General features: G+C 37.0%; 1 protein-coding gene across 6 annotated transcripts; it reads right to left on the bottom strand.

The window, feature by feature from the left end:
* Positions 1 to 21658: 21658 nt before the first annotated feature.
* On the bottom strand, positions 21659 to 57786 carry SLC39A12 (solute carrier family 39 member 12). 6 transcript variants are annotated; one of them, XM_042043756.1, is made up of 14 exons: positions 57671 to 57786; positions 56876 to 57052; positions 55407 to 55759; positions 50669 to 50950; positions 48034 to 48241; positions 45961 to 46163; positions 41389 to 41560; positions 37988 to 38160; positions 35603 to 35755; positions 34285 to 34395; positions 31964 to 32027; positions 28168 to 28326; positions 26590 to 26777; positions 21659 to 22159 (listed from the first exon to the last, which is right to left on the bottom strand). In XM_042043756.1, exons 3-14 carry the CDS (start codon positions 55674 to 55676, stop codon positions 22031 to 22033), a joined length of 2112 nt encoding a protein of 703 aa, XP_041899690.1. In that variant the 5' UTR covers positions 55677 to 55759; positions 56876 to 57052; positions 57671 to 57786; the 3' UTR covers positions 21659 to 22030. The 6 variants fall into 6 exon arrangements, with proteins under 6 accessions (XP_041899690.1, XP_041899691.1, XP_041899693.1 ...); XM_042043757.1 differs by having other exon boundaries at positions 34285 to 34392; positions 57671 to 57743; XM_042043759.1 differs by having other exon boundaries at positions 55641 to 55759; positions 57671 to 57743.
* Between the last annotated feature and the right edge of the window lie 14303 nt (positions 57787 to 72089).

The following is a 72089-nucleotide window of genomic DNA, read 5'->3' as shown; positions in this document are numbered from 1 at the left end:
CAACTCGGAGCAGGGCTGAAAAATTCCTTCCTGGCAGCACACCAACCCTTAAGGAAGCCTAGCTATAAACATCAAACTGCAAGGGCTTGGTTTTGAGAACATTACTGCAGAATAATGCTGATTTGATTTCAGAAAAGTAATTTTTGGTAAGTACTTTGAGTTTATGCAGCAAAAGCAGGCAAGGAAAGACAAGTCTTCAAGCTTTTGTTTGCTCCTCCTTTTTCTCACATATTGCTAAGCCTCTTTTACTCAACTTTCACCCAATCTTTACCAAAATTGAAGTTCTCATTTTGTAAGAAAATGATTTTCAATAAAGCACCCTTCAAGTTTTGTAAGAAAAATGATTCTGAGAAATAAAATATCAGCATTCGCATCAATACTGTGATGTAAATGCTATAATAACCACAGTCAATTAATTGCCATCAAAACCATCTTATCTATTTCCAGAGAAAATTTTTCAAGGGAAACCTTTGTGCCCCTAAAACATGAAATGGTGCATAAAGTTTCACCATCTTCTCTGACTCTGTGCTGCCCTGAATTTTATTGAGACAACTGTCCTTGAAGTGTCCTTCAAAAACCTAGAAACCAAGTTAGTACTGACATAATAATTTTCTATTGTAACATTGCAACGGTATCCCATATGACTTCTCTAGAAAAAAAATGCCAAAAGCCTAATAGCAGCATTTTGATCCCAGTCACGTGCAAAGAAGAAAACAGTGGCAAGTATCAATCAAATGTACTACACATTTTGAAACTAAATATATACTTTTATAGTGTTTTGAAATCATGTATTTTACAACACACTCTCAAATACTTCCTATGACATGTTTCTCAAATCTTTATGGTTTCCTTATATCATTAGATGCTAAGAAAACAAATTTCCCTTCAAATTTGCCCTGGTCTATTTTGTAGGAGAAATAGCTTGAAATAGGTTTGGTTTTTTTTTTAAGTTTTTCTTCATGATGGAATTACACTTATAAAAATAATAGGAAAAGAACAACCTCTAAAATTACATATCTACTAAAAGCAACAGCTAATGTATTGGTGTCCCAGCCTGTGCCACCCAGGACTTTAAAAATCAAACCACTCTGTACTATTCCAGTGGGCAGCACAGGAGCTGCTGGTCCTGGTGAAAGCCATGGTGAAATGCATCCATGTTCACTCTTGGGTTGGTTTCCTGAATGCGTATTTCCGAAAAAGGCAGCAAGGAACAAAAGTGATGAAGCATTGCTTTTTCGAGGAGGGCATTTCAGGCCATCAGTGATCCCACAAAGCATCCATAAAAAACCAAATCTTTAGTATTACTTAAAATAATCCCTTAATAGGAAATCTGATCAGAACTGCTTTTCCTTATGGCATTTGGGAAACTCTGTGGTCACTGAATACAGGTTAGAGACAGGCTGCATCAGCTCTGGTGTGCCATCAGAAGTCTGCCCAGGTGAATTCAATAGGCAGAGGCAGCTCCATGGCAACAAATACTAAAGAAACATCCTGTTAGCCAGAGACCTAATTCTTCAAAGATACATGGAGCATATTCTAGCACAACAGGAAGAAAAATAAATTTCAAAGAGTGATAATGAGCAAAGCCTTAAAAAATTTCCTCCTCAAGTGAAGAAGCAGATCATCATCTTTGGTAATTAGCCATAAAGGATTTTTCCTGAGAACAAAATATATTCCGGATGAGATTTTACAGCCTTTGTTTGGACAATATTCAAATAAATTTCATGCAGTTGTTTTGTTTCCTTTTATTTTTTTTTTCTGGTATAATCAGTGTGCATCTGTTTATTCACTCAAAGCTGAGGAAGTCCTGCAATTTTTCATGTCCACCTGAAGACAAAAGCATCAAAAAAGAGAACCATTCCTGTTCAGCTATTAGTTAAGCCCTAGTTTTCCAAGATTTGTGAATGAGCTGTATATCGGTGTACCAAAAGGAGTCCTGAAAATCATTCATGGATGTAGCTTCATTAGTTTCATAGAACCCTTCCTGAGTTGCAATGTGCTCTACACTAGTTTTTGACTGGATGCCAGAATCCCAAACATGATTTCTCATGTATTGGACCTATTTCAATGTGGCTTATAAACAATAACACTATTCTTACTTCATGCAAGTTTTTTTCTAGCACTTTATACAAACTAATTCAATATTTACTGTAGTAAATATTCTCACCTCTTCCAAATGCTCATCTACTGCTCAATACATAGCAAAACCCCCTGTTTTCATTTCTACAGGCTGATACAAAACATTTAGAATAGATCAAACACATTTAAAAAGACAACACTGTGTTAAAGTAAGTCTTTCAACAACAGAATAACATATAGGTGAATGGCCGCTTGTGTAAGTAGTATGGGCAATGTCACAAATATTACGTACCAGTGTGAGTCTCTGGGATCTGCAGTTTGGGTCACTGTGAGGTTGCTTCTTTGAGGTAAATCTCTGTTGCATGCTTTTACAAAAAAATAATACTGTTTTATTCAGTTTTGCTATATATGTCACCCAGCATAAAGGCAACAATGACAGTGAACATAGTGAGATAGAACAAAATTTTAGCTGTTTGTAGCCAAACTATTGTTCATGAATCAACTCCTGAACTCCTGCTGTTTCAAATCCAGTATACCAATTTAAAACAAGATTAATTCTTTGTTCTCACTCATACATTCAGTAATGGTTCTCTAAACAGTAGCCACTGCTGAAGCAGCAATGTCCTAAAGCAGCAAAGTGGCCAGCTGAGTGTGGTCACCCACTCAGCAATTCCAGCTTCATTTGCTGTGTATTTCCTTCTGGAAGAAGCCTCAGTTTTTCTGCAGTGTTTGTTCAGCCATTAGTGTAAACTAAAAGGGCTTTTACTAGGAACTTTTGCCTGAGTGTTTTTTTTCTTTTTGTTTTTTTCTTTTTTTTCCCTAAAAAAACAAGGTTAAAGTTGTAATAAGGGCTTTTACATGTCTTTTTATCACTTAGCAATGAAAACAGAATGCACACCAAAGTATCTACATGAAGATCATGTAGAAGAAAGAAACTTGTTATATTCTCCTTGCTCTGAGAGTTCATAAACAGATTAGGTGCTGCTCGTAAGTGCTCCTTCACGCTGCAGCTTAGATCACTACATAGCCGGGTGTCTGCTCTGCTTTTCCTGGATTGCACATATGCTGTTGTGCAACAAGTCTATAAACTCTTTTTAATTAGCATTCTTGTTGATGTTTGCCACTGCAAGGAAAGTTCATTTACCACCATCTACTATACTGTCTATATATAATCTCCATATGCATGGCTACATTCTATGTGTTTTAAGAAAATTCACCACTCTTCTGCATTTGCTACCATGCTTCCATTAGAAAGGCAAAAAAACAACTCTAAGAGAGGGGTCTTTCTTGCACAAATATGTGTTCCAGTACATTTAATGCTTTCATTATTCTGAATGTCTTATAGAATTAGTAATTTTCCCAAATGGCTTGCACTGTATAATTTAAATGCTATCTTTTTTTCTTTTGAACATTTTTAAATATAATGTTGATTAGAAATAATATTATAATTATCCAGTAAAATTATATAACCTGCAGAGCAGGAAAAAGAAGTACAGAACAGTTCAGTGTTTCCAAGGTGAGACTGTACTGGCTTTTTAACCAAAATAGGCACTGGATAAATTATTCTTTAAGAACAGGAATCAAATCTCAGGATATTTCAAACTTCTTGGAATATTCAACCATCTGACTAAAAATTAATATGTACTCTACCCCTCATTCCTTGTCCTATCAAAATGGGTGTTCAGAATAGGGACCATTCGTGATCATAGAATCATAGAATTACAGAACAGTTTGGGTTGGAAGGGCCATTTAAAGGTCATCTGGTCCACGCCCCTGCAATGAGCAGAGATATCCTCAACTGTATCAGATTGCTCAGAGCCCTGTCCAATCTGACTTTGTATGTTTTCAGGGATGACGCATCCTCTGCCTGGGATGGTTACAGGAACTACCTGACAGATATATACTGTGGATATAAGCATCCTTATAGGATTTTCTTAGAGGAAAAAAGTTACCTAGTCTTTGGTCCCAGGTGCAACGTTAAAGATATATACGAAGTTCATTGAGTTGAGTGCCTTTAAAATCACTTGGCACCCCAGGAAGATTTTTCAGGTTTGCTCTTTGCTACTGCTGAACCTCAATTCAGATCCCATTTTATGAGAATAATCCTATTTTTAGATCAGACCTTACATTTTAGAAGTAGCTAAAATTTCAGAGATACTATACAACATCTTTTAGAGAAAATCCAAACTTATCAAATCAAACAAACAAAATAAAGTCAATTTCAAACAGAAAAGCATGACGAAAAGTACTGAAAACACAAGTGGTAAAGCTGATCTGACATACCTTTTGGCTTCACCCAAAAGGCTTTTTTGGCTTTTGAGTAAAGCCAAAAGTAGATATCAGATTAAAAACCAAAATATCCTTAAAAACAGAAACAGAAACTCTTTCAGTGTAGTTGCTGTTTCCTCAGTTGGTCTATGCATACAACTTTTTTTTAATGATGAGCAAGATAAATATTAAAAAGGTAGACTGGTTGTAAATGTAACATACAAGTACAAAAACTAAAAGTGAAAAATGTTTTAAAAATAATTTCTTTAACAGAAAAAAAAATCTCTATAAAAATGTCCAGGAGGTAAAGTGCTGTATTGCAAGCCACCAGTGCAATGGAACATTCGGCATTCACTATCGCTTTCACATCCTCCTTATTAAACACACACTTCTGTAGGGAACACACTGAAGAATAAACTTCAGTATAATAATATGAAAATGTAGTTTGATTATCTTTTCAGAGCTCAGAGAGTTAGGAGTAGCATTGTATTACAGCATTCAAAGTTGATGGTCGGACTGGGAGCCGTTTGCCATGAGTGTATAACATCAGTTTGTTACAAAACCAAACATCCTCCCACTCCAAACCAAAATGAAGTCTTTCAAGGCTTAGTATCTTAAAATTGTTTGTTGCTACCACTCTTATCTCTCAGAAAAATGGAATTAAACTTCTTTGGAATAATTCAATGCAATTACTTTATATGTGGGCTTAGCATTTGTACAAAAAAGAAGGACTAGATTTGACTGGCCAATTTTATTGCCAAAAGTATATAGTAAATCCTACTTGTAACCCTTAGCACAGGTTCTGTCTGTGAGCCAAGGCCAAGTTTGGGGCAAGAAAAAGGAAAATACAGAAAGACGAAAGAAAGAGACAAAAGAAAAATGCTGGTAAAATAAAAATAATAAAAGCCTGAAAATTTTTAGAAGTGAAAGCACAGACAGAAAGGTATTTGATAAAAAAAAAATTCTTTCCTATAGAATATAAAATAATTCCCAAGCAGTTTTGATCTTTACTTAGCCATTCAGACTAGCAATAGAAAAATCACGTAGTTAACATAGAGAGGCCACGGACTCTACTATAAATTGTCCATTTCACTGCTATCAGAGCAGTACTATAAGGTCTCAGGTGTGAAGCCCTCAGGCTGTACAGTACAGAAGAAATATACCTGCTGCAGAAGTAAAATCAGCACCCTTCACAGTTTGTTAGGTGACAAAGACCACATGATCTTTGAATATTATCTTTGTCAGTAGGAAATTACAGTTCTCTGTGGGATCATAGATTAACAAGAACCTGCCTTGTCAAGAGGCATTTTTATAATCTCTATTTCAGCTTCCCTCGCACTGTAAAAATGCCCCAAGATGTTAATACTGTGAACAAATGCATCTGCAGATAGATAGCATCTTTGCATTTCTAGCATAAAACATATGTATTGATAAATATTTGTCAGTCAGTGACTTTGCTGAAAGCCAATCACTGCAGATTGGAAATCGAAATTATTTCATCACCTTCTCCCCTGCTTCAAAACTTTTTTGAAACCCTACTGCTGGTCCACAAAGATTTCTGAAGCCAAGGATAGATGAAAGCTTGGTGTGGAGCAACCATGGCTGTGTGACTCCACGGTTTAGCAAGGTGTGTGAAGCTGTGTCCCGGCGCATTCCTGGCAGTCAGAAGTCTGTACCGAGAATGGCTGAAGGTAGCTGGCACAGACAACAGGAGGAGAGTGTCGGGATGCAGTCAGGGCTGCACATTCCAGCTGAAAAAGCTGTAGTACTCAGGTGGCTGGCACTCACTGCGCTCTGTCCTGCTGGAAGCATGCTGCTTCTACACTGGCCAGCTCTCGTAAAACTGCCTTTGATTTATGGCTTCAGCCTGTGTGATCCTTGGCTATAGTGGGATATGTGCTGAAACTCAGAGGCCAGCTAAATGTAGGGCTCTCAGAGTCTCTAACCCTTCTGCTGTTCATTTTCCTTACTGTCTTAGAGGGAAGGTGATTTAACTGAAGATTTCTCCATGTGGATATGACTTCACACATGGAAGCTGTAAGGCCAAAATGCCCTAAGACAAACGCAGCAGAATGTCATGACTGGGAAGTGATGCTTGGCTGTTCTCTGATACTGTGAGTGAGTCCCACACACAACTTCTGTTAGCACTAATCCCCAGGCATTTGGAGCACAGACAGGTTAGACTCCTGTGCTGGCACTTCTCAGATTGCATCATAATCAAAAGAAACAAGCTTAAAAATGTGTGCGCCAAAATCAGTTCACACAAAGAGCCATATAACTGCAGCCTTTTAAGCCCTACAGGAAATAAAATACAGTGCCAGAAAGGCAACAAGCACATGTACCACAAAGCAAAGACATCAGGACTGGTTGCACTAATGATAAAGTTTCTTGAACATCTGGCTATTAGTCTTAGTTTGGAAGGACTGTAAAATGTTGGCTTATATAACCAATTCCCTTTCACTCTAGTAGGTATGTATATGCTGAGACCTTTGTTTCTATGGCTCCTCAGTTGCTTTTCATGAAGTTTAAGAGAAAAACCTATTTAGAGGTCTACATCACGCTTAGAAAAAAGTCAAAATGTCAAAAAGCTACATTGTGCTGAGATGTACCGCAGAAAAAGTTTTACTGTAAGCAGAGCAGAATCAAAAAGTAAGTTCATTGACAGAGATGAAGTATGATTCTGCATTTCAGAGTTTGGAATTTATCTGGTGACTGCTTATACATACCTACCAGGCTGGCATATCGAGTGCCAATCAGCCAAATATCTGTGGTGTTGAAATAGTGTCTGATTCAGTAGCTATTGAAGCCACCATATAGAAGGGAAATAATTGGTTGCCTAATAAATCTTATCACTTTCTTTAGGCTAAAAGTGCTAAATCTGCTCTCTGCTATCCTTCCCCTTTCATCAAAGCAACAGTTGCTCTATTGCTCATTGGTGTTCCATATTATTCCATGTAATTCCATTCCAAATACTTTGGTATTTATTCTGATTGTAATTTGAGTTATCAGTGCATTTCTACCTGATGATTTTATTAATAGAATTTTACAGCAACTCTTGTGTCCTGGTTATTTTAAGCACATATTGGTTGTAGCACTCGTTGAAGCTTCTCGGATTAACAATACTGATGTGAACACTCATCCAAGAGCACCAGTCTCATACACAAGAATGCTGCTGGTAAAAACACGACATATGATAACACTTCCAAAAATAGTGTTTCACCAGTGCTACTTCTGAGCAACAAAACTCTCCTGAGAGACTTGTAAACATCATACCTACATTTGCAATTTTGTCATGTACAATCACATCACACTGTACCAGGTCTAGGCAAAAACATTTTTTTAAAAGTCAGCATTTTATTTCTGCTTCATAAATATAAATCCAGTCCAGTAACAGATATCTTAGCAAGCAGGCTAGTATAAAAGTAATGATAATTTAAAAAAAATCCCTTTCTGTGACATCAGCTGTTCTAAAATGACTAAAGCTGAGTAACAGCCAATTGGGATAACTTCGTTGTTATTTTGATTGATAAACTCCTATAGGAGCGCTCTGAATTGAGGTAGAGACCAGGCAAGCTCTAATTATTTTAATAATAATTTAAAGCAATCTATTATTCTCAACAAAACTCTTCTTCTGTATTTCATAAAGATGAACTGTTTTGGAATTATTATCATAAATCTCTCAGAGAAAAGGAAAATATTAACAATATCAATATGCACTCTTATTTATAAACAGTCATCTCATTTACAGGCCTTAGGGAGTGTTTCAAGCTATTACAGAAGCATGCTTTAAATCATAATTGTCTCTAAAATGATGAATCATTTGAGTTCCAGCTAAGACAGCTCAGTCTGTAGAGCTGCTGGCTGGGTTGATGAGGTGGGATATGGACACAAGCCACCCCTTCCCCCTGAGATTTTATCAGGAATAGTTTTTAAGCACTCTTGTCACATTTCACGTTAGCATGGGCACAAGAAGAGTAGATCAAATTAGGTCAGGTTCTCTGAGCATTGCCAGATAAGTCACTCTAGAGAGGAGATCAGATTTTTCTAGTTTGATTGTTGCAGTGCTCTGGGCTTCTATCAAGTATTAAGGCTGCCATAAGATGAAGTTGGTTTATTGCAGTTCACTAAATTTGCTAAGACTATTGCTCTTCAGAGGATTTACAGCACTGATAGCTACTGCATAGCCCTTTTTGCATAGTAGCCTGAAAACCATGTTGGAATACTCTGTGTATATCTCTTCTCTATATGGATGCAATGATTTCGTACTGTAATACCAAAGAATCCAAATTTCAGTCCTAATCAACAAACCCAAGTTACACATTTATCTAATGCCCACCCTGATATGACTCCCCTGTAGTGCTGTAGCTGGTGGAAATTTGAAACCTGTGGAAGTGAAGTAGCAGTGCCCTGAGCTGGGCACTCCAGGGAAAGCCACTTCTCTCATCCTGAGACTGTCTTGCTCTACAGGCTGATGAAAAAAGAGGAGAATGCTGTAGCTACATTTACTGCCATCTTTTCCATTTCTCAGTAGTAACTTCACATGGATGCAACTTAGCTTACTTTAGTAACAAATAAATAAATAAATAAATGCAAGGCTCACTTCAAGATTTTGCATCACCCACTGTTTTAAATGCTTAAATTTTTAGCATGAGATCTATTCAGATGGCCATTATTATTTCCTTATAAACTATAATCACTGAAGAGACCAGAAATATCCTAAGCCTCTGAACCTCTACAAGGTCTTGGGAAGAAAACAAGTTCACAGGTTAGTAACCTTAGTAACCTGTTTTCCACAGCAGCTTCCAAATCTTATCTTCCATTATGTTAAAATTTGATCTTGCTGGGAATTCCCAAAGGCATTTAAAAGAGAGGAATGCTATAAAATGAGAAGAAATAAATATTACTTCAGCAGTTTTTGAAGGTTTAAAGCCTTTTTCTCATTAGGCACAGTGCAAAAAGCCACAACCAAATGTAAATATTTATTGCAAAGCCTGGTTTTGTATATCTGAAAATTTTAAGGATGACAGCCCAATGTCTCATCAATTCACCGTGAGAGCCCGAAAAGAAACAGCCCTTCTTTATTGTGATATTCAGTGCATAATAATGGAGTAAATTTTCCTACCAGAAAAATACCTATTAATTTTCATTTCCACTATCTTGGATCTGGCCCACACCATAAATAAGGGATTAGTATGAAGTATGCAGCATTCAAAAGAATGCATTTACTACCACTTTCATTATCTCTAGATTTTCTTCAGACTATAAATGTATTCTCAGGGCAAACATGCAATATACAGGTAGTGTCACCACTAAAACTGTTGGTATTTTCAAATGACTGATGATATGAACTGTTATTTTCCATGACTTTATGAGCAATATATATCTGACCCAGAAAAAATTACAACATTTAGAAAGTAGGTACTAGTTTCTCTAGAGCAGCCATATCATCGACTTCTGTTTTATTGTTTATAACTAAAAGATGTCAAGAAACAATATCTTAAAAATTCCAGTTTGCAAACTAATGAGCTTAAAATGGATTTTATTCTAAACCCACTAATTTGTGTCACGAGAAGGATAGGAATTACATTTCTGAAGGACATGCATTTTAAAGATTTCACATTAAACCTTTACATGGGATTAAATATTATTGAAACATAACATTTCTTGGGTGAATAGAAGTTGTTTACAATTCCATAGCTGTTTACAGCACAAAAGTTGGTCTTTCATTGTACCATTGTAAAGTGTCAGTCTTAAGGCAAATAAAAGCTTTCCCTGGAGGAACCAAATTTTGAAAATTTTGGAAAAAAGTCAATAGGAACAAATATTGCTGCAATAAGCCCACTGAATACCGTCCTCTCTATCTTGTAGCACCTTTGTGAAATGACAACTAGTTGTAATTGCCTGATACACCTTTGAGAAAGAGTGTGATCAAAGTAGAAAAAGTAAGTGGAACAGCACAGAAGTGTGTATTTGTGAACTTCCAAAGATTTAATTGTGTTTTTCTACAGAGGAAGTATTGCGCAAGTTTCTACATTTGCAACTATAAATACTGATAATTTTTTGACAGCAAGAAATAAGCAATTTAGAGTCAGAGTGAACTGCTTCCTACAGTGATTCTTTAAGGGGCTCTGAAAACTGTTTTAATTAAAGGGTCTGTGATTTATAAATTTTTTATTTATTTAAATGCACTGAGATCACCTTTGAAATATATTCAGTTTGTTATTGTAGTTCACTCACATTTACCTTTAATTTCTTCCTGTTTTCTCCTAAGGTAATCTCTGAAGTGTAAGGGGCAATTTCTTTAACTGAGGACACATTTACTCAGATAAAGAGACATCTTACAAACTTGGCATTTTAAAGCTTGTGTTCCAGACTCACTAACAACTTTGGAAAGACAAGAAGTGCTGTCCAAATAGAAAATTTTATCTGATGGGCACATTTTGGGATTAACAAAATCATGGAAAGTACAGTCAGATCCGTGCAGTGCAGGAAGCTGAAGGAGTTTTTTGATAGCATGTAAACTGTTAACTTATGAAAACAAAACATAATTCTTTTAATTTCCGATTTTCAAATAAGCTTATTAATGAGAGAATATTTGGGTACTTCACATATTGACATAGCTTTGGCAGAAATGAAGACAGTAGTAAGTAGAGTTTGCACTCTTTATTTTTCAAAAATGCTTACTTGTTTAAACTTTCAAACATATAAATCTGTAGCTCTAGTGGTTTTTGTACAGCATAAATTGTACTAATTTGCAGGGATGTGGAATGACTGGGAGTGTTAAAATAAAATAACTATGCAATATCTGTCTCATTCTCTTCCCATCTCTAGAGTTTGTAGCAGTAGTTTGACAGAGAATATTGTACACTCTTGGAACTCTATAAGGCTGGATTGAAAGGACAAAGTCAGGGTGTAGTTGCTATGTATGAATAATTTTTAAAGTTATATAAGCTTGTTAAATAATTCCATTTGATTGGTAAGCTCCCTAAATTCAGCTTTGGCTGTAACAGTCTGAGCAATACAATTTGGAATGTATGTCTCAAGGATTCCGGACCTAGAAATTAAGAATTTTCTAGGGCCCAGCCAAGACATGCTTCAAAATTGCCTAATGTGTGAACTATCCTCTGACAAAAAGTATGACCATTGCCTTTCCAGAGATGGTTGAGAGAAAAATACAGATCCCTATTCTTAGGCAAGATATCGAATGAGTGAAGAACATTGCTGGGGACATTGCCTTGTTGCTTTTATCAGGAGGAGCTTGAAATCCCTGTCTGCTACTCCCCAAAGGACTATGCTTACATCACACTTACTGGCAGCTCTGAGGAGTGACACTCCTCTGTTCTCATTAGAAATCCATAGGAATTAATTTAAGGTAGTAGGTTGGAGAAAAAGAAAAGAAGGAATGTAACCTGCAGGTGGTACAGAACTGGGGGTTGTGCTGCCATTGAGAGGGACCTGGATGGGCTGGAGAAATGGACAAACAGGAATCTCACCAAGTTCAAAAAGTCAAAATGCCAAGTCCTGTCCCTGGGGAGGAATAACACCATGCACCAGTACAGGCTGGGATCAAGCTGGAAATCAGCTTTGCAAAGGATGCTTTTGCCCTTTTGTGCTGTAAGGACATGTTGCTGGCTCATGTCCAGCTTGTCCCACAGCATTGCCAGAAGGCCGAGGGAGGTAAACCTTCCTCTCTACTCAGCCCTGATGAGACATATCTGGAGTGCTGGGCCCAGTGCTGAACTTCCCAGGAAAAGAAACACATGGAAATACAAGGCCAGCAAAGTTCTACAAAGATGCTTAAGGGCTTGTAGCATTTGCTGAATGAGGAGAAGCTGAGACGGCTGGGACTGTTCAGCCTCGGGAAGAGAAGGCTTGCAGGCATCATAGCCATGAGTATGGATACTTGAAGTCAAACTGTTGTTGTGCAGAAGATGGAGCCAGACTCTTCTCAGTGGTATTTAGTGATAGGATAGGAGGTGATGTGCACAAATTGAAACAGAGTGCCTGAGCCCTGGCACAGGTTGCCCAGAGAGGTTGTGCAATCTCCATCCTTGGAGATTCCCAACACTTAGCTGGACATGACCGTGGGAAACCTTCTCTAGCTGAGCCTGCTCTGAGCTAGTATGGTTGGACTACAGAATCTCTGGAGGTGTCTGCCCACCTCAGGTCTTCTTTGACTTACTCTTCAGCCTGGTAACCAAGTTTATCACTTGGGGATTCTAGTCTTTGCTCCAAGGAAGAGTAGGCCTTGGAGAAAATGCACAAGCAGTCTCTGAAAATGGGATTAACTAGTTTCGGATTAGTTTTTGAGTATTCTGATCTGCAACTTTGTTTCATACAATTTGGCAGAACAGCCTCCTTCAGCCACTCTCTAAAAGAGAGGAGTGATCAGATTCAGATCTTTGATAGAAAAGGCATGCACTCTCAGGAGAGGATTACATCCCATTCTCTGTATCCACACTGATTAAAGGATTATCCCTGCCATCTCAAAGGCCTCTCAACTGTAGAGAAAAAGGCGGGATTAATATATTTTACTACCTTTTGCATTAGCCATACCCAGAAACAGATGATTTCTGTGCAGATATTTGGGGTTTTTCACTGGCAATTCTTTTCTGTCCTACTGCCCTTGTGGTCCCTTATGAAGTCTTGTGCAAAAATAAGATCACAGAGCTAAGGAAGTTTCTTTTGCTGTATCTAACTACTGATAGACAAATTGACAAACTTACCAAGTCCTAGGGATTACTTGAAGCATCCAAGGATGCTGCTTAAAACTGGTTGGAAATCCTCATGTTTTGAGGTTTCTGTTGAACTCTAGTAGAAGTCTTTCAATTTTCTTGCCATTCTGCAGGACTCAGCTGATGAGATAACGTGAGAGACAAGACATGGAAAAGTCTCATTTGTGAAGGAACTCTCTTCTTCATTAAATTTTCCCTGAGAGAGCTTGACTGATTATTTTCTCATTTAAGTAGGTAATAGGGAATACTGCATAATTAGAGTGAAAATAGTAGATGTAGCCAACAGGCAGAGTTAAAGACAAGCAAACTAGTGCCAAAACTGTTACATTAGTATTGATGATTATTATCTGGCATCACAGACATATCAAACACTGCTTCTTCCCTGTCACTGCATGGGAAATTGTTTTGTCTTATTTGTCTTACCTTCATAGATCTAAAAACTGCAAGGACCCATTCACACTGTAAGGTGTAGGACCAAGTAATTTAGAAGTTTACTTTCAACTCTTTTTTCTTTTTTTTCCCTTGGAGCAGATTAATTATGATAGAAGTATTTGCAGCAGCCTATCTGTCACCAGAAAATAATAATACAAGGCAGCTAGAACTGTAGGGGTAGATTTACTGGAAGGGTATAACATGATCTGACTAAACTTAACAAATTGAATTTACTTTTATTTTGTTAAAAATCAGTTCCACAATGGATTAGCTAATGAAGTGTCCTTGTGGTGACGGAAAAATGTAAACCAGATATAGGGTTTTTGAGTTGTTCTCTAGTAGAGATGTTTATATCTCACATTTTAAATAGACATAGGGGATAAATGAACATGCAATGTGTTTTTCATCAAACATACTGCCTAGGAACTTTGAGTACTTGAGAAACAGTGCTGGTTGCCAGCTGTATTTCAGATGATCTCCTTATCATGTAGATCTCAGTAACAGAGGCACTGTGCAGACTTGGGAGTTTTGTTATAAAGAATCCAAAAGCCCATGTTGTCTTTTGTTTAAAATAGAATGAAGCAGAAGTTACTGCTTCTACCAAAATTTTGCCAGTGTAAAACGAACATGAGAATTCAGAAGTGGTTTATTCTTTACATGCTGCAAAGTCTCACTGATTTTAAGAGCATTAAAGAGCAAACTCTTGAGGCTGATATCTGATGCTATTTCGTAACCATGAATATAGTGAATGTAAATGTCTCTTCTGCCAAAACTCTGTGTGTCTTACCATGTGAACCACCAACTTCCCTGGGGAACAAGCTTGGCAATTCTTTGTAAAAGGTGGCTATTTCTGAAATAAGTAGGACAAAAATGCAGAAAGTGGTAAAGGGCCTTTTTACTATTCAAATAGCCATTTTGAACATACAAAAATGTAATTCTTGAGAAAGCCAGGGACCTGAAGCTTTGTTCTTACTGTCTGAGCTACCCTTTGTGTTGTGAATTCTGAAGGGAAAAGTATGGAATATTTCTTACTTGAAATCAATATGAGATACTCAAAAGCAACTCTTGTTATTGCTACAGTTTACATTCATACCAGAACTATAAACCACAAGAGTGTATTGGAAGTACATATCTACTTCTAGTCTTCAGCAATTTTCAGTTTATATTGCCTAAATCATATATTTGTCCTTTATTAGAAACTGTTTTTCTGTCTTCATCCATAATACCAGTAGGCTGTAGAAATGGAAGTGGTTAGCAATTGTTTTACTGAGAATTTGCAAAAGATTAGGCATGTGCCCAGGGTCAGTTACCATGTCTCAGCTGGGAAGCAATAGCTTTAAATAAAAGTGATTGGAGATGTGCAGAAGACCTGATCACTTGCAGTCTAATGTAAACTGGTGAGTACCAGTGTCAGTATTTGCACCTTGACATTTAAATACTTTGTTGGGGTTCTAATTGTTCCTTTTTTTCCTTTTAAAGCTTTCTAATAAAAAAATAAAACAAACAATTTAAAAAAACCCCAAGCAACAAATCAACCAAAAAAAAAAAGGTAGGAACCTCTTGCTCTATTTATGCTTCCTTAGAATTCAGATAATCCTTTCTGAAGTCTCTCTTGCCCATGATCCAACACACACTATAATAATGAAATATCTCTAAAAAATCAGGTTTTCTCTACCAAAACTGAAACTTAACACACAGCAGGAATTATATTGGTGGGAGAAATTAAGTGAGAGAAAGGGAAGGAAAGAAAAAATGCTAGAAAGGAATTTACAAATAGTCATGTGCTTTCTTAATCTACCGTAATAATGCCAGAAACATTAGATATTCAGCTACTCTGTTGTCTAGACAAATGGCATATTCTTGCTAATTGCAAGTACAAAATGCCAATTTGAAAACTCAGTTTTATGGTAGTAGGAAATGATAGAAAATGGCCTATGCTCTCATAAGCTTTTTTCCCTCTCATTACTTGAGATGGAATTGAAATCCTGTGCACAAAATTATACTGATTTAATCAACTATGAATATGTATTTTCCAAACTACATGGCTATGAACATACAGATCATATTTACAATGCCTGTCTCAAATTTAAGGGTTATTAAAAGTCATCTATTTTGTAATATGTGAACTATTTCCAATGTTAAAACTTGACTTCTTAGCCACAATATTTTCCAGCAACATTTGAGAGAATTCTGTGGGGTTTGTGTTTGCCAATGAGGAGGTACTGAAATGAGGAGGGAGTAATATTCTTTATGTATTTCTTGTTTGTTTTCCCATTTACACAGTCATCTACAAAAACTTTCTCCTGGACACTTCCTTGTTCTGGTTTTCCTGTTATGTATAAGTTTTGCCCTGTTGTCTCAAAGTGAAAAGGGAGATGCTTTGCATTTGTGCAGGATGAGGAATCAGTGTGCAATTTAGAGTGCCCTGCCCCTTGTGTTCAGTTTTTTACTATATTACAGGAAAGGCCTTATTGTCCATTGCATCTTTTTCCCTGAAACCTTGTGCAAAGTGCACAAAAAGTTATCATCAGTGAAGTTCTGGAGTGTAACAGAATGATTCTAACATTCATGGGACGTCTCATGTGGATAGAACCTGGGAAAAGGACTGCGTTCATGGCTACAGCTCAGTGTGGATGCTTTCTGAATGCTGCTGTGCTGTCCTGGGCATCCTAAACCATCAGATGTATATTGCCCATGTGCAACTTTCTAAACTTGCTGATAATTGTAGCTACCTGCTCCTGAGTCACTGTACCATGCATATAGCTGACATTAGGTGGTATACTTAAATTCAATACCCACCGCCTTCTGGATTGGGATGACAGTCAAAAAGTAGGTGTACTCTTGCTCCAGAGCTCATACTATGCCTTTGCACAGGAATACGTAGATGGCCTTTGAAGTCCTGAAACTAGGATACACTACCAGTTTTTTGTGATAAAATCACCCAAGGCCACCAAGACAACACCAGCGCATTTCAGTGTGGAATCAAAAGATAAATTACTTGTGCTTGTGCTCAGTACTCACAGCAGCATCTCTCCAAAAATGAGTTGCATTACTGGTACTGCTGTGTATATAATAATATCTCCTTCTGTGTGATTCTCAGTGAAATCTCCAACATTCTGTTTCCCTTTCTGAGGAAATAAACTGTTGCAACATAGAAACCTGTCCTTATCATCAGAAGAGGTAAACAGTTGCAACACAAAAAATCTGTCCAAAACCATCATTATGGGTGGTGGAAAATACCAGGTAACAGCCCGTATCATATGGATTATGGTATCTGCATAGCAGGGGGAAGGACAAACACTAGAAAGTCCTTCCCAGAAAAGCTAAAAAAGAGTTTTTCTGAGGTAGTATGATGGTGGATATACACCAGCAATACAGGGACACCTGGGATACTCTGAAACACTTGCCAGGCCTCAGCTATGGCTGCTACTCACCTACCACATACCCTGACAAGGATAGGCTGGGTAGCTACCCAACAGAGCAGTGCAGACATTGTCCTGCTGCCCTTCCTGCAGCATGAGAGTCCATGGAGAACAATTTGGTGGGATCTTAATTTAAGACTGGACTATGTCATAATAATTGACTAATCTATTTCCCTATGCTTATCTCTTATCACCTCTCTTGGATGGGTCAAATTAGGTCCTTCTGGCCCTTGGGAAAAGGAGGAGGGAGGGTTCCCCAGCCAGCTGCAGTGGAATAAAACGATGTCACATATAGACACATTACAGCACTGCGTTTGAGTTGTTCGGCGTTATCCTGGGCCGATATGCAAATGGTTGCTGGGCAGATTTAGGTTGCCAGGTAATCCTGTGCTTAATGATTTCTGGCAATGTCAGAGCAGACCCTGGCGAGGAGAGACCACCTCGTCGCGCTCTGTTTGGGCGCCCTGCAGCTGCAAAGCGGAGATGGACCTCCCTGGGTATCCCTGGGATCACCCTGACTGCTGGGCTCCTGCGGATTTTTGCCCTGCGGGAGCCCGCAGTCACGGGGCTATCGGCCAGACCGCTTTCACGACAGCTTTCACTTGCTAAGCCAAGGCAACATGAACCATCTGAGAACGTGCCCTGCAGTGAGCAGGGTGAAACAGAGACAGCTGTAAACCCTTGGATGCTCCCGCTGCAGGCGCTGAAGTGCCACCCTGCGGTGCCCCCTCGGGAGTCCCCGCCGGCTCTGGGCGCTGTCCCTTGCAGGGGAGCGGCACCAGCCCGGCACGGTCCCTGCACCCCTGCCCCGGGATGCTGCTCTGCGCTGCCGCCGATGGGAGCTTGGCAGAGACTTCAGTGCTTCCAGGCGTCTGTGCAGGGTCTCCCGTTGTGCTTGGTCCTGTTATCAGGGACATAAAAGGAAAGAGGCACCTCTTACATTTCTCTACGTGACCCAGAGCAACAGCTCCCTGTGTGGATTTTTTGTTCTTTTGGGGAGAAGGGAATGTAGGTGGGTCTAGTAAAATAAATTGCAGGACTTTTTGTTTTGATTAAAGCCATTGTGTAACTATTGCTTGTATTTTCTGTAGTCACATTCCTACAGCTACAGTCACAATAGAAGGCAGCTTATTTTTAAAATGAGAGGAAGGCTTGACAAAAGGTTACAGTAAAGAAAGAAAAAGCTAAGGACATTGATAAGGTATCAGCCCTAATCCATACATCAGACAGATATAAACCTGCTTAAAACTGTTACAATGATAATTTGCTTTCCCAAGTGCAATGGCAGGGTGATAGCAAAACAATCCAAGGGTAAATACCAAAAACTAACTATGTTTTCTGTATTTTTCTATGTCTATGTTTATATGTCTATGTTTATGTATTTTCCTGTCTCTGGAGAAATGCCACATTCATGTTTAAAGCATAAAATAAAGGAATAGATGGCAGTATTTAAAACATGCAGATGAGCTCCATAAACTTCTGAGGGCATTACTATAACTGCAAAGAAGGTACTATTTATCTTAGGAGTCACTGGATAATGTGTAACATATACAGAAAAGTGAGGTACAAGGTCAGCTCTCATGCTTAGGAGCGCTGGTAGTTTGGAATTGGAAGTATTCTTCATGAGGCACTCTGCCATCTGACTTCCAAGAAAAAAATACTGTAGCAAACAAATTCTCTCAACCTTTCGTTTTCTCTCTAATTTTCTGTGTAGGAAAGCAAGACCTTTTCATCTTAAGAGTGCCTGAAAATTAAGAATAGATGAAAGGGAGAAAGCTAAGCAGCTTCTTCCAGAAAAATTCCTTTATCTATAGATTCATGTATTTAAAGTTTAAAAGGAACATTATGATTATCCAGTTAGAGCTGCCTGACTGGCTGTAAAACCTCACCAAGTAATCTCTCCATCAAGCACATAACATCTGTTTGAGTAATTGCATACTGCTTACAGAGAAACCTAGTCCTGATTTAAGGGCTGCAAGTGATAAAGTTTGGCAGTCCTTACACAGATTTGATTCAATGAAAATTATTCAATTGGCATATTATGCTCTCTGTCTGTTAGGTTTGGAGCAACAGAAAGATGTACCTGGCTTTAAAAACAGGTCTGTTTCAAATCTCTATGATCAAACTCTACAGAATTTAAAACAAACTAAAAGAGTTCATAAGAATACTTGTGCAGAGTCTTCTCTTTTGTAGGGACACAAAAACATACTCTGTTATTTTTTTTGGAATTTTTAGAGAACATTGACTAAAATTAGGAATTCCACAGGTGAATATCTTTGGTGTAAAACTCATTTACTTTTCTGTTTCAGTGATCTACAGGAACAGTTTCCAGCCCTCTGTAAGGCTAGAAGTCTTGATTTACGTGTGGTAATACTCCACCTTCTTTTTAAAGACACTAATGTGAAGAGATTTACAGCAGAGGCACTAGTCTTAAGCAGTGAGATAAGTTCTCTCATAAGTGCCACAGGAATTCAAACTTTCATATGCTGATGAGATTTCAGGTGTTCTGATTTGACACCAGGGCAAAATGATCATAGAACTACTCACTTACTGACAAACACCACAAAAGCCTAAGAGCTCTGTGGCAGAAATAAAGGTTAACTGGCATTCTGATCAACATATCTGTGCCTGTGGTGGAAGCTGTATAAATACACTTGGTTGTAAAATGTGATCAAGGTGCCTGATAAACATATATAGCCAAAAGATGGCATTTTCTTAACAGATGTGGGTACAATATGTTCACAGATCATGTCAGGATAGGAACCTATGCTCATATGCCACTTTAAAGTACACACTGCCAGAAATTACTTGCCCTCTTTCAGACACATTAATAAATAGTAGACAAATATTTCAGAATACAATAACATTACCAAAACATGATCATATTGGTAACCTTGTTTTCCATGGTAGCAAACATCAGGCATACATAAGCATTCAAACTATGGTAACTCTTCTCTTTGAAATAATGAATGTTTCCAATATTCATTTGCACCATCTGCTCCAAGAATGGATTTTGCTTACGTCCAGTGATGCCCTGCTATTGCTTGAATTGACTGCCACAGCTGAAGATCATGAAGTGACTCAGTGCCAAAACAAAGAGATTAAATATCAAGGAAACCACTTTTTAAAAATATTACCTTAATAAAATCAAGCACAAGCTCCTGAAAAAAATGTGAACTTTGAAACAGAAGCATTAGGCATAGCTTCTCAATTCACCTTTCAAAGTTACATCAACAGAAAAAGCAATCGTAGTATTTGCACACCTAAATAAAAGAAGCTAGGATTTTACTTTGAGCCTTAAAAAGAGCTCAGTTCACTCCCCTGTCAGACGGAGACCTCCTGTGTTACCTTGGATAAATTGTTTGGCACAAGGTTTCTCAAGGTATGTAAATGTCTAGGTTTGTCTAGATTTGCATTGGAGTATTTGCTACAGATTCCCATAACTAACAGGGACTGAAAATGAATACATATCTAATTTAAAAATTATCTCTAAATATTTTGTTTTTTTCCTGAGAGTTAGTCTGTGATTGACTAAGGGTTCACAAGCCCATGTACCTGGGCTGTCATAAACAGTGAAATTCGGGGGTTTTTTCACTTTGTATTTTGATAAGTTAGTATGGTGCCCATGAAGCTTTTGAGAACTAACAGGTCTGACAGTCTGCTCCAGGAGAGTAGACTCTGTTCCCCTCTGTAATATGAGAATAATTGTACCTTCACTAGGAGCTATCAAAAAAACACAGGACACATTGTGAGACAGTCATGTTGTGTCATAATGTAGAGATATTTCAAGACTGAGTTAAGACAAATAAAAGAAAATTTTCAGTCGCTGCATAAAGAATATATGTCTGTTCTGTAACTTACTCTCTCTATTTCCACATCTCATCAGAGGAGAAATAAAGAACATAATTCAGTTCTCATACAAAAGTATAAATAAGGTGGTGGAGAAGTCCTTGCACCAGAAATTGAGAGCATGCAAATAGCTGAAATCACTCAGCTGAGTGTTGCTCAATACCTCCTGGAAGCTGCTCAGCACATGAGAATCAGGGCAGAATTTGTATATTTGTTTCAGACCTGGTTCTGCAATACTAAATTAAATGAATCATCTCAACTTACGCAGAATTACCTTGAAATCAAGAGGACTAATTACACAAAAATCACTCAGGATGGGAGGAGCTGCAGTGAGGCCACATTCACTCTAGACAATTGAAAAAGCTCTTTCCACAATGCACATCCCATATCTATGATTAAGCTAATTGCTGACAGGAAGGCAAGTGTTTATTGAATGTGATGTCTCAGAAGCAAGATTTGGCTCAAGAAATCCCTTCATTTGAGGAGCCTGGAAGGGATATCAGGGAAAAACAGTTCATAAGCAGTTTCTATAAGCAACCACCAGAGGTGAGATAATGCCAAAGTGGTTAGTCCAGTGCCTGACTGTCACAGAATCCATCACACATATGAGAAACTGCATTATAGTCGGGAAAGAGTATTCTCAAATTTCTATATCATAAACTTCAACATTTACACTTACCATTTTTTTCCTGCCACAGTGGACCAGCAAGATGTAACTGATGAGAATCTTTATGTTGTCAACATAGATAGTGCAGACTTTATGAGATTGCTTTATGCCATTTAGCAGTTTAGCTTGGCTATGCTTTTTAGATTTAAAGAAATACACTGATTCTTTGTACTAAAAGGCAAAAAAACCATTCCTTATTCAAATTATTCAACTATGGTTAGTCCACTTTAATTATTGCATATAAAATTGTTTTATTCTTTTCTTCAATCAGACTGGCAGAGATCACTTAGAGCATTCAACTAAAACAGTCTCAATAAAAACTAATTAAAAGCTCCTGTGAGTTTGAACATGGGATCTGGTAAACTCAGTAACAAATAAAACATAATTCTAAACATTCATGTTTACAAAAAAATAATTACAAAATCTGAACAATAAGTTAATAAAGTAAAATAGTTATCTACTGTTCAGATATAAAATCCCAGCAACTTAATTTACATATCACTATAGCAGACATGACAAAATTGTGAATAATGCTATCCACTGTCATAAGTGGTACTTCAAGATTTCCAACAGAAAACTTATATTTTAATTTTCTGTTCAAATACAGCCAAAAGTAAGAGGCAAAGCCAGCCTAATAGTAATCCAAGGTTCTGTAGGAGAAACATCAACCAGGGTCGCCGTGTCTGAATATGAGTCATTTCAGGAAGCTAAAAAAAGAATAAGACACAGAATGAGAGCCAGATACATTCATCTGTGGGAAAAAAAAGTTATGGGAAAACAAGGCAAACTTCATTAAAAAAAAAACCAAACAACTTTTAAAATGCTGAGCTTCTGACTATGGTTATTAATGTGTAGCATTTTCTGTACATTTTGACAAAAAGTGATCTTGACAGTGAAATATTTCAATTAATCAAATTCAACCCACTTTGGTTCTTTTACTAGCACTGACAAGAATTATAAACAAGATTCCGAAATTTTTTAACTTCTCAGTAGTTTGTAGTAATTTTATACAGATGTCTGCAAGGAAATACTTATTTAGTAAAATTAGTGATTTCCTTTTGTGGGAATAAACTAGTTGGAGTATTTTTGCTTCAGTACTATATATAGTGTCAATCATGCTTTTTCTGAAATAACTGGCAACACTCCTATTTACTTGGGCTTTAGTAAATGTACAAGTTGAACACAGGACTTTTAAAATGCTTGAAAAAAATCATGTTTAGTATTTTTCTCTGTCAGTTTTACATCAAGTAATGGAGCAACACTTGTTTATAATCGTAATAAAAGCTACTTGCACTGACCTTTCACTCTACACAGTGTATTTTATCAAAGGTTTAAACTAAATATGTGTCTAAACAGAGCTTGCAAAAATGATGCCTCAGGCTCAAATTCTCTTAATATTTTTGCTTTATGCAGGGGAAACACTGATGACTGCTAATACTGTCACATCAACTCTAGAAATAAATACAGAGCAATAATCTAGTGCTGACCTCTGGTTTTGGTGTGTTTTTTCTGTGCTTGAATAAAACTACTGAGTTCCTCTGCACTTTGGAGCCTCTTTGCAGTAGCTGTAACAGCAGCAGCCACTGGGAGACAGTGGAGTGGTGCTGACCAAGGAGGTTAACGGGAGTGTTTGCTACGCTTGTCCTTCCCTCTGTCAGACAGGGGTCTCTGGGGCTGCTTCTCCTGCATTCTTCTTCCTTTGGAAGTCGGCATAGGCCCAAACCAAAACTGTACTGAAAAATCTGCCTCCGCTGTAAAGTTTTGCCTGAAAATAACAGGGAAACCCAAATGCCCTGGATCTTCATTACAACCAGGCAGTGGTTTAAATTACGGTGCAGAAACTTACGTAGTTATACTTGATCAGTGTTTAAAGATAATCAGAAACTTTTCATCTAAAGCAAGTGTAAACACCTCAAAGTCCTGATGTAAATCAAAATCTGAACTGACAGTTTTAAGTGCTCAGAGCCCACAGGGGTTTTTGTGTATATAGGTAAAAACTATTAATTAAGAGCTACCCTGAATCCAGGGTTCCAGTCCAGATGTTTAGTCTTTCTTATTTATCCTTATAATCAGTCTATTTTGTCCTCTTCTCCAGTGCCTGAGTGAACAAGTTCTCCAAACGGGAAAATTTCCTCCTCTCGCTGCAAAATCCAGTATTTTCATTGCTGTCAGTGAGAATTTATTTATTGCTATCAGTGACAATTTAGGAGCTACACAGATGCACAGCAGGTTCCTAAGAGAATTTTCAAAAGGAATTCTTAGCAAGTAGTACCTTTTCCATGTCCAGTGCTGATGTCTGCTCCCTCTACCTAACCTATGTGCATGTTATCAATACAAACCATTTCTATAGCCATACCTAGTGTGACATCCCTGCTTATCTGCTAAAATAAAATGGTTGCTGTCACAATATCAGCTGTGGTTACCCAGCTCTCTCTGAACAACAAAGTGTGTGGTACAGCAGAGAGAATCTTGTTGTTTAAGAAGCATAGGCCTGCCTATTCAACTGGCAGATGCAAACCACTTCACAAGTTAAGGGAACATAGCACCACATCCAAGCTGTCAGAAGCTATCACGCTTGCTAATGCTTCAAGTCTGTCAGAGGCAAAAGAGGTACTGCTTTATTCCACTCCAGGTCATGTTATCATGAGCACACAAAAGATAAGAAGAAACAGGAAGCAGCATGCTGAAAGAAGGCATGAGAGGCTCTCAGGCTTGTACTGGCTAAAAAAGAGTTCTACCAAGCTGGGCACAGGTGGCATGGCTGCTACACTGCAACAGTCCAGTAAATCAGTTTAAAAACTACTCCCTTATCTTCAAAATGGGAAAAATTTTCAAAATTACATTTGAAAACATTTTCAAAAAAACATTTTCAAAGAGTAAACTTCAGTTTTGCACAATTTCTTGGTGAAAAATGATGAATGTAAGTGATTTTATCTTTTGTCCCTTATTCAGTTTCTGAAATTGTTAGTCTATACAGCTTGCTAATGGAGTTATGATGCCATTTGTAGAAACAAAAAACCTTTAGTTACCCACAGAAGTAGTTTTGTGGTACTTGGTCTTTGGTTGCAGTCTCACTGTGTTGTTCTGTCAACAAACCTCCACTCACACCCCTCAATGTTCCTCAATGCAGAAACCAGTGATGCTGTTCAGTTTTATTAAACTGCTGCTCTCACAAGCACATGAATATGTGAAATCCCATAAAACAAGTACTGAAAATTATAGTCAAGTTTTGTGTACTATTAAGTGTTTGTACACCACTGGCAGGAGCACTGATGATTGCTGTTTGTAGATGAGAGTGCAGCAGAGAATAGAACCTATTTCTGTGCAGTAAGTTGAAAAATACATAAAGAATGGCTCATTTTCTCTTGAGATGTACTATACTAACATGCAAAAATTTTCAGATCTATAGATGCCTGCAGTGCTACATAAATAATTTTTAAAATAAAATAATCCTTGTGATATTTGACACTGACAAACAGGTGAGCCTCCTGATGGCAGCTCTTTTGACAAAATGCAGAGAAAGGCTGATGAGAGTCCTATTAATAAAAGGGATTGAGAGAAATAAGTTCCTCCCCTCTCTCTCCCTTCTTTCTCCCCTTCACATCAAGAGGAAGATTATGATGACAAACTGAGAACAAGGGAAAATACGTCCCTGTCTCTGCCTGGAACTGTATTTTCTCTTGGGAGTTACAGCTGGCACATTGCTTTGAAGACTCAGGGTAAAACATGGTATTTTTCTAAGAGCTTGTGGATCCCTGATGGATGCCGATCCTACACTGAAGGAAAAATATGTGTACATCGTTCCTAGACCCATTAGTAAAACCATGCCTACACAGCTGGTAGGCAGCCTCACTTCCAAATGTCTCTGTCAGAACAAGCTGCAACTTGGTACACAGTGTTCTTGTCTGTTATTTACCACCTCAGTCAGGACTGTTGACACATCCACAATCCTTCAGCAGTTCCCGATTAAGCTCTTAGGTGCACTTTATGTTCATTTTACTTCACTTAAAATAGCAAAAATAGACAAAAATACTACCAAAGTCTAAGATCAGTTACTGCAGAGTAGAATTAAGTTGAATTTTAAATAGGTTATAATACTGGAATGGCATATCAGGTTTAAAGTATGATACCTGAACCTGGTATAGAGCATCTCAGGCACAAAGTGGTAATGAAGACAAGGGGTGGTAATGAACATAAGAGAGAGACAGACGGCCTTGGGAAAAAACAAAGTAATAATTTATGAAGAGACTTCTTTTTTCCTCCCTCTTGATCTACTCACTCAAAACATTCCATCTTTGTGGAGGAGCTTGCAAGAAACTTTACATCAACACATGATGTGTAAAGAGCCCTGTGACAAAGCTGGGCAGGCATTTATGTTCTGCATTCCTACAAGCGTAACACTTACCCATCTCTTCAATAAATTATGTGGCCTGAGGAATCTGCATGAGCTATGATTCCTCCACATTTTGCTCAGTCCTTAGACCTTCCTCCTACCTCCTATCTTCACACCCTATTTTTCTATAGAGAGATCATTGCTATTGAACTGGGAGTATGAAAAACACTAGGCAAATATAAAAAATTTGAGGTTATCTGAAGGCTTTTTAATTGCTTAAGAGCTCATTGAAACGTCCCTAGGACAGAAACGAAATGTATCTTACAAGTATCTTACATTTTAGTTCTGAAACAGCAAATTTGCATTGAAACAACAGGTGAAAAATATATGAAGAAAAAGGGCAGAAAAAGAAAAAAGTAACCAATTTTTTCAAGATCTTAAAAACCCCTGAAGGTTCAAATATATAATTTTCACTAATTAACTAAAAATACATTGTTTAAAAGTCTTTAAAGTATTTTTTTAAAAAGACTCTGAAAGTCCATTATGCCTTTCTCTTATCTTAGTCCCTTAATGGCCTTTATTTCCCCTTTTCATTATAATGACACCTAGCATGAGAGTGACACAAAACAAAACCAGATTACTGTTTTAAGCACTCTGCACACACAGGACAGACAACATGCTCTTCCCAACAAGCAGCCTATGAACTCTTTTTCTCTCCACATTCATCCCCCTGCATTTGTCTGACACTCATCTATGATATGGCTATGCTATAAGGAAAATATAAAAATAGACTGAAGTTCTCACCATTTCTGCTAAAGATAAATACAAGAACATTCCGGCTGTAATAGTAAAGATCCAGTTTTGAATGGATGGGTCAGTCGATAGAGAAAGACCAATATAAAGTCCTAAGAATGCTGTTAGCGCACTTATAAAATTCATCAAAATTGCAATCTTCGTGGGGAGCCCTGTACTTAGCAGCACAGCAAAATCTCCTGCATAGAGAAAAAGAGAACATTTATTATTTAGCTGAGAAATGTATTTTTAAGACTCTTGGTAATAAAATATGAAGGAAAATAATTAGGATATGCACAAAGATAGTGAATGACGGAGGGCTGCCTTTAGAATTCTGTAGAGTTAGTTATAAACTTGTTCAGTGTGAAAGAAAAATCTCAAAACAACAAAAAAGTCATATTGACTTGTACTTGTTTAGCTGTTCCTAAAGATAGCATACAGTATTGAGGAGGGCTTTCTGTTAGTTCTCTATGTTCTGTGACATTCCAACTTGGATACATGCAAAAGTGAAGTCACATGGCTTCCCAGAGTTTCTAAATCTTTCTCCACTGGGGACTTGCCAGTTCAAATCATGTGGGTATATTTGCAGCACGGTCTTTGAGTGTTTTACAGGTGCTGCAAGTCAGAGTAATCTATGCTGGTCTGATCCCAGTTTGAGTTTAATTCCACTGATTTCAGTCCTCATCAATTGGAGCAAGTTGTACATCAGAATTCCATCGCAGATTTTTCTTCTAAAATAAAAGATTTCATAACAGGCCCACAGTAGAAGATTCGAAAAACTTTGTTTCATGAGTGTAAAAAGGCCACTTTGACACTGAGGCACTACTGCCCCGGAATTAAGAAGGTGTCTTTGGAGGTAACTGTCAGGTATTTAAATTTTCTTTGCTATGCAAACAAGAGTTACCAGTTTTACAGCAGTCCTCCATCCCACCTTTTTGTTTGGAGGAATTTTCTACATAGCACATGAAATCTTCAGTCACTTAATGACGGAAATGAGAACCTGCAGTTCTCATCTCAAACTTCCCAGTTTATAAACATCTGTCAACACAATGCCAGGAGCAGCTTCAGCCATGCTGGAAGTTTTACCACAGAAGGTCAATCAAGGGCAATATTCATCAGAACAATCTTCCCATCCCGTCCACTAGTAGAATAGGTCATACACCTTTTATTATCTTATTGTTCTTGATTAGCAGCAGGAATGAGGGTAGCAAGAGGAATACATGCTTAAATAGCTCTGCTGCATATTGAAACTCTTGGATAGGCCACTGTGTCAGGCATGGCCATTATGCACACATGGGTCTTGCTTACAGTTTATTATTTTTTGTGTCTGTACACATAAGAATAACAGGTCACTCCTGACCTGATGTCATTTGCATTTGGAGAAGGCGAGATGGGAAGGCATCCAGTAATGAGTGCAGAAGCCTCCCCTGGTTTTTGTGAAGGGCAAAGAAAGTATCAGCCTCACATAGTAATGTTATAATTCATGATGCTATAAACAAGAATTCCCACAAATGTCATACAGGAAAGAACTTTTTAGGAAACCTGGAAATGCAAAGCCAATCAGGAAAAATACACACATGTATTTCTTACCCATTTCATGAGGAATTTCATGGCATAAAATAGCAACAGTCGTTGTCACACCTGTTTCTGTTGAGGATGAGAATGCTGCTCCTATTACCAAGCCATCAGCAAAATTGTGAAGACTGTCACCCACCAGAACCATTATTGCTAACAAGCTGATTTTCTTACCTCGGAAAACAAACAAACAGATAAAAAGCCCAGTTTTAACCCAAACAGATATTGCCACTTTTGTTATATTACAAATGATTTGGGGTTTTTTGTGACTTTGCATATAACATTACAAAAAGTCATGATAATCAGAGGGAAATAGTGTTTATCTGCTTTGTCCTTGTTATTACATGTCCGTCAATACATTTGAAACAAAAAAAGAAGGTTCCGGAACAATTCAAAATGAGATGCAGATACCAGGAAATAACTTCCTTATTCTTACTAGGTCAACTATTAGACAAAAATTTTGGTTTGAGTCCAGTCTCACGATGCATCCTAAGGGTTTCTATTATATTTCTTTATTTATATCTTTCTTTATATCAATTTATTTCTATATTCTTTCTTTATTTGATGAAATTCACACAAGTTTTGCTAGATGTTATGTGGAGTTCTTCCACAGTTGCTCACAGAATTGCACAGCTATAGTGAAGATAAATATTTGGTCTCACACAACTGATTGTTTTAATCCTGTGAAGCTTACTACTGTTGAGTAATATTTGCAGGGTTTAGTTTTCTTATGCAGTTGCGTTACAGTGAAAGATAGAAATGAAAGACAACAAGCCTAAGAGTATCACTTATAGTAGAGGGTTACAGTATGCTTATATCCAATATTTGTTCCAATCAATTAATGGCTGTTATGCCCATAGTACTCCTATCTGGAGCACCACTCCTGGGTGTAGATGGCTGTTTGTCTTTCCCATACTGCTCTGTGACCTTGTTTACTGTGAAACAGTGTACTGGGTGTTCATGGCATCATGTCACTTGACATGAGTGGAAAGGTGCCACTAGTGATGCAAGTACTGAGCTCAAGCTAGGGAATTAGGGACAGTCTCTCTGCCCAGCCTGTAACAGCTGGGTGGAATGCTGAACAGATTCACAGAGAGGGAGTATATCTCTTCAAGAAGCAACAAGGCTCCATATAAGTTCAATGTCTAAACTTAGCAACACTTAATTAGCTGCCCCATCCTGTACTTTGTTTCATTCATTTTACCCACAATCTTACAAGCGGCTGCCTAATGTCTGTCAAGAAACCCATCCAGCTTCCCTCTACACAGAATGGACAGAACACTTTGAAAAGGGTTGGTTTCAGGCCTGAAGGAGCAGGGTCATGATTTGGGCCCTAAATATGTATTTTTCTGACTTTTGGTGACCCCACATCGACATAGTATGACAGACTAAGGAACAAACATGAAGCTGCACAGACCTGTCTGAATACAGTTATTACAAGGTTTCAATCCAGTAATGTTTCTCAGAGATGAACATTTTATAGTGATGGGGGAGATGTTTTTCTTACAGAAACTGGCTAGAACTCAAGCCTTCAGACTATTATGAAAAACACAGAGCACATAAAAGCCTAACAACCGTATTCAGAAAATCCTCCCTAGTTGCCTGGGAGCTCTGTGGGTTCAGAAAAATTGGCAGGCTTGTTAGATTTTGCTGCCAGCTTACAGAGCCGGACGTGGATGTCCCCAGTTTGCACAGTTCTTTCTAAACACTATGGGCAGTTTATAACCAATAGCACAGAGCATGAATTACATAGAAATAATAGATTGCTGCATTACATTAAGTTTGTGATTTGTAATAAGCACTGGCAAGGGTGAAATCATGGCCTGCCCTGAGGTCTTATTGGTCTGTTTTGTTCAAGTATCTGATTGTTGGAGAAGATATACCATGATTACTGGGACTCATTCCAGTGTATTGTAGTATAGCACAGGAATCAGGTTAACATGGAGCAATTACAGATTTAAGTTTTGTGAACTTCCTTGACAGAAAGTTAAGAAGATGTATGTATAAATAAATATGAATGTTTATCTTACTTTATTTTCAGCATATTTTAAAGCAGCTTTGTTACTGGCAGTTATCTCACTGCATTATATTCCAACACGAACTCTGAGTACTAACTTATTACCTTAACTATTTCTACAAAGCCTCTTCTTCTCCAAAAACCTTACTTTTTCTCTGCTTAAAGAGGGGATTAGAACTCATAGCAAATTCTATTCTATAATTTTCATAAAACTAATGGGTACAGGACCTCAACATATACTACAGTTTTTAAGTTTAGAATAAGATTTTGAAGCAAACATTTATCCATAAATAGATCTTTTCCCAATGTTTCCATGACCAACACAGAAAAAATAGTTTTAGTAAATGTAAAGTGTCACTAAGTATACCAAATATAAAATGCTACTGTTTGGTCTTCTCTGATCTTGATACAAAAAGTATGGATAAATGAGGCCAGTCAGATGTCTTTTTCTTTCATCTCCCTGACTATCTAAGGTGATTGACTCCTTTTGCAGTCCTACTTGACAGGCATTTACAGTGAAGCTTTGCAGTTCTGGAGTTGTCAGGCTTCTCTCTTAGACCTGCAGATTCTGTTCAGTTTCATGGAAGAAACATCTAGCTCAGTATCAAGGAACCCAAGTATGTTTATGCACTTAGCTATTTAAAAGAACTGTAATGAAACAAACTTTTGTAATTATGTATTCCCAAATAACCTCCCCCCACTTCCCTACTAAGATTTCACTTATGGAGATAAGACCCAGGTATGAGAAAAAATTAAACTAAACAAAGATTACTGAGAAACTATCCCCAATTGAGTTAGTTGGAACAAATAACATTGAGATCACTAGAAATTTGTTGGTGCCTAGCAGGTAATGATGATTGAACTGAACAGAAATATCTAGAGATGAAGTATGTAGTCATGCTCAAACTTGCACTGGATTGTGTACTACTGGAGAGGTGAGAGTGAAGAAATGAAAATCCAGATTTCTAATGCTTCAGAAATAGAAATGAAGTCCACAAGAGCAGAAGAGAACATTAAAAACCTGGAAGAAGATAATGAAATATTTAAGTAACTCAAACTGATGACCTGAGATCTGACATCACAAAAGAAAGGGGAGGTAATTATAGTAAGTAAACTGATTTCAATTAAAATATTATTCCCTCAGTTGAATAACTGCAACTCTACTGAATTCACCAAGGTCACAAAGTACAGTTAAAGGCAAAATTTGGTTTGTACTCTATTTTGCTATTTTTAGTAACTAAGCAGCAAAAAACCACAGAAGACAGGAATTATCTGAAGTTCTCAGAAGCAAACAGATTATTCTAAAACTGAGAGCCATCATGAAGCTGTAATTCCATACCTGTAATTAATCATTACTGGTTTAAAGGGTCTACTGCTTTATTGTGTAAGAAAAGAAGGACATAGAATTATATTAGCATAGGGAGCCAACAAAACAAATGTTTCACCACCTTCAGAAATAAAAGCCTGAGGTAAGTTTAAAATTATAAAAATATGTTTTGTATTAATTTTTGACTATTTCCCTTTAAGCAAAGGCTTTAGAAAAGTAGATTGCAACAGTGAGACAGCAAATACTAAAGCAAGGACAGTGTAAGATTAATGAACTTCACAATTACAGGGTTGGCAGCTGAGAAGGTCTTTAAGCAGAGATTAAATTATGTAGCCAGGCGCCATGAGATGTGGTGATGTAGCACAAAGCAAACACAGAGCTAAGCCAGCTGCACACTTTCAATTCCATCTTAGAAAATACATTTGAAGGATTTTCCTGTCTTGCCTAGTGTTTTTATTGATACTAACTTTTTTTGCTGATCACCTTGCTCTCTGGAGGAACTTCAGCAGGTTCAGAATCTTCTGGGCTTCTCTAGTTAAAAGCAAAGATAATACATCAGTGTTAAGGGGCTCTTCCAGCTGCTGCCATAAATACAGGAAAATACCAACTAAGTTCAAGCCATTTGAATTAAAGATAGTCAATTGTCATTTGCACAGATATCATTAGAATAATTTACTGGCCACTGGCAGTGTGATTGGTAATGCAGAAACACATAAAAAAGAAATATGCCTTGCCAAGAGAGGGTTAAGTCTAATTCAGGTAGGAAGAAAGACTTTCATAGGCATTGTTGTAGCCCAAGAAAACCACACTTCTGCTTGAATACACAAAAAATCTGAGCCAAATGCAAGACTAAAAGGGACATTATAATTAAAATTGCATGTTTTGATTTTGTCATGACTGGATGACTGTATTTTCTTGGAGAATGTGTCCACAGGATTTCCAAGGAAAAATAGGTAGTCTCTTTGGCACTCATGCTCTTCACAGTTTCTTTGTGAAAACACAAGACTAAAAAGAGATGATAATCAGTAGTTTCACCCCCTTTCAAAATATAGGAGGTTTTCTTCAGGGTGGTGCAGTCTCCAGTGTCTTGTGTCTTGCTTTTAGCAGGGGCTTCATCTCGGCACCAGGCAACACTAGCTGGGTATGGCAGCACTTGAGTACGCCCCATGGTGAAATTTACCCTCATTTCAAGTGAAGAAAGAAACAGTGTCTGCTTCCTTATCCTAGAGAGATAAGTTGATGTATCAGCCCTAACGTTTAATTAATAGATATTGCAACTGTTGGGAGAGAAGGGAGAACATGAGTAATCTCTCACTGCCCCTACCTCCCTGGGGCTTTGCTTTCTGATTGGAGAAATTATTAGAAGCGCATGTGAGGGAAGAGATAAGCCAAAAGACTTGTTTTCTTGAAACTAGAAAGACTGAATTTTATTTGCTGGGGGTTTTTTTTCCCCAAAAAAATGTGTTAAATGTATTGTGGCAGCCAGTGGAGTCAACAACAGCACAAGAGCACTGTGTCAGGGACAGCAGCCACCACTCCAAAAATTGTACCAGAGATGTGCACTGGCTACAAAATAGAATATGTTTATTGGCTGGTATTAGCTTGGTTGTGATGAAGGATATGTGCTGCAGATGCATGAGGAAAGAAGGAAAAATAATTGTTTTTCATATTCTACATTATAAAGGAAAAATAAATGTCTCTAATTCCCATGATTGCAGCCAGTCATATGAATTCCAGTAATTGTTCCAGTTCGCCTATAATATTTATTCACATGTCACTTCTTTGAACTCTGAGTCAAAAACTGCAAGACTAATTACTGACCTGAAGGATTTATAAGTTTTTCTTAGTCAACCAGTGTTTGTCTTAGTATTACTCACATGATTCTGCAAAATTGGCTGCTCTTGTACAAACCAGCTCAGCCAGGGTAATTCATGTGATCTATATAGAACTTTGGGGGGATTTTGCAGCTGAGGGGAATGACATGATCATTTTTTATCATAAACAGGAAGCTATGACATGTCTCAAAAAATAGTAAACATGCTTCACTCCTCTGTTTGCTCTGTTTTCAATTGAGAGTTTCCCAACTGTGTTTTGGAGATTAGCGGTGACTCGTGAGGCTCTTGCCCATCACAACTACATTAGTAAAATGGAGTTTACCTATGCATCCAGATGCTGGACATAAACTGAAGAGATTTGTTGAAAGAAAGAGAAAGCATTTTAAAAGTTATGACTCATATTAATTTGCAAAGATTTATCTGTCTGGATAATATCCACAGACCAGTATAAAAGTGTGTAACTTCGTATAGGCAAGCACCATTCCCAGGTATCCACAGTGTTTACGTTACTCTTCACATCTATGGAAGAATGCCCAAGAACCGCCCAGGATTTAATCTTTTCACTAATTATGCACTTAACTCTCACTGCAGAAAATTCTGAAGTTTTTCCTATGGGAGAGTCTGTCTTTACATATGGTCAATGTTTAAAAAGAAGGGAGGAGGAAAATCTTCAAGAATTTTATCAACAAAATGTATAACAATACAGGAAGTGTATTGTTATATCAATCTGATACACACTTAAGAAGAGTTATTGTAAAATATCTGTTCTTAATATCTCTATGAAAGCTCATTATAAGCTTCAAAATTTAGAGATTCTTGACAATCATGTCAAGTAATAACAAATCAATAAAGACTGAAAATACTGATTTATTACATTAATTTTGTTCATTTATTTTGAGGAACAGAGAAAGAAGAATATAAATTCAGGGAAGTATGTCATATTGGTAACCTACCAACTGTATGGTTGAAGTAGATTTGCCTCTGCCTGACTGTTCATTTAATTCAGACTCCACTGGAAGATCATGGGAATGTCCCCAGTGCCCATTAACTAAAGAAAGGCCCTGCTGAATGAAGATGCTTTGCAATTAGTTCTGAAACCCAATGAACACAGGTGTAGCATTTCTCAGTCTTTTGTGAAAATTTAGCATTTTTAAGAATAATTTTTTTCCAAACAAAATCTATTGAAAAAGATCACCAGCTGGCATCAACAGTTCCTAATGCTTATTTTGTTAAAAAACCCTGGAAAGTGAATCAGATAAATCAGTGACAACCACAATGGTTTGATAAAACTAAATTTATTTTAAAAATCAAACTAAAATTGAAAGGTGACATAGATTTAAAAATTAACTCGGAGAATTCATCTAGTTCTCAGTAGAAAAAGTTTAAAGACTTGTGGGATGATGATAACAGCTTTCTCTCAAGCAAGTAACAAAAAGGACTCCTTTTTACCGAGCAAATAAAATATCACCATCATCAAAATATTCTCCTTCTATTAATCTCACATTATATTCCTATGGCTGAATCAAAGGTAGTGGGAATTGGGAGTCATTTCTGCATGTCTAAATCAGGCCAGTCTTCACACTCTCTGCAGAACAGAACCAGCAAAGGTTTAGCCTTCTTAAGTGACATTAAGATTGTCTCTCATGCTTAATGAGCCATCACATTTTTTGTTACATTATATCCTTGTGCATAATCCTACTTTCAGGCTCCAGCCACAGTAAAATAAAGTATTAGAATTACTGTTAGCATAGCCGTGAGCAAGGCGATATTATCAATATAAAATTGGGTCCTATTGACTGCAATCCACATATTAGATTTTCAAATCATTGGGATAGGGATCAAAAGCAATCTGAAAATTTTAAGATATCATTCTTGAAAATATCTTATGCTTGCATCTATCTTTCTATTACATCTTTCTCCTCTTCAAACAGAGCCTAGAACAAACAACTGTCATTGCTATTTCATATGGATACACACTTTTCACCTGCTCCAGTGCGAGTCATGAATGCAGGCTTATGGAACACATCCGATTAACTGTTCCCTTCTTGAGTTATAAATATATGGAACACACTCATGAAGCAAGCACAATCCACAGAGCAAAGCAAAATAGAAACTGAAGGTCAATCTGGTAGGAGCACTTTGGAAAGCAATTATCAATGCTTCATTTAACTCACAGAAATTATAATTTCCGCAATCATTCTAACATTCTATGCACTGCAAAATCTCAAAATACAAGTGTTTTTTTAAAGGATGAATTGTACAAAGCTTTACCTGGTCACGAGGTGTTACCAAAAGAAAGAAACACTTTTCTATCAGGAAAAATCCATGAATTCCTCCAATTATTCCCAAAAGTTTCCAAATATATTCTTTTCCCTCATAGAAATGTTCTAAATCTTGTGCTTCATGTTTATGTAAACCAAGAGTCTGAAATAAAAGAGACAAAGTTAAAAAAAAAATTAAATGACAATGTTTTAATTTTTTCTAGAGCAAGTCATAATGTGTTAATTCAAGTTATTCTCAGAATTTTATTTTCCCGGTTCTTTCAAAGTTAAATTGTGTCTTTTGAAATAACCAGCTGAATAGGAGAGGATGAAATGAATTATTATTATAAACCTCTGTTACACTTCTTCATCTCTCAGTTGTGAAAGTAACAGTATTTTTAGGGACAGTTTATGAAATTACCTTTTATATATATGAGATATATCTTGTTTGCAATATATTGATGTTAAAATACTATTAAAATTACTTGAATCATGTTACTATATAAACTTCATATTGAAAATAGATAAGGAGCTACTGGAGAGGGTCCAGCAGAGGCCCCAAGGATGTTTATGGGACTGGAGCACCTCTCTTATGAGAAGAGTCTGTGGGAGCTGGGCCTGTTCAGTCTAGAGAAGAGAAGTCTGAGAGGGGATCTCATCAATGGATATAAATATCTCAGAGGTGGGTGCCAAGAGGATGGTGCCAGGCTCTTTTCAGTGGTGCCCAGCCACATGATGAGCAATGGCCATAAACTAGAACACAAGTTCTACCTCAATATGAAGTAGAACTTCTTTACATTGGGGCTGGCAGAGCACTGGCACAGGCTGCCCAGGGAGGCTGGGGATTCTCCCTCTCTGGAGACATTCAAAAACTCCTTGATATATTCCTCTGTGACCTGCTCTAGGTGATCCTGCCTTGGCAGTGGATTGGACAAGATGATCTCCAGAGGTCCCTTCCAACTCTGACTATTCTGTAATTCTGTAACTCTGTGATTCTGTGAAAATAATGAATAAATTAATTAATGTATAATTAATGCAAAAATTCATTTCTATTGGTAGGTGTGCTTCCTTTTTTTCCCCAGTGTCACAGCACAGGAGCCCTCCTTTGCTCTGAAAGTGAGGGCTCTAAAGGCTACTGGATACATCACTTGAAACTGGTGAAAGAGAATACTTTCACACTTAAAAGGTGTTGCTGCAAGAAATGCAATTGTGTGAGTGAGAATTGCCTTCCTTGAAACACTCTCCCAGTTTTGCTTCCAGAGATGATGCATCAAGTATGAAGAAAATTTTGACCAGAATCTTAAGTGAAGCTTCTTCTATGACCACTAGAAGTCTACTCATAACATATGTGTCATACCAGAGGAACCTCTGTCAAAAACAAATGAATACACAATGGAAAATTTGGTTCTGTTTTGCACGTTATCCTGTTCTTAAAATTTAGATTATGAATTTAGGAAAAGATCATGGCACCCATTTTATTGCAGTTCTAGGCCTCGGGATTAATTAGGCTGATAGATCCTGGTTCTCTGGAACAATGTGTGGAGGGGACTATGGATGCCTCATAAAACCTTTGAACAATTTCTGTTAAAATGTGTTACAGAATCTGCCTCATGAAAGAAATTAATACCCAACTAGCACTTGGCTTGCCCAGGACTTGTGGGGTTTCTGAAAAGTTTTTTTGAAAATAGGAACTTTATTTTCTTTGAATCCATTGATGCCTTTTCCTGGTCTTAAAATCAAGAGTTGTACATGGTTAGAAGGGGAAAAGGGATTTTACCTTGGTATTTATTTTAAGGATCCTTAAGTGCACACGTCCAGGTTGTATGCATTGAAATGCACCCCACCAAATATGCCCCAAAAGATAAGGTATAACATTATAGGTGTTACTAATTAGCACATCTATCAAAAATTCCCCAATGAGAGGCTCAAGTGAGACACCCCCCTTCCCCCCCCCACCCCCAGGAACCTTCCCCTGGATGGTTCTATCTTTGTTTACAGAATGTGTTCTGGAGAGGACCTTGGGGTCTGGGGCACACTGATCCCTAGCTACGAAGCTTCTAAGATGTTTAGTTTCTTAGCTTGACAAGCAAGCCCAAGAGTGTAGGCAAAAAGCACTAGGAATACAGAAGTTGTAAAAAGGTATAACAGGGGTAAAAAAGAAAAGGCAAAAAATCTTCGTGGCATCACCATCAATCATGGATTTCTACTAGTTATTATTTTTAATTTCTCTCTGAGCTACAGAGTGCAAACGTAATTGGAATGCTGGGGGGATTTCAGGGAAAGCTTTATTTATAAACTGATGAGCATTATCCAGGTTTAAATGAAACTTTTTTCCGTGTGTGTGCACACACAAATGTGTCAACATTTTAAAAGCACTGAAGTGTCTATTACTTACCTGAGGAATAAGATGTAGCAATGCATCTCCAGAAAGGGTTCCAACAGCCAAACCAACAAATAGCTGTAAAATGAGTGTATAGATTTCTTGACAGGAGTTAAATAAAATGAGAGTTGTACCAAACATAGATCCAACAGTAATAAGTAAAACAGCAACAGTGCTGTAACCATATTCTGTAGGGGAAAACAAATCAAACAAAACAAGGGCACCTTTAATCATCCAGTATTTGTATTTGTGTTCGAGTATTTGTTTTGTATTTGTAATTGTTTTCAAGGGTATGTTTTAATACCTCTATATACAAGCACACAGGAGAAGTGATTCATTGTGCCGCTGTCTGATTTCAGCTGGGATTAATTTTCCTAGTACCTGGTACAGAGCAGAGTTTTGGATTCAGGATGAGAATAATGTTGATAACACACTGTTATGTTTTGGTTGTTGCTGAGTAGTGCTTGCACTGAGCCAAAGACTTTTCAGTGTTTCATGCTCTGAAATTGAGGAGCTGCACAAGAAACTGAGGAAGGGGTGAGGGGGGAAATAGCTGGGACAGCTGACCAAACTGGCCAAAGGGATATTCCACACCACAAAACGTCATGCCCAGTATATAAACAGGGGTAATAGGCCAGGAGGGGCTGATTGCTGCCTGGGGTGAGCTGGGCATCCGTTGGCAGGTGGTGAGCAATTGTATTGTGCATCACTTGTTTATCTTGGCGTTTATTTCTCTCTCTCTTTTTTTTTTTAATGTTCCTTTCCAGTACTAGTCATCATAGTAGTAGGAGATGGAGTAGCGTGAATTGTATATTTTACTTTATCTCAATTATTAAACTGAGCATAGCTCAAGCAATGGGTTTTACCTTTCTCCAATTCTCCTCCCCAACCCCTGGGGGGGTAGGCAGTGGGGGAGTGTGCAAGTGGCTACTTCATATTTAGCTGCTGTCTCGGGTTAAGCCACAACAGCCACATAGATTTTTCTAGTCATGTGTGATACAGATGACAGAATTAGAAGCCCAGAAAACATTAATTTTTTCAGGCTTTACATGTAATAGTCTGGTGCTTCCAAATGTCAAACCTTAAGAGCTAAACAGACTGTGGCTATGCAAATTAGAGACACTCAGAGCAGCACAGTGAATACTGCTCTGCATTTTCTTCCTCTTTTAGCAGGTTTATGCTTGAGATTCTATGTTCTCACATGCCACACCTGTGTATCTTTACAGTCAACACCCATTTTTAACCAAATCCTTTTCTGTAAACAAATAAAGGCCTAAAACCTCAAATGAATGTAGGGATATAATTTAGGTTCTAAGCATGAACATTTTGGTTCAACTTGTATTTACAAATCTGCTGTGGAAATACATCCCTTCAATTAATACACCAAGACCACCAACATATTTTTCCCAGATTACTGGGATTTTTTTGAATGTTACTCTTAAAATTCTTCAGAGTTACATACTGCTCACATTTCCAACATGAAATTTTGCACAATATGAATCCTGATTAATTTGTATGGAAGTGTTAAAATGGGAGGTAAAACACTCATAAGAAACACACATAAAGGAATTAATGCCAAAATATTCAGAACTTTACTTAATGTTTCAAACTTTAAAAGCACTGCAAATGTTCAGCACCTCATAAAATCAGACAGTTAATTTCACAGACTGCACATTCAAATACAAGAGTATAGTAGATATATATGGAAGACCAATCCTTGGTGACTTAGCCAAAACAGCATATCCTGTCTGTAAAATAGAACTCAGAATAAAACTAATGAGCCTATGCTCATGTCACTAGGTCACACATAGGTCAAACACGGAGTCCTTTATCTGTATCAAGACAGCAGAAATATCTCTGTGGTCATGGAAACCTTCCTTTGTCAAAAAGCACAGGGAAAGGGCTGCAGAAAGGGCCTTATTAATTCCATTCTGCACTTGAATAGTTCAGTTTTTCTCATCTCTCACCTTTATGAGATCACTAAAATGTCATTGATTGGGCTGATGGCTTTAGACTTGGAAGAATCCCACTTAACAGTGAATTATTCATGAACCTTGTATATGACCTGGGTAAGTTACTTTCTTTTCTTTCTTTGTCCCTTGATTCCTGATCTGAAAAATGGTCATATCTGTGTAGCACAGAAAAGATCAAAGCAGTGAAGACTGCACGGTGTTCAGGTAATGAGAATAGAGATAAGGTAAGAAAGAAGGACTGCTCCCTATTGAAGACCCATAATGATTCTTCCTATTCTGTATGTCTCTCTCCTATAACAATTCCTGGGATATCCAAGAGTGTTCTCCCATGCTTTTTAGTTCTGCGATATCCACGTGTGTCCGTTCATGCTTTATAATTCATGTGCTGTTCCATAAGGATCATTGGGCAGCAGGATGTGGGGAAAACTTACTAGCTCCAAAAAGACCTAGTCATCCAAAGCTGGCCATGTAGATATTAGGATAAAGGTATTGAAGACATTGATTTGTAGCCTAAAAAGTTCTCCTCTAGATGCAGGCATTTATGCTTAGATGGCCATTCCGTTTTGGTCATTCCCAAATGACCATATCCCCCCCCAAAATTAATGTCTCTGGTATTACACCTGCACACTTTGATTTGTAGCCACTTCCCAGATATCACTGGGTTAAAATAAAGAAAAAAAAAAGCCCAGAAAACACATTAGGAAACCCTCAGGTCAGATCAGATCCAAATTTTTCTTTTATAAGGTGGACTAAGGATTGATTACAGGAGAAGTGGAATCCATGGAACAGATGGGGCAGAAACTTCTGGAAGCAGAGTCATGTGAGGGCTACAACTGCAAGTGGAAACAACCTGATTATACTCTAACCCAGTTCTTGTTCCAGCTCTATCACACAAGTCCTACTGCCCTGTTACTGTTTTTCTGGATATTTTTCTTACTACAATAGTATCCTCAAAGCTCCTCTGCTATAAAATGTCTCAAGCTGAAACACCATTAGCATTCACACAGAACTTACCTATATCAAGCATTTGTCACATCATGGTATGAAATGCCAGCTAATGTGACCCTGATTCTATATGTAAGAGCAATGCAGTGATTCCAATTTAAACCTGGTACAAGTTTCACAAAATAAACCCTTATCCACTGATAAGGACTTGTTATTGCCTACCTGCTGGCAATATCAAGCAGTCCTCTAACAAATGAAGAAAATAAAACCTTACATATGGAAATATAATTCCAAGTACTATAAAATAAAAAGACCATTGAATCTCCTCACTTCTCAATATTACCTGACACAAATGCTATGAAATTATAGGATGCATAAATTACAAAGGGCATAAATCCCATTATGTTTTGGTTTATTAATAAATGAAATGTCTCTGGAAGTCCTTGCATCTCTTTATCTGAATTTAAATGATAATTTATTAATAAGAACATAACTCACTTTCCACAGTTGTTGGTGGAAGCTTTGTCTGCTTGAAGTCAGGAAGCTGACATGAACAACTTAAAAGTTGTTGAATGATAGCTGGACTGATTTGCTTGAAGTGGTCCTTAGAAATGGAGGAAGAACTGTTTTTCAAAAATATCTTCACAAGTTCATTGGCAGAGAAACAAACCTTTGTAGAAAAGTATATACAGTTACATGAACATGTTGCATATACCTGCATTTAACTTTGAGGTTAAATACAGAAACTTAGAACACAGGGCTGTCCAGCCTAGAAGAAACCTGCTATATATATACTCTTTCTTGCTTAAATTAGTTTAATTACTTCAATTACTGCATTTTTTTCCCATGTAAACTTGATACTGCTATATATTTCAGAAAGACCAGAATCTTTGGGATAAAGCAGCTCAATTTCTATTGAAGCCACTTAGTGTCATAAAGATCGTACAAAGTAATATCTCTCAATATTTTATTGTCATATGTGTTAAGAAAAATGTTTTAATGCTAATATGAACCATACCCTTAGCTATTCTTGTGAAAGTGCACTATTTGCAGCAATAGTTCTATTAATATAAGGTACTGCCTATATCAAAGCAATACTGAGATTTGTCCTTGTACTGGATCTTCAGTATATCTTTCCAAGATATGGAAATAAGTTAGCTTTTTAAATTCATTAAATGAGGGCATGTCAGCAGACTAGATGTTACATAGTCTAAAATTGGTCGAAAGATGCTTAATAATTGTATTATTAGAGGTACTTCAGAATTCCAACTAATTTTTGTTCTTGTTTGGAGCATCTCTTTGTCAAAAGAAGCAATTTTTCATGGGACCGTTTATATTTCAAAAATTTTCATGAAGAATTGGGTTTTCCTCTCCAGGATGAAACTTCTAGTAAAAACATGAGCAGTTAGCATAAGAAAACTTCTAGTGGAAATTTCTGTAAACACTTTTAAACAGAAGAACCCCAGATCAAATATGTTACGTTACTTAAAGGAATAATCGTTTCTTAATCTCATCTGATGAGCTGTGATTCAATATTAAAAAAAAAAAATTCATTTAAATTGGTCTGCATCTGAGACTCAAGGGATTCCTAAATATTTTTTCTCTTATTACTGAAGCTTAAGCTTCTTTTGAAGTTGTTAAGTATAATTACTTTTAAATAACCCAGTTAAAACCCAACACAATCCTGCCTTTGCTCATCCATTAGTGAAGTAAAATATGCCTTGTGGTTCACTAAGAAACTGAATTAATTGAGCACTGATATATTCTTTCTGAAAACCACATTCAAGCCTTCAGGATAACGGGTGATCTTGTCACCTGGACCTAGTGTGTTCTGCCTTCAAGCCAAAGGAGAGCATGAAGACAATTCAGAAGCTACCATATTGGAAAAGACCTTAATTTTGCCTGTTCTAAGCAGTGGTTTTGACTCTAGAACTAGGGAACACTGACATCTGGTATCAAGTTGGAAGACTAGCTTGTGGCTGGTTATGAGCAGCATTGCTGACCAGTCAGAGCAGGGATGATAACATTTAACACTTTCACCAACAACTTGAGTGATGGAACAGAGTGCACCCGATGGCATTCACGAGTGAAATCCAGCTGGGATCACCAGTCAGCATGCTGACAGGTGTGGCTGCTATTTAGAGGAACCTTGACAAGCCAAAGAAATGGGCTGACCAGACCTTCATGAAGATCAGCCAAGTCAAATTTATGGTGCTTCACACACAATAACCCCATGCATCAATAAAGGCCAGGGAAAACTGGCCAAAAGGAAGGTAGGCTTGCAGAAAAAGCCCTTGGGGTGGGTCCTGACAGGAAACTTGAACATGAGCCACCAGTGTGCCCTTGTGGCAATGAGCACTAACTGCACACTGGCTGCAAGAGTGGAGCCAGCAAGTACTGGAGAAAGAATATTGCCCACCACTCAGGACATGTGAGTCCACATCTGGACTATGTCCAGCTTAATAACCAGCAGTACAAGACTGGCAAATTGAGGGAAGTCCACTGGAGGGCCACCAAGATGGCTAGGGAACAGCAGCACATGATGTGCCAGGAGAGGCTGAGGGACCTGGGTTTGTTCAGTTTGGGAAGAGAAGACTTGGTGGGTATCTTAAGTCTTCAACTGTCTCAGGTGGTTTATAGGGAAAAGATAAACAGAATCTTCTCAGAGGCATACAGCAAAAGAAAGAGAGGCAAAAGGTATCAGTTGCAGCAACAAAAGCCTCCAATTGGCTATAATAAAGAAGTCCATCAATATGAGGGCAATAAAGAACTGTTACAGGTTTCCCAAAAAAGAATGTATAATCTTTGTATTTGGAGACATTCAGAATTCAACTGGACGTGGCTCTGTGAAACCTGATCTAACTTTTAAGTTGGCTCTTTTTTGAGAAGTAGGATAGACAAGATGAGGTCCAGGATTACTATGAACCTAAATTTTAATGTGACATTATTACCAGGAATTTTCAATGAAAAGCAAAATTTCATCTGTAAAAATAAACTGTCCACCCATACATAAAAAAATAGCTGTTAAGGTCTATTTAGTAAAATGTTCTTGTAAGACCTGGGGCACAAGGACCTGCATCTTTTCCTGTTGCAAGCCCCAGCCTTATAAGCTTTTTTACATAAGGAGACAGAGAACCGTCTCCATTAGAGAAGCAAGTAGGTGTGTGCTCCTGGAGGATGATATAAAAGAAATAAGCAAATCGAATTTGCATATTTTCATGTGAAAAACTGGATGGATGGATGGATGATTTGGGTTTCCAAAATCCATGTTTGTTTAATGAGGAATAGTAAATGAATACATAGATATTGTGACATAGTTTAATGGAATTTAAGATTATTTATCTTATTAGATCATCTGCCACTTACTTTTTTAATATACTTTTTTAAATGTAGAGACAATGATGACTTTAAAAGAAAGCAGTGACCCTTTTTCTGTGGTAATGTTTCAAATAATAATTCCTATATAAAAATTAAATTACACATCTTAATGCAGTTAGCAAACACAAGCCATAAATGAGTCAATGTCTTGTATGTAGCAGAATGCATTACTAATGAAGCACAATGGCTATCATGGGTGCAGAAAACAGGAGACAAAATTAGCAACACAGTAGCAAAACACAAAATGTTTTAATGGAACATGTCAAGGAAAATAGGCAGAGCTAAAAAGAAGAGGAATGGGAAAAAAACCCACCGAGAAAGTAGGAATTAACACAGAAGAGAAATTATCTTCTGTCCAGATTTTTCTTTGTGATTTTATTTTTATATATACAGAATATTTGGCTCTCAGTTGACTCCTAAGACTCAGATAATGCCCCTGCACACTTATCTTTTGAGTTACAGATGGTCTCAGAAGTTCAAGAAATCAAAAACTGAGCTTTAAAAATACTTCAATTGCTGGAGAACAATTTAAGTTCTTTTACAGATAGTATCAGTACTGATTTCTGTCCCTCATAATTTAAAATTCATATGCAACACATTTAAAATGACCTTAATTTAAAATTATTTTGAGACTCCATTAAGACCCTCATCATGCTGATCAGCATGATCCTTTTCTGTGGTCAGCTGCAAAGAAATAAACGTATTGATAGAGTATGCATTTCAAATGCAACCCAATTACACAGATAAAGATCTATCAGAATAGCATTTAACCAGATGACATTTGTCTCAGTTCCCCATCATAAAATGACCACACAGCAAAAGTCAGTTGCACATCACTCAATTCTCCTAAATGGAGAAGAAACATTGCCACTGAGTTAACGTAAATGGTAAAGAACTGAAAACAATAGAAAAGTGTTCTTTGAAGTATATATTTCAAATGTATGCATCAAAATATATACCAATTATATACTTTGAAGTCTCGTTTTTTGTCTAAGGAACGATACCCAGTCTAAAGGATGGAAGTCAGTTACTATCTTGATCTTTGGTATAAACAAAATTTATTTATTTTCAAATTCTTAGGATAAGGATAAAATCACCTGCAATGAGCCAGTGTCCTTCAAAGTCCTCAGAGAGGATACAGGGGAGTAGCTAAGGCTCTGTTTTACAGACTTTATACTTTCTAAAGAAGGCTTCTGGATTCCATAGATGGTTATGAAAAGAGTTTGGAAATGCCCAATCTTCAATTTACAGAAGCTTTTTAAAAGCAACTTACATAAAAACTTTAATTTACTTTGTTTTCCTTAGTACAAAACAATCCTTCTTCCACCAGGTCACTTAAGGGGTCCTGGAAACTCTGTGACATACGATCACAAGAAATCTCTGTGTGAAAATATCAAAGCCATGTTCCCCAGTCCTCTGTGTCTTGAAGAAACAGCTGATTCTGTGTAACACTAACCATTGTTAGCCCCTCCCAGTGACTTTAATTGCACATTCAACAACCATTAAGTTCTTTCCCCAATTAATATTTAAACAAATATAGCTATATAAATGTATATTTTCATCAGTATCTACATACCTTATTGAAACTTAATACATCTTACCTCAGAAATATTATATTGTTTGCAAATCAATTTAAACTTCTGTCACTGAAATTCTGCCACCAACACTATAATAACATAAAAATAAATTAACCTGGTCCCAATCTGTGTTTCTTTCACGATCTTCAAAATACCCTTTCAGATAGTCTCCTTTTGTATGGTTTCCTTTGACTGGAATATTTCTTCTTCCAGTATCTCTGATTGCCATACTGTAACGTCTTCTTTTGTGACTGTGAAATTGTCCATTTACAGTGCAGGTCTTTTTGGCTGTAAGCACATTTAGTAGTTGTTCTAGTTCTAGTAATTCATTAGAGAACAGATATGTTACCATGGGAAAATGCACACTTAAAAGACAAAACATTTAAAAGACAGTATTTTTTTCTTTTTGTTTGTTATAACATTAATTCAATTCCTCATTTTAATACTATTTTCTCAGTTTGGTACTGCAGGTAATTTCTGCTTCACAACTCTGGAAGTTCCAGACACCCAGCTCCTCAGCCTTTCCTTCTTTACATACTGCGCTCAGAGGTTTTGCTTATGACATCCTCAGAGGAAAACAGATGTGACTGAAAGGCAATTCATCTTTTATTTAATCATAATCTCTGACGACGTTCTCTAGTCATTGCTAAACAACTTCACTGTTAAAATTTTCTTATGTAAAGGGAACTCCACACTAAGCTGCCACAGCCAGGTATTCAGATCAGGAGGCAGATCCTCTCTAGGGTGTCCTGAAATCAATCTTCAGGATGCTCTGCTGCCCTTACACTTCAAAAGTGCAACATAGGACAGCGAATTTTCTGTCTCTTTTGATTAACTGGGAAGCATGCCTGCTCACAGCACTCAAACCAGAATGAGAGAGCCAGAATCCCTAAGCCAAATCTGAGCTCATGAACGGATGTACCTCATGACATAGCTTGGGTGCAATGGGTGGTTCTGCTGATGGACTGCCTGATTATTTGAGGAGGCAGGCCATATCCCATTTTACTTATCACCTTCCTTCACCCCTGCATTTTCAAATGAAGCTATAGCAATAATTTCTGTAAACCTTAAAAAAAATGGTCCACAATGGACCTTCTGTCCATTAAAAAAAAAAAAGGTCCACAAATTAATTTTAAAGAAATTTAGATTAACGAGAATGTTTTCAAGTGAAAATTATTTTTTAATGTTGTTACTCAGAAACTGCAAATGGTATAATCTTAATCATAAATCTCACAATAAGATTTCTGGTAAGATGCTTCACTACATTCTTTTTGGCTACTTAAACAAAGAGATCTGAATGGAGCTACAGGTATATTTGTTTTCTAAATATAGTAACATCTAATTTTCTTTTTTCCATGCTTCCTGATTCTTACTCTTTCCTGAAGTTGCTGTTCAGAATTTTAATAAATTTAAAGGGACAGTATAATTAGCTTAGACTTAAAATATGCTTACTCTGTAACAAACTGGTTAAGCACATTTTTTTATTTTTCTGAACATCCTAACACCACCAACCATACCGTCCTGCTATTATCTTCACTGGGGCCCAGATTTCACCATATATAGATATTTAGTAGCACTGTGCTAAAAAGCTACTGTACATCCATTCTTGTGAGTTAATTATTTTAGAAAATGTGGCTGGGCAATTTTAAAGGAAGGGCTTTGCTGCCAAACCAGTTTATGTAAACACAATCGAGGAGCCCCAGTTCAGGGCTAAGGATTAGTATTTTTTTTAATATTTATTTCTGTGATTCAATTCACCTCTGTGTAATCTATGAATGTTAAAATGTTTTTACCTATGCCCAATTCAACTTTTTAATCTGTTTTAACCCATACTTAATGTAACTTTTTAAAAGTGATTTGAAAAGCTTGTGAAGTGTTGCTGTTATCAATTGCCACAAACAAGGAAAAGTAGATGTCTTATAACAACCTTCTAAATCTATACTAGGCCCCTGAGTTGATGGTACAGCTTCATAAACTGCCAAGCAGGCACAACCTTTTACAGAAATTAATAGCTGCTGTTGCTCAGAGCTCAACATTTGTTTTGTTTTGTTCCAGGTTTTTTGTTTTGTTATTTTTGGACCACTTAGAACTCTCCTATACTCCTATTTACTTATGGTTAAGTAGCATTTCTGGTAAGTCCAGCAATAAATTTTCCTAAAGAAAATGAACTTTGCATACTCCAGCTTACCTGTCACTTGGAGCTCAGTGGTACTATTTAGAGAATTGAAAATATATTTTATAAAAAATTCTGGGGAAGGCAAACTTGCTTTCCCCATACAGACTCCTTGGAGAGCCAGAGTAAGGATTAAAGCAGCCAGGCGTGGAAGAGTGTTTTCATCAGCACCATCTCTGTCCATAATATCAGCATTTTTCTCCAGAGTGCTCACATCAACACACTGAAATCAGGAGAAAACAGCATGAAGACAGTCCTAGTCACCTCCATTTAAATAATCAGAGTGACAGGAGGAGAAACTGGGGAGAACAATTTCACAGACAGTCAGAGTAGAAAAAATGCTAAGGTGTAAGCTGTTATTGCCAGCAAGACAGCTAATCAAAGGACATTTTCAGACAAACAGGCATAGAATAAAAAGTCTTGAACATTTACTCAGTGTCTAATGGGGAAAAAGTATAGTCTTTCATTCAGGTTAATTTTGCTTAGTGTTATTTTCCTGCTGTTTCTATTGTTCCCAGTGTCCTCCTCAATTACATCTACATCTACTTCCAGAAAGTGGAAGAAAGGGAGGATTTTTAGTTAAGGCACGAGAAACTGGCTCAAATAATAGAGACTTTAACTCTTCATCTCAACCTTCAGAACAAATTCTTTAAATGTTTTTAGTTCCTTACCTATTAAATGAAATCAATAGTTTGTTATGGAGTAGTTATCTGGGGACAATATGGAAAGATACAATTTTGCAGAAAAAGGATGACTTTCCTGCTGGGTGGCCAAATAAAAACACTAGTCAGTGGTATACACCCATGTGTGTGGATGCCTGAAAACTCTCTCAGTCACCCAGAAACTTATTCCCCTTTTCTCATTTTCTTCCCTTTTTTCCTTTCTTGTTTATTCTCACTGCAAATAGTTGGGTTTGAATGAAACAACCAAATAAAAAAACAAAGGCAAAAATTGCTTAATTTCATTTGTTTCTAACTCATATTAACAAAATTAAAAAGTCAGCTAGATGAGCCAGTACAGTAAGTAATTTACTTTGTACATACTCATGTCTCTGTATGTAGGCCATAAACACTGCAGAGAGCAGGCTGGCATTTCTTTTCCTGTTCATTCACTACACATTAAAATTTCCACAACCCAGAATTTAATTTCTCATTTCAAACAAGATATTAGGTGCTATGACTAAAGAAGACGATATTTTCTGTGAAACTAAAACACATAAAGAGCCACTAAAAACGCTTTTCTTCCCTGCACTGTTGGCCCTTTTCATAACACAAGTGTTGTGATGCCAAGGATTATGTTTTGTGTACCTTTCATAAAAGAAACCTCTTTTCCTTCAAGTCAGTGAGTGGGGAAGTCCCAGTCACTGGACAGGCTTGACAACTGATTATACTGCCAGCATAAACAAACAGAACCCTCAGTAATGCATATTATGGGTTGTTATTCTATCTTGACATTCCAAATACCCTCCAGTACCTCTTTACAGTTGCTCAGATACCATTGGAGTCCTTGGAAATCAGCACGTTCACCAAGACTCAGAACCAAAAGTACTGGTCAATGAATAATTTATGGTGGGAAACAATCACACAAAGAAGACAGAGCGAGGAACTGAGGTCCTCAGCATTCTGGACACAGCCAGGTCTCCTACCCATCTTCTGTTTGTGCAGAAAACCCTACTACAGCATGCTATAAATTAAAATCTAATGAAACGAAAAGGACAAATTTGAGTTTTGTATGAACCAAATTTAACTCAGTACATTGAACAGGTCTAAGGGGCTACAAACAGGAGGTCAATCTGTACTTTAAGAGTTATCTAATCTGGCAAAAACCTGTTTTATTGCCCATTACAAGGAAATCTTTTTCCTAGATTTTGAACTCTAGAATATTATTCTATTATTTTATAGACCCTATTTGAGATAAGAAATTCTAAACAGCAGTGAGAAAACTCCCTGCATGTTTCCTGACTTAGAAAGGATAATCTTAGCTGAAAATATGCAATATGCTTTTTTTTAAACTTAAGCTTATCTTCATCAATCTTTCTACAAGGCATATCCACACTGGTAGGTAATTAGTCACAAATGTATGTGTTCCAACTGAAGGAAGCTATCACATCTTTGGACAGATTCCTTATTCCATCCAGCTTTGGATAGACATGGAAGTGTAGAACCTGGCAAGGATTTCATCACAGCAAAATAATTCATTATTTCACCTATATCAGCCAGTAATGGAGCTGTTCTGCTTTATACCATTGAAATGCAAACATTGCTAGTGTATTGATACTAACAAACACAAGAGATGAGAAAGTATTTTCTGTCCTTGGAGCCAAGTGCAAGATCTTGCATCTACACAGAGCTGTGCTCTTTTCCATCTGCCCTAAGCAGGGGAACTGCATCTAAATTACCTATTGGGAATGGTCCCTGAAGTGCAGTATCTCCCCAACCATGTCGCAGCAGTTCCTGTGGAAGTGGCAGATGCCAGAAACAACTCACAGAAAAGCATTAAACAGCACATATAACACAACACCAGCCTGTGCTCTCACACTGTCATTTACCAGTTTTCTGGAGGACTGTGATACTGGCACAGTGTCTGTACTAGCATAAAGGCATTCTACCTGTAATAAAGATGAAGTTATCTTGATGTATGTTTTCTTTACCTGGTTTTCAGAAGTTTTAAAATGTTGCCTTACTGCAGCCAAAATATCTTCCGTTTCATTCCGTGAAAAAAAATAACAGTCTTCATCATGTCTTAAACTAAGCATACTCTGTAGGTAAAATTTATAATCCTTATCATTCAAGCTGAATTCTGAAGAACACATATCTCTATGATGAAGAATGTAGTAGAGAAGGACAAGAGAAATTCTCTCAAATACTTCTTCACTGAGATGGTCTTCTAAATCTCCTCCAGCTACTAGTAACAGAGCATCCGGTTCAAGGCACTGTGAAGAAATAAAAATTAATGGAAATTCCACTCAAGTGACATGCTGCCAGGCATCTGCAAATACAGATAGGAAGGACAGCAGGAGAATACAACTTCTATATTTAAGGGATCAAACCCAAAACTACACAGATGCAGGCTGACAGAATAGCAGGAGGAGGGTGCAGGTAATTCATTGCAAGATCATACCATGGGGTTTTTTTCCAGACCCCTCTTTATTTTTAAGAAAAGTCAAGTGCCCTAGAGATGGGACTTTGAACAACCTTGTCTATTGGGAGGTGCTCCTTCTCACAGTAGGGGAAGTGGAACTGATGCCTTAAGAGGCCTCACAGAAACAGAGACTAGACAGGAGTAAGGGAATAAAAGTAGGTATTTATTTGAAAGGCCTTCAAAGGTAGCCCCTGGGGACTCTGAAGCTATTCTCAAAATGGACCCCAAGATGGACCCCAGGTCACGAGTTCTTCACCCTTTTATAGGTTTGGTTCATTTGTATAGCAGGGTTAATTCTCCAATTAAAGCTTCAGTTTTACTCTCAGCTTGCCCCCCCCTTAGAGGCTCTTTGGTTTACACTTTTGGGCCTAGGACAGTCTCGGTGTCCTTGGAAAGCAGGGCCACAGAGGCTTTGTTATGTCTACCTAGCATGAGAGAGCAGAAATTAACAGGCTACAAGAAACTTCAGAGTCACACACCAAGCAGTACAGAATTTGAAAAACATAAAAATTAAAACCTAAGGCATCAGAACTACATGATCTTTAAAGTCCCTTCGAACTCAAACCATTCTATGATTCTATTTTATGATTCTATGATTTAGTGGTTTTAGACTCAGTACAATTAGGAATAATTCTGATCAATCATTGTAGAAAGCAAAAGCCTTCCACTGGCTTCAACAGATTATACTGCTGGTTATAAATTTATTAAATAAAGGCTAGGCCTATTCATATTTTCATCTGTGCATTCTATGTGTTTGCATTATAAGATAAAAACAGTTGCTGAACTGTAGTTAATTGAGGCTATGTAAACAGAAGTTATATCATATTCAATGCACTGTTCAGAGACTTAATTGACCCTATAATCACACAGCTATTTTTATGTTTCTCAATGGATTCTGTTAACTGCAACAATGAGATCCAGTGCAGAGAGCCAGCACAAGATCTAACCCCATTTAGTCCTTCAAATGCATTTCAAGAGAGACTGAAATTACATATTCATCATGTGAAGGCTTTACATCTGAGCACAGATCTTTTAATACGTGTATACACACACACACACACACACACACACACACACACACACGTATCTATCTATCTCTCTCTCTCTCCCTCAATTTTTTCTTGCTACAAAGATGCTTTGCAGAAACTTTTGCCTCTCATACAAAAGTTAGTCTGTAAATTAGACCAGAAGACTAATAGAGGTCTATCTCAGACCATGACAAGACACCGAAGTCCAAAATAAAGAATCCTCTTGAAGAGATCTTGTAATTAATGTTATTCATTCTGTATCTGTTTTTTTCTTACAGATTCCTTTCTAAGCATGTTATAGATGTGTCAGCTAATCTCAAGAATGGTAGAGCAGCTGAACTGTATATTTCAGAGAAGAAACTACAACACATGAGATACCATGGGAGGATCAACACTGCACTTGAATAAATTAATGAATCCAGACAGGATCCAGTTTGTAAGAATAAATTTTTTGTGTCTACAAGCATGATGTATTGGTTGGTGGGGCTCACCTTGTATGTTAGTTCATTTTCCTACACTGAAGCTCACATTGTCATGTTCAGAAGTCAAAGTTCCTTGGAGGAACTGAGAGAGCTGCTACTTTTTAATATGAAGAATTCTAACCAAAATTCTCAAAATACTGAATCTAAAATAAAAGGAAAAATGAAAACTGTGGATATTAATATCCAAATTAACTATTTATATACCTAAATAAACTAGATTACAGTATGATTCACTGTGTCCTGCCTACACTGCTTTTCAAGGTCTTTAAGCCTAACTTTTCCTAATGCAGTCTCTGAGAATTACTCTTTGGACTAGGAGGAGTCTATTCTGTTTTCTGTCCCAAAGACCTCGAGTCAGTCAACCAGCCTTTATGAACACGCAGTAGTAATACAATAAATATATGGCATGAAGTTGAAGATTTTCAAAGATTTCTATAAGATTTTAAAGCCCACTGAGGATAAATTGCAATCAGTGAGTCCATTGTTTGCAATCTTGCAAGGAAGATGACTGAAAAAAAATTGCTATTTAGAAGGAAGCAGGTGCATTGTAAAAGTTACTCCATAGCATATGGGTAGCCCATGGTGAGTGACCCTTGAAGAGATATTAAGAGGATATAAATTGGTTTGTCATTGGGTTGGTTTTTTTGTTTGTTTATTGGTTTGGGGTTTTTTTTGCTGCTACTAATATTTTTACAGGAATAACCATCTGCATGTCCTTGATTTAGAAATGCTTACTTCCTATAAAAAAGAAGCCCAGAACTTGGGCACTGAAGTCTGAGTTTCTTTTGTTTAAGTGGCCAGAAGGACCAAAAAGATTTTCTTACCAAGGCAAGAAATATATGACTTCTGTGTGTTTAGGAGATGAAGTGTCAGATGCCATTCAATAGCTGCCAGCCGCTGCCCAAAGGGTCTTAGGGCCACTACATAACAAAAAACCAGAAGAAGGTCTAAAAAAAGTGTTAAACTTCACTGCTTTTAAATGCCCATTAGAGATATCATAAAAATAATAATAAAAAACTCTGAAAACAAAGTCATGTGGTATAAATGGAATCCTGGATTTGGAAAGGAAATTTGAATCTGAAATCAATTAGTGATTCCCAACAAGTATGAGGAAGAAAATGCCAAGACAAGGTGGGGCATTCTGTTTCAGATTTTTATGATTCTGAAGGATAGTGCTTCTTGCACAGTTTTTGCTGTCTTGGTTTACCAAATCTTGTTAAATAATCATGGGTGATTTCAACACAGTGCCATGTGGATTCCATGTGACTGAAAATACCATATCTCTCTCAAGGATTTCCTACAGAAAACCATGCTCCTGTGGTGCTGGCACAGAAATACTGACAGTGCAGGATGTGTGCAGTGTTTCTGGCTCAGGTGACACTCAGGAGTACTGGAAATGGTGAAAGTCCTCAAACTCTTCCTATAGGAAATTTCCAAGATGAAACCTGAACAGAGCAGCAGAACTGACAAAAGTCAGTCCCAGCTATGTTTCCCTTAGATTTCTTCAATCCAAGGACACAGTGGGCAAGCTCTCCAGGAATACATCACAAATACAAGAAAAAAACCATCGCACTCAAGAAGAAAAACAAAGAAGATAAACAAAAACCTACTCCCATTTACTGAAGTTTAGGAGGACTCTATACCCACGTTTAATACAGTGTCAGCTTTCAATCTGGGGCCATATCTGATGCATATTCGTTGCCCATATGTGAATAATCTCCTTTATAAAAAATTATCCATTTAGGTAATGACAGACACCTACAATATTTATGTATGAAATTTCACATATGGGCTCGTATGAAAAATGGGAGCATTTTTAGAAAGGGTCAATTAAGTGAGCAGCTGTCTACTGCACAGGATGAAAAGATTCCCATTTCATTGGCTTGGTAGATTGCCGAGAATAGCACCTTGTAAAAGCATTCACCTTTCTGACCATCTTCATAAGTGTGGTATAAAGTGACACTGCTGTATGTAGGTCACTGAACAGTGCCAGAGCCAGAGTAATGAAAGCCAGGGCTGACCAAGCCCTTTGTTGTCCCCTTCAGCTAAGTTGCTCACTAACACTGTCCCTGTCCTTTCTTCATTGAATCAGGAATGAGTTCTGAAAATATTCTCAAGTAGACAACCAATCCCTCTGTTCAACTGTACACTGGACTAGTTCCAGTTTCAGTTTGGATTTGTAGATTCATTGTTCTGCCTTTCATTTTCCTTGACCTGAACTGCTTACCAAAACCCTCCCCTAAATCTTGAATGTTTCAGTGAAGTGGCACATAAATCTCAGACAATCCTGTCTGGGTTTTATTTTTATGAAGTAAAATCCAGAACAACAGCAAAAAAAAGTGGCAGAACTGGTCCCCAGCATTTACCTATGTCTTTCCATGGTGGAAATCCTGTGCCCCACATACAAGCTCGTGCTTTTATTGTTAGATCAGTTTTCAGTAGAAAAATTTTTGCTGGAAAACAAACACTTGGCAACTTTAAAAGAAAAGTTATTAGTGTTATGCGACTGAAGCATGGCATTTTTAAGGAATGTCTCTCATGTTTGGAACATCTCTTCATGAGCTCAAACAATAAATAATAATAATTCAAAATGAAACACAGCAGGGACAATTTTTTTGCTGCAACAACACGTTTTTTACATGTTTAGGTATCATATTCAGGACAGTATCACTAACAAATAATGTTAGAACTCACTGACGATCCTGTAAAGATATCCCTCATTAATTGAAGCACTAACCAGATTACAATCCTCTTGCATGCCATAAATCCGCTGTGGGCATTCAGCTCTCTCCAGTAACATTTTGACCAGTTCTCGTGAGTGGTTCATGTGGAGCTCAGTGTTTTCAGCTGAGAGAACGCGTAAAACTTCCACCAGAGAGCCTCTGCTGGGAGGATTGCTGCCATCCTGCCCATGCTCTTCCCCAGGCTGTCCTTCAGCAATGAGCACGCTGAATATGAAAGCAGAACATACCACCCCAAGTGCTGGACGCTTGGTCAGAAAACACATCTCCTCTTCCTGCAGTGTGTGATCTGCACTGAATGTTGGATTGTTGTTTGCCCTTCACAGCTTAAACTCGAAACCTGAAGAATCTGAATGGTAAAGGGGGAAAAAACCCAATCCTTTAATTAGTGTGAATGCAATATGTTCGAAAGGATTTATTAATTGGTCGGCTAAGCTGATTTGCAGTGACAAGCTGTTTTTGAACAACAGGGAGCCTGTAAGGGCTTTACAGCACAGAACAGCAGGAAACTAAGACAACCATGGCCTCAAAACTTCTTTAGAATTACCAACAAGAGGTTGTCTCAAAGTGCCCTTCCCTCTTCTTAAAAATAAAGTCTATGCCTTTCATTTCAGTGTTACGTTATTGCACTCACTAATAATTCTTTTTAGTAAGAACAGGAAAATACCATGGCTTTCACTTTCATTTAATTATGAAAACAGTTGTTTAGGAACAAAAATAGCTGCAAATAAATATTACTACTCTAATATTGATATGAATCTGCAGTAATTACATTACACAGCAATAATGTAAAGAAGGTTATATTGTCAAAACACTTTACCAGCATTACTAAACTCCATCTATACAGCAAAAAAAAAGAAGGAACTGGATGTACTTAAAAATTAGTGATATTTTATCTCTACTCAGACAGAAGAATTACAATGCTGAGGTTATAATTTCACTCAAAGAACTCAGTGAATAAACCAGACAAACAAGCTTAACTTGTTAACTCTAGGTGCAAAAGACATTTTGTACTATAAATCTGTCTTGTCACAATCCTCCCTAATAAACCACTCCCTCTGCTTTAACAGCAATCTATCTCAATATCAAAGCACAAGAAATATAAAAGAGTTTCACTTCTGTTTTCCACAGAAGTTTTGATTTTATTGATAGGCAGATGCTGGCAGTAATATACATACTCCGACAGTAACGCACATGTGCTAAACAGCCACATATACGTTCATCTTCTTTGAATTGCAATTTGATACGCGTGTTTTATTTTAAAGGAAACTCTGCTAACAAAATATTTAAAATGAAAAAAGAACTGCTGAATTCAAATGGGTATTCAGTCTGATAAAAGTTAGTATATTTTTAGATATTAGGAAATCTTTTGGTGTTTAGATATATTTTACTGTTAGCGATTAGGAATATGTATCATTGTTACAAAGATATTATGAACATTTATTTCTAAATGTTATTTTCTTACCTTCTGAAGGGAAAAAGAATGCTTGTGTATCTAGCTTTGTGGCCTTCTGAATCCTCAGAAGTATTTAGCTGCTGGAAGTCCAATGTTTTTAAAATTCCTTGATGGTGCTCTGGAAGCTGGAGAGGATTAGTTTATTGCTGCCTTGAAAAGTTTTCAGTTGCTATGGAGAGAGCTGCCCTTAAGGTAACAATGGAGGTGGGTAGGAATTAGTACATGTTCTTCTTGTACTTGCAAGTTCTAAGCATTGCATTATTAAATGTATTTCACATATTTTAGTAGTTATCATTTTATGGAAACAGTCTGTTTTAGAAGTACAAGATGTATAAAATCTGCTAAAGAATGTATTTCATTATGATGGATAATACATGCAAGAACTCATAACTGTTCGCTGTGTTACTAAATTATCAGATCACTTCTATAACAAACCTGAATTTTTTTTTATTAAAATATTAATACTTTCTGAAAATATGAGAACACGATAGAAACAGAAATCTTCTTAATCACATCCATAGAAAAATGATATTTTTTCTTTGCAAAACTCTGCCCATAGAGAACAGTCTCTTTCATCCCCACTTATTCTGTGTCACATTTGCACCAACTGCAAAAGCTGGGATAGCTCAGCCTGTGGTGAAAAAAAATTTTGTCCACCCACTCAGATTTTCCAGAGGGATGCTGTTACAAAGTTGAATTTACATCACCATGCCATTAAAATATTATTGCACTGGAAGTTAGCAAAAACTGTCACGACTGACAGATTCCACAGAGACTGGTACACCAGTCATATCAGTCTCCCACCTTCCAAACCTTCCGTGTTGCTATGAAGGACTATCATCTCAGCCGGCTCAACAAATCCTGTGAAGCAGTAAGCCTGTAGTAATAGAAACATCATCATTCTCTTTAAAGCTAGATTAATGAAAAAATCCTGCGTTCTAAAACGTCTGTAATGTCTCCTTCAAGGTGGCGAGCTCAAAGGGAACAGCCTTGTTTTGGCAAGACTGAGAACTGACAACTGACACTGACTATAAAAGAATTAAACTGACAAGACCAGCTTGAGGGAAGTGCAAAATGTAAACAAATGTTCTCAAAAATACAAAGTACAATTACATTACAGATTCTTGTGTAATGAAGGCTGAGTATTTTAAAAATCAGTCCTACTTTTAAATATTCTTTTTACTTCATAAATTACAAAGGATATTTATCAAACTAACATTACTAAATATACCACTGTATGAAAACAAGAATTACAGAAATTTTCATATAAATTTTTTTTTAGAAGAATGACTGAAAAGCAGAAACGCATGATAATATGCACTTCCTCTGGCTTTTATATAATTTGTTCTGTCAAACAAAGCTAACTATGTCCAGATTTGTTCCACTAATAAAAATAATTTCTCAGATAATGGGGGAATAGCTTCCAGCATTTAATTCTGGGGATTTCTCAATCTCCAAACAAACATAGAATAGGTTTATCTGTATATAATTTGATGTTTTGTGTATAATTACTAATTGAAATTAAGAATTCATTCCATTCAATTAAAGTGTACAAACAGAGGGTGAGTTGTTTCAGTTTGCCGAGAAAAGCTAACGTTTAAAAACACGTGATGATTTATAACTATTGAAAGCTTCTGAGAGATTTGCATAATAATACTGGCTACAACTTACTTTAATATTTATATTACAGAGTGATAGGAAAAAAAGAAAACATTAAGTACATTAAAAAGCAACAGATAATAATTGGTACAGGCTACTATGGCTGATCTCAAAGGGGAATACACTTCCCTTTTATGACTAAGTGTTGCAAACCTCCTCTGGCTTGGGAATGAGCTTCTCAGTGGTGGCAAAATCACTGACAGTGACTCAAGGCTCACCCTCTGCTTTTACCCTTGACACTGTGTTTTCAGTCACGCCACTGTCATTAAAGAACTATTCTGTCTACACAGCACTTGGATTACTACTTCTGAAGTAATTGCTGGCATCAGTTGCTAAGTCTTTTCTTCAAACCCTTGTGCAGCAGTATTATTCCCCCACTACCTACCCATACTGAAGCTGTTCCAGCTGATCAAAAGGGACCATGACAACAACAGAGCTGTGTAGTTAGACGCCCATTAGAAATTTGCTGAGATACACAGACAAAAATGAATCACTTGTACAGTTTAATATCTTAAAACCTCCTGAAGCACCTACCACTAATATTGTGACTCGTGTTACAAGACTACCATTTTGACTCAAATTTGACTGCATGCCTTTTGGAGAATTTTGATAAAGGGGAAGAAAAGTCCATGCACAATGCTCATAAGCCAGACACTCTCCATTTACTGTAGAATGATAAAATATATGGGAAGAAAACCTTGAGAAGAACTGGAAAACTGGGGTAACTCAGAATGAAGTAGATTACCAATTACCATTCTAACATGACAACAGACTCTATAGCAAAACCAGAGGTATGATGAATTTTCTGATTAAATAAAAAATTTCCTTCAAAATTATTATTCCATTTTACACTTACTTATCTTGGCATGATCAAGCATGGATCTGAGATCAAGAATTTTCAGAAAAAAAATCAATACTTTTAAATTAGTTTGAACAATTACCATGCTGGGGTACTTGCAAGAGAGTAACTGATTGCTGACAGGCAAGGTATGTCCCAGGAAAATCAGCAGAAGAAGAAATAAGATAAAAAGAAGAGTGATAAATATGTGAGTGTCTCAAAACTATTTCATGAACAGATTCATGATCCCAAACATCTGCATATAAAATTTTTTCCACCCACAGATACAACCTTTTATGATTTAGAAAGCTCATACAATAATAACTGATGTTCTTAGTGAAAAGGAGTGAAGGCAATTTAGAAATGGTGTAACTAGACAGAGAACATGCTGCAAGGCCTCTCTGGTTACAGTGTTCTATTTACTTACTTAGTTTTCATTCTAAGTGAACCAGTAAGACTAACTGCAGCTTACCTGTTTCTCCCACCTTCACACCTGCTGTGAGAACAAAAGCAAGTTGCCACTCACAAATGCCAGGGATAACTGCACTCTGCAATTTACTGTGTTTCAAACGATTGGTGAATAAATTGTATAGGAACAGGAAAACTCTTTAGAGGACTCACTCGGAGATGACAAAGGCATTCCCATGAGCTCTACCAACATGACAAATGGCTTTATTTTATTTGTACGGCAGAAAGGGAGAGGATTTAGGCATAATTTTAGCAAGACCCCTGCTGAACTTCACATCACACGGGATAATGCAGCTATATAACTCTTATTCCTTTAATACTGTGTAACTTGTTTTGATGCACTAAGCAAATGCATCTTTTTTCCTTTTTACTAATCACAGCAATTATGGAAAATAGAAGAGAATCCTCTGGCTCTGCAGCTTTCCTCCATGTTATTAATGTGATCTGCGCACATTGTATAATTACAGCCATAGGCAGCATATTCACATATGAAAGAACTACATTTTGCATGCAATTTCCGTGGAATTTCAATACATTAAGTATCTTTGCCAATGAATTAATGCCAGAGTGCTGTAATAAAAAATGTCAGTACTTTAAAATTACCACAGTAAATTAAGCTTTTTTGGCATCACATGCCAATCTTAACAATATCACATATATTAAGGTTGCCAATGAATTAAAATAAATTAATATTATTGAAATTCTCTGAGTTACATGTATTAGCATAGAGTTTAATATATATACATGTGCCTGGAACAAGTCTTTTTTTAGTCCAGGATTACAAAATTCACTTGTCAGCAGAAAGTTTTCCAAGATGATCTGGAAATCTATTTACATTAAAGTAGAACAGCAAGCAAGAAAGAAGTTATAGATTACTATACACTCTAGGCCAGCAAACCCTCTTATATTTTAAGAAATATATCTCCACAAGTGCCTTCTCACATATTACAGAGTTAAGGTGACATTTATTGTCCTAAAGTATTACTGTCATGAAATCTGTGTTTTGAAATTAAATGAAAGTGTTAATTTATATGGAAATTGTGATGTAAAACTTAATTAATTGCCTCCATCTGAGTACAGACTTCTCCCTCACACAGGCTCTCTACTGCTAACTCTCTGATTGTGTTTAAAACAAAACAAAACAAAACAAAACAAAACAGAACAAAACAAAAAAAGAGAAAACAAAAAGCATTGGGATGTAAGGATAACCATCAAGACAATTCAGTGATAGCAATTATTATAAAGAACTTAGAATGGGAGGTATTAGTATTTTGGGCATGAAAAAGAGGAGGTTTCATAAGTATGGTATAATTTTGTTTATTTTCGACTTAAAGAACACATAGAGAAAAAATGCTCTTGTGTTCATTCTTAGGAACTTTAGCAGCCTAACTTTTCTGAAGCTATCTAAACATTAAACTACAGCTACTAGACCACCAAGTCAGCTTCAGTTATCTCACTTCCTCTTATACTAAACAGATGCAGAAATCAGTTCCTAAGGTTTTCACTGCCTATTGTGTGGTTTTGTTCTCAGCATTATCAGACTATTATGTATGTTGTTTCTTTTTTGTTCCTTTAGGTTTCCAAAGAAACTGGGCTCAAAAACGGAGTTGATTTTACTAAGAGTGTCTTATCCAGTCCAAAGCATTTACAGTCTAATTATACATGTTGAACTATTAAGTATCCCAAATGAACTATTGTGTAGTATTGCAGCATAGACCTCTGAGTAATATTTTAATAGAAAAAAAAAGAGTTTAAAATTGAAAAATAACCTTTTGACAATTATACTGTTCACCTTGTAGGAAACTGACATAATATTGTATGTTGCACCTTTAGCCATTGACTTCTGACCTCAGCATACTGATTTTTTTCCTTTCCTGCTGATACTCATCAACTTATGCTTGAAAACCCCTCAAATGTTCTTTATGAATTTGTGTGGTATTTTTGCTTTATATAAATATTTTTAAAGAATTTTTACTATTAGAGAAATTGAGATAACAAGTGATTACTCACTTGGTTTTTTAAACTATGACTCATTGTTCAGTTCTAAGGAAATTCTCACAATAAGGAAGAGTCATTTCAGGCAAATACCTGCTGTCTGAGAGCTGACTGATGTTTCTCAAGGTCTTCTAGTCTACACAAAAAAAAAAGAAAAAACATAAGTTTCTGAGTCATGAATACAAGCCAGAATGAGAGAAGACAGTTTCTTTCTATCCCTTTGTCTTAAATTTAGGAAGTTTGTAACTGGCACCAACAGTAAGAAGAGCTCACAGAATACTTGAGTGATTAGATGGGCTTCAAGTAACAGCTGTTGAAGCAATAAAGGTGAAAAGAAAAAAAAGAAAATCCTAGAATGGAAGGACAATGAAAGAACCAGTATTGATAGAAAACAATTTAGCCAAATACAAATTTCACTGCATGACAGTGACCTTACTTCTACGTTTATTAAAACTACTGACAAACTACTATCTCTCCCATATAACCTGGTATTATATTCATTGTTCGAAGGCTTGGTAGCAAGACTACTGAGAAGGGAGTTCATATTAAGAAATGTTTTTACTTTATGAAAGAAACTTTTCCACTTTTAAAAGAATTGTTTCTCTCTCTATAACCATAGTTAATCTAAATACCAATATTCACAGTAAATGCACATATGCAACTATAAGATTCTAAATTAAATGCTCGCTTCTTTTTAGCCTTTTAGAAACATACAGAAAATACAAAATTAATTACTACCTTAACTTTTGAAATACAGTTTGAGTTAAACACACCATACATCCTTGTAGCGCTGTTCTATCCAATTTAGGAACGATTGTTTTATCATCAAGAGGGCACACTGTTCATTCTGCTCAGTGTTGGCCATAGAATTCTTTGTATCACTACCTCCTAGAGGAGAATTGCTGTAGGCGTCTGTGGGTAACAACTGTTAGAAGTGGCCAATCCACTTCTATCAGTTACAGTGGCCTTTAATTTAGAATTAGGCTGCATATATTTTGCTGGGTCTATGGCAACTAAAATTTTAGAAAATCCTGAAATGCTAACTTCAAAGTACTATGCTAAAGCTCAGCTTAAAGCTAACAAATTGATTAAAATGAGGTAAAAAGAGCAAGAGCTAGAAATCCACACAAGTAAGTGTTAAGTTATGTCTTAAAAAGCAAAACAGCAATATGCAGAACAGCAACAATTTGGTACCAACACTCTCTCTGTAAAGATTTTTCAAGCCTTTCCTTCTGCTGAACAAATTCTTCCAAAAGTACAGAAGCAGGATTTATCTTCTCCTTTGCTCCTCATGTCTCCTCTCTATAGATAAGGACAAGAAAAAATCTGTTAGAAAAAAAAGAATTCAGGTAGTCTTGAGTTGCAGTCCACACTAACTCTCTTCTAAGCAAGCGCTTGTACTTTGATTTAGCAGCTGTGCAAGCTCTCATGAGTGTTATGGATTTATACTGAAGGGCTCCATGTGAGTAGCTTGTGAACACCGAAAGCAGAAACTTTCCTGGACCTGAGGGTCTGCTACAAGCACCTTATCTGTTTAGTATGAAACTAACCAAGCCTCCTGGGTTATTCTGTAATTCTGGTTTTGCTGCAGTTCTTGCTCCCCTGGTACCTTCCACACACTTGGAAATAGATTTTGAAGTATGCAAGAAGAAAATTTATTCTAATCATCCTTTCCCCACTGCCCTTTTTAAACACATACACCCCCACACAGGAATTTGGAAAAGCATAATTATAAAGTGTAATCTTAATTTTCACATTTTGTTTAGACGAACTTAAAGTGAGTAATTATTAACAATTGGATATGCTTTCTTACATTTGACAATATACATTCTGCAACCCAGCGTGAGGTTCAAAGTAGCCAAGTAGAACAAGTCAATGGCTGGCACTCATAAGCTTGAAAAAGAAAGCCTAAGTGGATTAGTATGCAGAGCATTAGGGCATTGAAGTATTTTTCAAAATTAACTCCCTACAAGGAGGGTTGGAGGATTTTTTACCAGAATTTTTAAAAAAAAAATGTTTTTTTAAAAAGCTAAAACACTTTGCAACCTTTATGATTTATAATTGAGTATAATCTTAATTATTTATCTTTTCTCTTTTATTTTCATTTTCCTCCCTTACTTAAAGCAGGAGGTTTTTTTTGCTTTTTTTCAGTGTGATCTCTTGAATAAGCAAGGCTTAAGCTGATGAGATCTGTGTGTGTAGTTAGGATGGATCTTATCTAATTTTGCAGTATATGGAGCTATCTGGAGAAGTCATCCTAGGACCCCTAATCTCATTGGAGATTGAGGCACTTTAGGAGGCAGTTTGTCAGGCCTATTCCTCAACAAACTTTTGGAAGAGAGGAATTGCACTGTAGTCTCTGTAATATAACTTCCTTGACAGCTAAAAAAGCCTGGAGAGATTGCTTTTGCTGTGCATACCTGTACTATTAATTACATTTTGCCAATTAAATCCCTCCCTGTCCCTGTATGAATTCCCCCACTCCTTTCACCCCAGTAAGCTATTAACAATTTTACCACTTCTAAATATATCTGACAGAAGAAGAAAAAATTGCGAAGATTTTTTTCTGCAAGTTTTGTGCAAAACAAGGGCTAGAGAAGCATTCTACTAGTACCTGCATGCAGGAAAACTGCAAACATAGGACTCAGCTATAGACATGAAATAAACAAAAAGAAATGCTATGAAAACCAATAAACTATGCTATTAAAAATGAATCCAAAGAAAAGATCCAAAGCCATTGTACACAATCATCTTCATTGCATCTGATACTTGTTTACTTTATAAAGGCTTTCCAATATTTTTATAGTCACGAAAAAGAATTCACTGATTGTGAGGCAGTATAACAGGATGTTGACCACTAGAATGTAATGAAGCAATCCCTAATAAAATGCATCTGTAGAAGCAGCAATTTATGATCTCAGGAAAAGAAATGTCCATTTGCTAGTTCAGAACCATATTTTATTTCATTTTTTCAAAGAAAAATACAAATTTTACAGGGTAGAAGGTTCAGGGATCTTTTTATGTAGCGAAAACCACAGTAATTAAAGCCATGAATTTATAAACTATGTATGAAAATAATTTTCTCTTATTAATGACAAGAAATGCTGACACCAACATCATCAAGACAGAAATAAAGGATTTAACTCTGTTTTCTTTTAATAGTTTTTATTTTTACTATTTGAGCTACACTATATTAAAGATCATAAAATTAAACATGATGCAATCATCTCCTTGCTACACCATTTTACTACTGCTGCCATCTGCTGCATGGAATAGTTTCCAAGAGTATTTCTTACTAAGCTGGTGAATGATTCGTTTTGGAGATAGATGTTTACATGGATATGCCAAATTGCTTTTGTTTATTCCTCTAACTTGAAATGAAGTTTATTTGGTAGCAGAGTAATGTGAATTTTACAGTAGGACTTAAAATTGTCAAAGTCAATAAATCATTATCGAAGATGATATGATATATGATATATAGAAGAAATGTATTCTCAAATTTGTTTTGCAAAGTAGAATGACTTACTTCAAGAGATATTTTGACTCAATTAAACATGCTGAAATATCCACAACATTAATGTTAATGTCTTTTAAAATGTCATCTCTCAATGAATGTTATAAATGAGGAGGCAGTAAGAACAGAAGATCCAACATGAACAGTCTATGAATTCATATCCTTCTCCAGTACAGTTTGTTTCCAACATTTCTCTTTCTTACTCTGTTGGGGAAGATGAAACAGGAAAGCCTTATAAATATGATTGCCTGACAAAAGATTTTGGGAATATGAAAACTACAGGCGACATCGAAATGAAGGCCACTTTTGAAATACCAAATCTTAGTTACTGAACAACTGGAAAACAATGGTATGGCCGACTGAAGGTAATCCCCTCTTGATTGAACAATACCCTCTGCTTGCAGGCAGGTCCAAGGGTCAGAGCAGACCCTACTAGCTCAGCAGAAGGGGTCCAAAGAGTAGTTTTTAGAAGTTAAGATGTAACACTCTATGGTAATATAAGAACTCTTATAGGCTGTATGTAAATGCTATAGGATTTGTATCTTGTATTAGATTGGTTAGTGACAATTAGAATATTCAGTACAGAAGATGATTTATTGTATTGTAACCAAGACTTCACTATTCCTCTCTTACTCTTCGCACACTCTTACACTCTCTCTCTCTCTCTCTCTCTCTCCTTACTTACTCGCTTACTCTCTTGCTCTCTTGGGCCTGCTCAGAGCTGCCAGCTGCAGCTCTAAGCAGTGCCCCTGTACCCACGCCCTTTGCAATAAACTGCATGTTCCAAGATCTGACTATAGAGATCTCTCGTCTCCGTCCGTCCCTACATTACTCTTTTTTTTTTTTTTTTTTAAATCCATCTATCCATCTGTACATCCCAGAAGAAAGTGCTACTCTTACATACCACACTCCCAACAATAATAAACCTATTATCTGCGAAGATGCAACTTGCACTGCAGGGTAGCCCAGTTATATTGTGATGTAACATACCTTTGAAAACACACCCTCAAATGGGTACAGGTCCAACTACTTATTCATTTAGCTAATAAAAGGCATAGACAACTACGTGATGCAAGTCACAGAATCTTAACAATATCCTAAAAATGAAACATTTTTATTTTTACAGCACAAACCTTAGCTTAGGCTCATCAGTAATTTAGCCTCTAACTTGCATTTTCTGAAAGATCCATGGTTTTGTTGAAAACCCTGCAAAAGTCCATAGCTTTTATCTATTTTATTCTGTTTAATAAGCCTCTGTATTTTTAATTACTTTTTGACTGGAATAACAACAAACTCCAAGGCAAACTGTATGAAGAGAAGGATAGAAAGTGAAATTAAAGGAATAACCCAGAGCAGAGGACCATAAGGGCTAAGAAAAGCTCTACGGGCCCTAAGCACTGCTTTACCTTGCTCAGCATTATGTCATAGGAGCAGAAAATGCTGTTCAGACAGTGCATACAAGCCTGACACTGTTTGGGGTCCACTCCCCTCACACCTAGCACATGCAGTCATTAGAATGAGCTGTTAGGCAGCACACCCATGATTGTTGCCTTTAGTACATCTTATAAACGTTTTCCACACATTTAGCTAATTCATCTTCCCACTGCCTTCATAAGATCCTGTGCTAAATTTTTTTTTTAATTCCCTACCTAGTGTGTAAACTACAATTTTCTTTCATCTCTTTAAAATCAATTTCCTCTTAACTTTTCCTTACTCCTTTTTAGTATACTGTAAAATTCAATCAATAACAGCTCTGTATCCATTTTATTCGCAACCTTCATGTTTTTGTAATAATTACCAGTATCTCTCCTCAGCTTTTTCCAGTCCAGATTTAGGTATTTTCCTTCTAGTTTCTCTCTCATAAGAGAATTGTTCTGTCCCTAAATAATTGTGCTTGCCTTTGTATCCATTCAAACCCCATGTCCTTCCCATTTCAAACAATACTCAAGATGTGAGTAGGACACAACACTCCTCATAGCTGAAATTAAATGTACTTACATTGGGGTTTTTAGCAGAACTATCAGAACCCTTTCTTTTCCTCCTGTATTTCTAAGCCAGTACTAATAGCAGGCATTTGATTTAGTTCATCACCTAAATATAATACAGCTCCTGAAATCATATTGTTTTGTAGGTCATCTTAACATTGGTATTGATGCATAAAGGCCGTAATCTGCAGCAGTTTTCACCCTTCTCCTACATGTTCTGAAAGGTGCCCCGCTCTAAAAATCAAAAGAAAAAAATGTGTGCTCAGGTGGGGAGGGGGTAGATAAGTACAGTATGATGTACACTAAAGTTTGTGGCTAGTGAAGATGAGGGCAGGAAAAAATACATCCATCTTTCCAAGAGTCCTGTCTCACAGTGTGTGCATTGCAATCAGAAGTTAAAAGGAGATGCCTCTTGCTGCTGACATGGTAGTAAGCTCTAATTATGGATTCACCTAGTGACTAGTTAAGCATTTCAAAGGAATTTACTCAGACTACAGATAAATGTTGCTTGGATTTACCAGAGTTGTACATGAAAGATGTGTCCTGTATTCCTCAAGAAATCTTGTTTCTAAGCATTTTCTTTGTGTCTTAGGGCACATTCTCTGTGAGCTACCTCCTTTGCCTGGCTGGCGATGCTGTGCTTGATGCCCCCAGCACATGGTTGGCCCTCCTGGCTTCCAGGGCACTGCAGACTCACGTTTAACTTGCCACCGCTAAATTGCAAGCTAAATGCAATCCTTATTGCACTCAAGAAAATATCATGTCCCCCAAAAATGAAACTATTAAGTTAAACACCTTATGTTCTAGCTGTTTGCAAAGATACAATTTTCTTCTTTTGTTATTGCCTTTCAGATTTCAGCTAGCTCCATATAAACACAGAATACGGTCTGCTTTTGTTTTCTTCCGGCTTTTTTAGCAAAACAGGCCATTTTCAACACACTACTGAATTGGAAACATCATTAGTCTAAAAGCAAAAGAAATTGAACCAGTCTGAGCAGTGATTCATGTGAAACATGAATATACTGTCTTCGTTTTTGTAGTGGCTGCTTTCAGGTGCTGTTAACACACCAGTAGCATTCTATACTGGAATAATGTATGGAGAATGTTTATTTGTAAGATAGTGACACAGCATGTCATGCTGATAAAGGGTTGAGAGATGCTCCACGAATAAGGGCGTCACTGCCCAAGGCAGTTTAGAGCTGTTACTCATTGCACCAAGCACCCAACAAAGCTTCTTTGGTTGAGATCAGCCTACTACTCTCCAGGATCTCTGAGCCTGAACCTAAATAGAAACTGCCTAAACTAGGAAACGCTGGACCATAGACACATCCTACCTTGTCAACCCTGGTTGATTCTGTTGACTAGGGCTACCCACTATACTACTTCCACTACTAACATAGTTCAGCAAAGAGCTGCTGTGGAGGGAGCCAGTGTGAGGGAAGACTAGATAAATATACTAACTTGTTTTGGAGACTGAGGTATTAGTTTCCTATTTCCCAGCATGAATTCAATTCAGGTGCTGTTTAGGACAGACAGGATAGCTGAACTGACAGGTACTGACACAGGCAGCTGCAGAAGCAGCGCCGTACACGAGAGCAGACGTGCCTTGTCACAGGGATTTGCACAGGTGTGACAGTAAGGGCAGTACTACACACTAGAACAGTGGGCATGCTACCACTACAAGGTAAGACTGCTTGAAGGTGGTAACTTTGAGTGTATACACCAAGCCAGCCTTTGTTCTGCTAGCCTGCCCAAAACACAGTTTTTGCCTGTATAAAGACATTTGCTGATAGCTTCCTTTACAGTACTGCTGTTCTCAAACCTCTGTAAGAGAAAATATTGTTGGTTTGGCTGTTGACTGAGAAAATACTTTGCTGTTTAGGATGCACTGGGGTCATCACTGATGAAATTTTTAAGGTTCCATTCATCAAGAAAATGGGCATTCGTGCTTTTAGGTCTGATGTCTTACAGTGGCTACAACCTAGACCACTTTGTAATAGCACACAATTCCAGCACCTTGAAGAGGAATCTGGCCTTATTCAACTGCAGGAAACTGAAGAGAACACTTGTACACTTGGCCATGTTCCATGATGTTTTATTTAAATATTCCTATCAAGTAAGCGTTTTTGACTTTTGATTTCTAGCCTTAGCTATAACTTAAGTTGGGCACTCATCCAGGACACTGCCCAAGGCTGAGAATCTTAAATTGATGTGTAAAACACCTTCATAGATGGTTGGTTTAGTAAGATTCCATTTAATTTAATAAGAATGGAGCTCTTAGATCGTGTATTGCAGAGGACCATACGTGAAACATTAAGGATCACAACGGCATAATAGAAAAAATATTATCAAGACAAAGAATTCATTAGTTTGATTATATATTATTGTACTAATATGGAAGACAGCTGCAACACTGTCACTAAAACCTACCAAGCTTTCATTCTTGATGTAGTAATTGAGCCAATGAATATTCATGAACTCTAACTTGTAGTGATTCCACAGTTCATTTGTCAGCTGTGTGATTTGCAGCATTGCCATAAAAATCCAAACTAGTAGAAAACATCAAAGAAAACTAACAGACTGTGCAAATTTCCCTTCTTTCCAAATTGTCTCTTACTCCCTATGCAGCAGTAAAGTACTATACTGAAGATCCTGATCAGATTTAAATTCATGTCCTTTTGAACAGGGAAAGAACAGACCACAGGAGAAGCTTATAGTTTAGAGCTCTATGTTATTTGTATTTTTTTCTGATTCATCACAGTTTAGAGAACTGGCTTTAAATTTTTTTCTTAAAAAGATGGCCCTTTCAATTGTCGATAACTTACCTACTACAGACATAAACTAAAGACAAAACAGTAAAATTACTGATCATTCCAAGTACTGCACCTATAACTTTGCATAATGATTGTTTAATCTTGGCAATAATTCTTGATTACTTCCTTAATAGTTTAATATAAAGTGCTGAATTAATGTTTAATATAGGAAAAAGAGCCCTTCTAACAAAAATAAAAATGTACAACCAGATAATAAGTGATCTGTACTGTATAATTTGAAAATACTTCAATATTCAGAAGTTATTTATCAGTGAAATAAGTCATTTTAGTTTGTTACCACAGACTTCAACAATGTTTGTTTTAATAATAAATTGTGGAATATGCACACAAGATAAAATTACTGAAACATTTGCTGAATTTATAAGACTGTAACGGATTTCCCTGACAAAATTTGTGTAAGTACAATATATGTCATTCCAAAACCAATTTAAATACAGAAAATAACTCACTGGTTGGGACTGATATTTGCCGTGAAAAATCCATCACAACAGATGTCTCAAACTCCCTTGAGACACCTTCTCAAGGAATGAAAAAGTACATCAGCTAGATGCTCACAAATTACTGGACTTGAATCCACCAATTCACCTCATCTATCATATTTCTGTAAGGGTCCAGTCCTCCCAGTTATTGCATGATGTGCAGCATACAACATTTTCCTAGGGTGAGCAGAGCCTACACAGGAGCACAAATAAATCCAGTTTTCATTAAGCACAATAAACCCAGCTTACATTTTCAGCAGCAGTGAGTTTCAAACAAATTTCTCAGGAAGCAGCTGTACATGACTACAAGCTTGTTTACACATAGCGCTTTTATGTCAGTTTTGAAAGTGATATTTAAACTGGTTTCGCTAAAGCTGAAAAAAAAAAGATGTTAAAGTATAATTTATTGTAATATAAACGTCACATTTTTGATTTTAAACTGACTAAAAGTCAAGTTACATTTTAATGAATATGAGTGTGTCCAGAAGGCATCTCTGAATAACTGATAAGGTGGCTGAATGGATGGTGGTTAGAAGGCTGCTATTCTGAAAAGCATTATTAGTTGCCCTATCCTAAGGTTAAGTAACTGGCATTCCAAGCATCCTAAGATTTGAGACAAAAAGTAATTCCAGCATGCTGCACAGATAAAGACAGTGCTGGAAGTTCATTACTTTGTCACAAAGCAAGATTAAAGGATATTTTTAATCTGAGAAGGAGTAACAGGCCCATGAAGGAAATGTTGCAGGAAACAAGAGCATATTTCTGCAACAAAGCAGATGATATAAGAAGCAAGCAGGGAGACATTTAAATGTGTTTCTGGTGTTGATTGTAGTGGAAAAATATGTTATCTCTTTGTAAAATAATCAAAAGATATGGCAGAAGAACAGCTTGACATGAATTGACTCAGATCTAAGTCTTACAATCTGGTCTCTGATTAAAGAAGGCAATTATCATGCTGTTTTCTGACCTTGTAATCTATTAATCACTTGTGTTATATAAATATGTATTTGAATAGAAGCAAGTTGGCATAGCCCTACATACTGGCTATGCATTTGAATCAATGGAAAATTATAATAAGTGGAATCATAAAATCATAGAATGCTTTGGGCTGGAAGGGACCTTAAAGATCATCTAGTTCCAACTACCCCATCATGATCACTAGATCATGTGAAACACTCAATATCTTCAGAATACCAAACATACAGATTCCTACTCATGTTCTGAGCTCCTACTAAAGCACTAGTATGGAAGTCCTCAAGATAGTCTCGTAGTAAACAGAGCTGGAAGTGTTGCAGTGGTAATTCTTGCAACACGTGTATCAGACAACAAGGCCCATGGAAAAGAATATATGGACTGATTCTTGGTAGATATTTTCAGAGATGTTTATTTTTCCAGCCGTCTGATCGGTGACTGCCGAGGAACTGCTCAATCACGGCACCAGAGGGTCCTTC

This window comes from Corvus kubaryi, unplaced genomic scaffold, assembly GCF_017639235.1.
Source record: "Corvus kubaryi isolate FWS band 111438036 unplaced genomic scaffold, C.kubaryi_AGA036_p1.0 37398, whole genome shotgun sequence".
NCBI lineage: Eukaryota > Metazoa > Chordata > Aves > Passeriformes > Corvidae > Corvus > Corvus kubaryi.
This window is presented reverse-complemented; position numbering and strand designations above follow the sequence as displayed.

Coding starts and splice junctions, on each gene's coding strand:
- SLC39A12 (XM_042043756.1), bottom strand. CDS start 55,676: ATGTGTTTTCTGACCAAGCGTCCAGCACTTGGGGTGGTATGTTCTGCT. Junction 35,756..37,987: donor TGCTACATCTTATTCCTCAG/GTAAGTAATAGA, acceptor CTTTTATTTCAG/ACTCTTGGTTTACATAAACA. Junction 28,327..31,963: donor CAAGGTGATCAGCAAAAAAA/GTTAGTATCAAT, acceptor TTGTTTTCCGAG/GTAAGAAAATCAGCTTGTTA.